The sequence below is a fragment of the Manis pentadactyla genome, chromosome 8 (genome assembly GCF_030020395.1).
Source record: "Manis pentadactyla isolate mManPen7 chromosome 8, mManPen7.hap1, whole genome shotgun sequence".
Taxonomy (NCBI): Eukaryota; Metazoa; Chordata; class Mammalia; order Pholidota; family Manidae; genus Manis; species Manis pentadactyla.
The window spans coordinates 42,876,370-42,948,458 of record NC_080026.1 but is presented as its reverse complement, the minus strand read 5'-3'; the positions used below and the strand labels follow the sequence as shown (position 1 = coordinate 42,948,458).

The 72,089-nt window shown below is 45.1% G+C and overlaps 1 protein-coding gene and 1 long non-coding RNA gene across 2 annotated transcripts; one reads left to right on the top strand and one right to left on the bottom strand.

Annotated features, from left to right (window-relative positions):
* The first annotated feature begins 24,237 nt into the window (after nucleotides 1–24,237).
* Nucleotides 24,238–27,346, top strand: LOC118912986 (uncharacterized). The gene is made up of 3 exons (XR_005025027.2): nucleotides 24,238–24,710; nucleotides 24,746–26,785; nucleotides 26,834–27,346. It is a non-coding gene; the product is annotated as an uncharacterized LOC118912986 (long non-coding RNA).
* A 682-nt stretch (nucleotides 27,347–28,028) lies between these two features.
* On the bottom strand, nucleotides 28,029–66,860 carry MARCO (macrophage receptor with collagenous structure). The gene is made up of 13 exons (XM_057505687.1): nucleotides 66,734–66,860; nucleotides 51,173–51,271; nucleotides 50,116–50,337; nucleotides 45,137–45,181; nucleotides 40,975–41,073; nucleotides 40,832–40,867; nucleotides 40,254–40,352; nucleotides 40,098–40,160; nucleotides 32,387–32,431; nucleotides 31,241–31,363; nucleotides 30,673–30,717; nucleotides 30,010–30,186; nucleotides 28,029–28,389 (listed from the first exon to the last, which is right to left on the bottom strand). Exons 1-13 carry the CDS (start codon nucleotides 66,765–66,767, stop codon nucleotides 28,259–28,261), a joined length of 1,218 nt encoding a protein of 405 aa, XP_057361670.1. The 5' UTR covers nucleotides 66,768–66,860; the 3' UTR covers nucleotides 28,029–28,258.
* Nucleotides 66,861–72,089: the final 5,229 nt, after the last annotated feature.

Genomic DNA, 72,089 nt, shown 5'->3' with positions numbered 1-72,089 from the left:
ATACAATATTCTTAACATTAATTACCATGCTGTACATTATCATTGTTACTTTAATTTACATTTCCTGGACCACTTCTGAATTTACATATGTTTAATGTTTCCTATCATTTAAATATGTTCTCCTATGAATTGTCTTCTCAGTTCCTTTGGCTATTTTCTCTCAGTTGTTTATCCAATTCTTGTTAATTTGTACAAATACTTTACATATTATAGATTTACCTTAACTTACATACTGCATTGTAAATATTTCCCCAAAACTACTAGGTGTGTATTGATTTCATTTTTAATATTTTTTGCAATACATAAGTTTGTAATTGCTCTGTTCTACTTTGAAAACCTCTGGTTTCTGGCCTCAGTTTGGATGGGCTCCTTTGTCCTTGAATTAAAGGTATAAGTGCTTAGATTTTTATTGAGTAATTTTTATTTTTTTCATATTTTAAATCTTTAAGCCATCAGAGATTTATTCTTGTTAATAGATTGACAAGCATTTACTTTCAACAAATTGAAATGCCATCCATCTTTACTGTTTTATTTCTTGCTTATTTTATAATCTATTTCTGGATTTTAAACATTCTGTTTCTCAGGTCTATTCATTTGCATTTGTGCATATAACACATTAATTTGTTTATAGGGACTTTGTAGCATATTAGGGTATTTGGTAACGCAAGTTCTCATCCAATGTTTCTTTTTAAAAATTATCTTGTCTAGTCTCAGACTTAAGAAAAAAAGCGTAAGACCATTTTACCCAGTCAAACAATCCTTTTAAAATTCAAATTGGAATTGAATTAAATTTATAGTTACCAAATCTTGGAAAATCAAGTTGGCATTACATTCAGTCTCTCCATATGAAAATATTTTATGTTTCGGTTTGTTCAGATCTTATTTTATATTCATATTTTTTGACAAAATATTATAATTTGCTTCATGTAGGTTTTGTGCCTTTCTTGTTAACCTCATTCCTGTGTGTATAGAACACTTTTTTTCATTTTCTTTTGTCACATACATTACTGGAATAGAAGCCATAGATTTTTCTGTATATTTACTTTATATCCTGCCACCTTGCCAAATTTTCCTATACATTTTGGTAAGATTGTCTTCATAAAATAAATCAAGAGAACTCTCCACCTTTTTATAGGGCTTAGAGTAATTTATCTGACATTGGAATCTGGTCTTTAAATATTAGATAAAACCCATCCGTGATGACCCTGGTCATTTACTAAATCATAGCTCTCTAAGCACTTTTCTAATTCTCCCATGGTAATGGTAATTGCTGTTCAAGTGTCCTACTTTCTCTGGTGTCAGTTTTGGTAATTTGGGTTTGCTAGGAAATCATCCATTTCTTTGAAAGCTTTAAATTATTCCAAAAAGTTGCATATATTAATTTTTTATAAGTCTTTAAATTTCCCTTTCATTTTTCCTTAATCAAGCCTGTGAGGATATATTTCATGGTATTGTTTTTTTCAAAATACCTGATTTTAGATTTATTTTCCCTTTCTCTTATTTGAAACATTTTCCTGTTTCTTTAATTTCAACCCTGTAATTCCAGTTTCCTATTTTTAGATTTTAAAAAATTATTTTAATGGATAATTCAATTATACGTATGGGTTAATAATTTATGTCCTGTGCTTCTTCTCCTAGTGCTTGATAGTTACAATATATCTTACATTATTTTTTCTTTATTTTTATTGGTTTGATCAAATTGTCACTCATTTTAGTTTTCTCCTTGCTAATTTGTATATTGTAACAAAACTGTTACATTCTATTAATATTCTCCTTCAATTTCCATGTACTCATTATCAAACACATATTTTTCTATTATTATTGTTTGAAGTAAAGTACCAACTATTTTACAAAACAAGGCATTCTATTTTACACTCTCCCCATTCTTATCTATGAGCTGAACTCTGTTGGAATACCTTCGTTCTCTCCCTCCCCTATTTTTTCCTTCCCCTTCCGTCTTTTCCTCTCCCAATCTCAGAAGAGACATTTGGAGTGTCTCTCACTTCCTTCCCCACCCACTGTCCCTGCTAACCAGGCATTTCTGAAACAGCTTAGCACTTTTAGTTTCGGACTATTGCTGGAATTTTTACACAAGCTCTAGTGGCATTTGATGGGGGAGAATCAAATAAATGGATTGGAGCTGATAGTGGGAAGGGAGGTTCCTGCAGACAGGCTGCCTTCTTCTCACAATGCCTTCCTCCTCACGTGCTCAGCTTGTCCATGAGAAACACATGAAATATTTTGTTAGTCGAGTAGCTAATATCAACACGCTAACTTAGCAGCCAGTGGACCTAGTGAGAACTGGACTGGAGTGAGAAAGAGACAAACAAACTCCATTTGGGGGTGAGGGAAGTTTCATGAGTCACTGGACAGGTACTTAGTAGTGAGTGCCCATGATCTGAACAATTAGCAAGCTTTTCGAGTCCGTGTTCTTTGTGTATACTCCCACTGGAGATCAACGTTTATGTATTTAGGTAAATCCTTATGTCTTATATATGAGTGTGAGCAGGTGGAAATATTTACTCAGCCTGAATCCCTGGTTGCAGATCTTTCTATGATCCAGCTTCTTTGAAATTCAAACATATTCATGAGGCTGAAGCATGGAAGGTCTTTTATTAAGGCAGAAGAGGATGTCGAAAAAAATAACTCACAATCCCATATATAGGCTTGAAAATAGATGTGCTAATTGAAGCATCCCTATTACGGAGGAGCGGGAAGCTGATGGCTCCCTGGCAGGGCTGCTCCGGCACGTACAGAGGGGCAGGGGTTACATGCCCCAGAGGCTATGAGTGCACAACCCCACCTGAGCAGAAGGGGGAAGAAACGCGAGGAGCACGGAGGAAGCGCCCAGGGACGCAGGGAAGCTCTCCGGGAGCGCGATGTTGGAAGGAGGCAGACAAAAGGCAGACTCACAGCCAAGGACAAATGCGAAGGCACGCGCTGGGGCGGTTCAGGAATGTACAGCGCTGAATGAGCCGAAGTCAGGAAGAAAAAAGTCAAGGACAAGAGGCAATCATTTCTTTTTTTCATTTTGTTTGGAGAGGGAAAAATACAAATTTGGCTGCTGTTTGGAGGCCGCTGGGGTTGTCTGCCGCCTGTGACCAGGTGGCCCCACCGCCCACGCCAGGCTTGCAGCAAGCGGCACTGTTCCCAGGGCGCAGAGGCCCCCTGCCTCTTCCGTGTTTTTCCTCCTGAGGGGTTTTCACTTAATTTCACTCCCCATCTGAACTGCCGTGTTTTTCCTCCCGAGGGGAGGATGAAGGGTTTGCCGCAGGAGGGAAGCCCAGGAAAAGTTGACCCGGAGAGGACACACCCAGGCAGGCGGGGAGGAGGGCAAGTGTGAGCCGCACTGCAGGCCAGCCGCGCCCGGAGCTTCATGGCGTCCTCTCATCAATCCTGCGCTCACACAAATTGTATTTCAAATAGGAAAAGAACTGAATAATTTGACCTAAAAAAATCCACTGTCTGGAATCTCTCAAGACTCAGAAAGGACAAGAGAGGGAGGAGAATTTGGCACAGAAAGAAACGCAATGCTGATGTTCAAAACTGAAACACACAGTCCCAATTCCAAATGGGAAACTAAAGTCTATTGACCTTGGTGTTCATTCCTGGAGGGACCTCTAACTCCAGTTGCTGACCAATCGTTTTGTAAGTGCTTTAGGAAGAAAGCAGCTGGGCCAGGGAGGGCTCATGAGAAGTATGCTAAATACCAATATTTTGTTTTAACAGTGTGAATCTGGTTGATCAGGGTGGCTGAGCTCAGCAAAGCATTCCTCAGTCTCTCAGGATAGTCAGATTCACAAGATGGAAGCATGTGGGGCTAGGTGGCAGCAGGAGGATGTGTGAGGGGTTCGAATAAGGGCCCCAAAAGGAAGCTGATGAATGAGCATCTACCCACTGCCTACCCACGGTCTACGATGAGGATCTGTTTTTAACCAGGTTCTGCTTTACTTACTAGGGAGAGACAGTGGTTAAAAGCAGTTTTTGACTTGAACAAACTTTCTACACTTAAATCCTGGCTCAGACACTTGGCAGATGTATGAACAAAAAAATTCACTTTATTTCTGTAACCTCAGTTTTCTCATCTTTGAAATGAGAGATAATTCTACCCTTCTTACAAAACTATACATATGCACACATACATGTATACATAGACATGTGTGTATATATGTATACATTATACATATATACATGAATGTATATTAATATATATTATATGTATGAAAAACACATATACTTAGCTTAGGTGTGCAGTGTTGTGTGTACTGAACCAGTAAGTGTTGGGTGGTGGTAGTTTGAGGACACTACCACCTTTTCCTCCCAGAGGCAGGGGCAGTTTATGTCCTGGAAGGGCAGTTTGGGTGGTCCCCAGGGGAGAACTTATGAGAACAACAAGTTTATGAAAGGGGTAATTTTTTATTTTATTTTATTTTTTATTTTGTTGTCATTAATCTACAATTACATGAAGAACATTATGTTTACTAGGCTCCCCCCTTCACCAAGTCCCCCCCACAAACCCCATTATAGTCACTGTCCATCAGCCTAGTAAGATGCTGTAGACTCACTACTTGTCTTCTCTGTGTTGTACAGCCCTCCCCATGCCCCCCCCATTATACATTCTAATCATAATGCCCCCTGAAAGGGGTAATTTTAAGGTTGAAGTAAGTCTAAAAGAAAATAATAAATCCTGAACAGATTTGCTAAATAAGAATGGACTATGGCTTTCTGGCCAGAGGGAAATTTAGGAGTTAGTGCAGTAATTACAGCCCACCCAGAGTTACCGGGTGCACCAGAGAGCCTTTAACCAATGCCTCGTAGCAGGAAGAGTAATTCACCAGGCTAGGCTGTATGTCTAAACAGATGCCCTGCTTGAGACCAGACTTTTTTCTTCCAAATTAAAAAGCAATTTACGTCCCTAAATCACAAGCTGCTGAGTTCTCCCCAACACCACTATGCAAATCTTATCCTATAGGCAGACAGATTGAGACAGCAGTAAAAACAAAACAAAACAGTGCCCCATATATTTAAACCTCCTCTGCTCTGTGCTTAGGATGGAGCAGGGTGCATGCCCCTGCCCCCACCCACACTGCTTCCAGAGTCCAGCGGTATCTGCCCTGTTTACTCAGGGCATTCACCGGGTGAGCACCTGCCAAGCGTGGGACAAAGTCCAGGCCCCCATCTGAACTGCCGGCTCAACAAGGGAACCAGAGAGCTTAATCAAGGCCCCGGCATCCAGCTGGATTCTAAGGAAGAGCAAGGCGACATTAAAGTAAAATGGAGGAAATGACGAACTGTTGAGCATCTGTTTTGCATCATGGGGTCTAAGTGGCAATTCTCAAAAAGGAAAACCCAGACAGTATTATTATCCCTATACACCAATGAGAAGCTGAGCATCACTGAGGTGAGAATTCTTCCAGGTTCAAGTGACAGAAAGCCAACTCCAAGTAGCTTCACCATTAGAGGGGGTTTAGGGGAAGGACAGTGGGGAGTGCTACCACAGCAGAGGGGTTACCCTTCTGGATGTCCCTGAGACACACCCTGCTCCCTTCCCACCCCTCTGCTTTCTTGCTCCGTGCACACATTCTCGGCTCCCACCTCACTGCTCTGGCTTTCTCTGCTCAGCTCTGATTCATCCAAGTTGGATTAAGTGATCGCTACTCTGAACTCATTCTGATGGTGCCATGATGGGCAAGCCAGGGATGCAATTGGATTGGGAAGGAGCAGTTTTCCTAAGGAGTGTCGCATGTGTGTGCATGCATGTGTGTGTAATGCTAGAAGACAAGAGAGGAAAGCTAAGTGACAAAAACCACCAATGTCACCACATGTGTCCCAAGATACCTGCAGCCTCCTTCCCCTCACATAGTGAAAAAAGGGGCTGAGGTGTCTGTACGGACAACTGGGATTTGAGCTGGGCTCATGTGTTGTTTCAGTGTGTGATTCAGTGACTGCCAGCATGGGAATCACCTGGGGGTGTGTCCTAAAATGCAGGCTCATACTGAGCTCAGTCCTAGATAGTGAGACTCCCTGGGATGGGTCCCAGGGATCTGCCTGTTTAACAAGTCTCAGAAGGAGCAGAGAAATGTCTCAACAGGTCAGGCACAAATAAGCTGAGACACATGTCATCAATACCTTTTTGTCTCCCTAGATGGTGTTTATATGAAGCAGAGCCCTGTGGCTTTCAAACCAGATAAACCAGGACATCTTGAGGGTACCATGGGCCTCTAAGATCATTCATTCATTCATTCATTCATTCTACACCTATTATCCACCTACTGCATGCCAAGCACAGTGTTAGGTGCCATAAGATTAAATGAGACATGAGTACTGATTTCAAGGAGTCTACAGAGTGAAGGAATTATATCTGCTGTATTTTAATCTTCCACAGAACCTGTTCTTCTCAGTCTTGTATTATTCACTGATCAACATCTCAATAACTGAGAATGAATGAATGAATGAATAATGAATGAATGAATGAATGAAGTTTGTAGGGTCACTAAGCTTTCATGTACTGCCCATAAAACATAAGCTCACTATAAAGAATTTAAAGAACCTAGAAAATTGCAGAGAAGGCTGGCACATTATAGAAATGTCTGTGGGGTGACTTATCCATTGGTTGAAGTTATTGTCTCTGTTGTGGGGATATTTAGAGCTCATCAGAGACTGGCCTGACACTGCTGGAGAAGGGCTGGTTGGCTGCTGAGTCTGTAGGGGCCACCGGGGTATGCTCACCACAGGTATCACTTTGGGCTCAGGTCTATATTATCAACAAAATCCACCAATGAGGTGTCCAATTTTCTATTAAGCAGAACATTTCGCCCTCCTCCCTCTTGTTTACTTGCAGCCTATAGATGATCATGAGGTAGAAGACAGGGCTTTTAAAACCAACAGATTTCATTACCCAGTTTGTCCAAGAGAAGCAGGAGGGAGCAAGCTGGGCAGGAGCAGGGAGGGCAGTTGTCTTCCACCAGAGCAGGGTGCAAGCAGGGTGGGACACAGTGTCTTCTTGTTTAGCTCTGTACCTGGTGCCAGCCCCAATAGTAAGCACTCCAGAAATGCTGGCTATCAGGCTAGCAGTGCTGACAGTGACCCCTGATAGGGTAGCCAAACTGCCTGGCCAGTCCCAGCCTCCCAGCCTAAGAACAGACCCCTCCACCCCCTTTGAGTGCCTGGCACACCCCACACTGTGGCTTCCTTTCCATCTGTCTTCTGTGGCTGGGCCTTCACTGAGCTGCAGGGATCTACCCAGTCCTGGTAAGAAGGTTAAAGAACCCACAGCTATGGGTCCTCCCTTGGGTGGCTCCTCTGGAGCACCCCAGCTTCTTGCCTGCTTCAGGCCTTTGGTTTTACCTCCCAGCCTCTCAGATTCTCTCTGATGGGAGCTGATTCTGACTAAATATGCAGTACCCGGTGCCTACCCCTCCACCCCCGGCAGTCCCCTTTCACATAAGGACACAGTCCCACAAGAAGTCTGGAAGGTGGTGCCCACATCAGGCTGCATCTGGGATCTTGTGTTCTCTCTCTCTGTGGCTTGATGAGCAGCCTACACATCCGCCACTTGCCAGATGTCACCCATACACCTGGGACCCTGTGCCAGGGGCTGCAGAGTTTCCAGCGAAGAAGACAGAGGTCCTTTCTTGAGGAACTTCGAGACTCTTTGGGAGGCAAAGTTGAGGCACAAGCAAGCCATCAGAGAGGCATGCAGAGCAGTTTGGACTGCAAGGGTGCCAGAGATCCAGGGGCTGAGGGCTGGAGCACCTGATCAGAGAGGGCCTTGGGGGTCTGGGGTCACAGCTGGTGCTGATGGAAGAGGAAATTCCACAGGGAGGTGAGAGGGTGGTGCTGGAGGCTGGAGGAGGGGCGTTGCAGGCTCAGGGAGGTGCAGTAACATGTCACACTCCACCTGCATCTTAGGGTCAGATTATGTGTGTGGCCCCTGGTGCCGCAGGCATGGTTCTCATCCCTAAGACTTTGTTCCCCTTTCCTCCTGGAATTCCCTCAGAACCCTGCAAGGGGGCCTTCTCTCTGAAGCCCACTGGCCAGGCCTGCAATCTCCCCTTCCTGTACTAACTGCTCTCCCCACACTTCCACCATGTGCTACCTGGACTCCCATGGCATTCCTTCCCTCGACTGGGCCTCCCCTCCAACCCTCCTTGGACCCTGCCCTTTGGGAGGCACCGGAGCAGTGGCACAGACTGAGCTTCAGAGCTGGGCCTGGCTCTGCCACTTACACTCAACCACACTTGGGCTGCTTGCTCAGCTTTCTAGCCTAGGGTTCCTCCATGTCTGTTGGTCATAATGAGACACTTACATGGCAGCACTTTGTGGGCCCTCTATCAACACCCATTTCTCTCCCCAAAGCCTGGCTCCCCTCACTGATCCCTGTCCTGACCCTGTAGCCCCCACCCACCTCCTTCCAGCCCATCTTCCCATCACTGACACTGTTCCATGGCCCCAGTGAGCCTGCCAGGGCCCTGCTAGGCTGGCCCAGACTGGCGGAGCTTCTTTAACAGATTGCTCGGGCATGTTGGGTACCTAGGGGACAGCACAACCCAGACAGAAGGAAGACCAGAGCTCGCAGAAGTGGGAATGAGGGCTCAGAGTTGGGGGCTCCAAAGAGGAGAACACAAGCTCAGCCAGCCTGTAATCTGCACTGCTCTGAGGTATCTATTGTGTGTTTGTTCCTGGAGGAAGAGGGTCTGCCCAGCTGCAGGTGCTCCAGCCCCGCTGAGATCCAATGGACACTGAGGATGGGAGTGTGATAGTGGCCGATAGGCACTGGATCAGATACTGCTTTGGCCACCTACTCAGCTATGTGACTTTTGGCAAGTCAGTCTACCTCTCTGAGCCTCAGACTCCCCAGGTAGAAAGTCAAGATGGTGCCGGAACTGTGCTCAGAGAGGGTGATGTGAAGATGAAATGATAGCACCACACTCATGGGGTGCAAGGAACATGGGAAATGGGAAATGAATTACATAAATTAGTAAATATGTGTGTCTTCACAGCTCGGCCAAGCTCAAAGAACAGAATGATCCTTTGGGTGCACGAGGCCCCAGGAAAGTATTTGATTAAAGCTGTATTTACAAAATCCATGTGGAGTGTAATGATTTATTGATGAAGATTTAAATGACGGGCAGAGAAGAGGAACTTAATTGTTTATTGTTTTGGTGCTGGTGAAAATTCTTCAGAATCCCCTGGTACTGTGTCTCCCCACTCAGGTCCAGGAACCATCTCTCTGTATTTTTTATTATCAAATCACACTCCTGACTAATTTTGTATTTCCTACCACAAGGAAAATGTGGCAACACCATTTAAGCTTGCAATGTCAGTGCTTCAGAACCTGTGGGTAGTGAAGCCATAGAAACCTTTTCGCCTCTGCTGTTCCTAATGCTGTTTATGTGATGCTGGTTCACATCATCACCCATTTTGCTGCACCTGTGAGCACTGACCTCACTGACTTCAAGTATGCTTTGTTACTGATATGACCACATGTGCAAGACTGGCCCAAAGACCACAGTAAGGGAACAATAATTCATTCTGGCCATGTTAAATTTGCCACTTGGAATTTTGTAGCATGAGCATAAAACAATACATCTTCCACACACATTTTGTCTTGAACTCACTAGGCTGTACTTACTGTATCTGAGAATGAGATTGATCTCCCTGTGGCCCAGACCCCTGCCTTCCACATGTGGCTGCCAGCATGGAGGACAGGCAAGGGGAAATGGGGGTGGAGGGTGCAGACAGTTGCATCCACAGAGTGTCCATCCCCTCCCTAACGTTTCTTAAGATGGGCCAAGGGAGCATGGTGTCACCACAACCATCAGCTCTAAGAGACTGCATCACTTGGAAAGGCCCACTGGCATTTCTCCAGAGCCCTTGGAGGAGACTGGCATGGCCACCCATGGAAGCTGTGAACTTGGAGCCTGGGGAGAAGGCTGGGGAGGAGGTGTGGGTACCATCCTGGGTGCCAGTGGTGAGAGGCCCACTGGGTAAAGGTGGCCTGCTGTCCTCTCACCACCCTCAGTGCCACAGACCTGGGGCAGCACACCCAGCAAGACCAGCACGTGGGCTCAGAGCAGTGGCTCAGGCCCATGGGTCTGTGAGGGACTGTGGATAGCTCAGAGCCCCAAACTCATCCTCCTCTGGCATGAAGGAGAGTTACCCCAAGTCATCAGGCCAGCACCATTCTGGGGGCCTAGGCTAGTGCCATCTAGTGAAAGAAACAGCATGCCAGCCAGCAGCAGCCATCCACTCCCCAGCCCACATGCCTGGAAGAAGGGGCTGGAGGTGGGCCCTGGAATGGTCCCCTTAACATGAGTCTTGGATTCTTTCAGTTGTCTTACAGACCCCGTGTCATGGGGAGAGGCTTGGAGAGCAGCTGGAAGAGACAGACATGCCATTCCAGGTCTGGACTAAGGGTGCTCCACACAGAGGCTCTGCCAGCCCTGGAGGGTCTCAGGCACCAGAAGGAAGGAACATCAAGAAATTTCAAAGAGGGTGCTTCTAGAACCTAGGACCCTGTGGAGGCCCTCATCTGGGCCTGGGGTGCCCAGCCTGGACAGTACTCCCAGTCCTGCCTGGTCCCAGGTACCCAAGGGAGACTCAGAGAATTTCAAAAAAGGCACCCCAAAGTGGGGCCCCTGAGGATGACCAGGGCGGGTTTCTGCTTGCCTAGGTCTAAAGGGAGATGCTTCCAAAGAAAATACTGAATGAGATTTTAATTCTACGTTTCATGAAAAACTGAATTGTGTGGTTTCTCTGCCCTGTCCAGTGTTCACTCTAATTGCTGAGGGCCCGGCTGGGCTGCAGTGGGGGCAGATGACCTTGGCTTTGGTGGCAATGGTCCAGGCACCCCAGGGAGGCCACTGTTTGCAGAGGGTGACTCAACAGGCTGTTGTTTCTCCCTGGGCCCTGCCTTCCTATGCCAGGCAGGGGTGCCTGACCTGGATGTACATTGCAGTTAACCTGGTGATGTTCCCAGATCCATGCCACCCCAGTTAAAGAATCTCTGGGGGTTTCTGTGCTCAGGGAATGGATGAAGAGAAGGAATGTGAACAGCAAGGGCTTTGGGGTCAGCAGGCTTGAGTCAAAATCCTAATTCCCCTGCCTATGAGCTGTGTGACTTTGAACAAGTCAACTAACCTCTCAGGTTCAGTTTCCTCCTCTGTGAACAGGATACTACTTATGCCTCATAGGACTGGCATGAGTCCAGAGATGGCGACCATGGACTCAGAGGTCCGGCAGGTATGCTCTGCTCCTTACTAGCTGTGTGAACTTGGGCAATTATCTAACCTCTCTTGAGCCTTCATTCCTCCACTTTTTAAATGGGCCTCCCAGGGCTGTGAACATAGAATAGAATAAAGTATTTAAATACCTAATATAGTGCATAGCACATTATGAGGAATTAAAAAAAAAAAGAGATTATTCTCTTGCCTGTAGACCTGCTTATGAGCGATTGATCCCAAGCCCCCATCCAGCTTTTGGCTGCCTCACTGCCGCTTTCCTGTCTGCCTCCCGCCACCCCCACCCTGACAACACACACCTCATCAATCCTTCTCTCCCCTAACTGCTCCAGTCATATTAATCTTCCTTGTTCTTTCTTATCTCTGAGCCCTTGCTCCTGTCAGGGGCGGCTGAATGAGCTCCCCTTTCCTCTCTGCCAAACTAGGATGAGCACCTCACTAGCACCTTTGTCAAATTAAAATTTTCTCCATGGCAAAAAACACCATGAACAAAGTAAAAGGACAAACCATGGAATAAATTTACATATTCATATGCATGCAATATGAAGAGCTCTTACAAATTAGTGAAAAAGAATAACTCAATTTAAAAAAACGAGAATGAACACATAGGCAGTTTACAAAAAGGGAAGTACAAATGGTCAATAAACATATGAAAAGAAGCTCAGACTCACTCATTATTTAAAAATGCGCATCAAAACAATGAGATTCCATCTTTCATAATTATATTGGCAAAATGGTGATGACAGCATATAGTTGGGCAAGGAGATGGGGAAAAAGACACGGCTGTGTCCTGTTAATGGGAACATTAGCTGGTACAACCTCTGGACAACAGTTTGACAACTTCCCGTTTTAAATGCTTATTCTCTTTGAGAGGGCAATGCCACTGCTAGGAGCTATTTTACAGTTGTTATCACACATGCCCCTCTTGTTATTGAACAAAGCTGTAGTGAACTCCTCCCATATGCCAGGCACTGTTCTTGGAACTGGGATACAAGGAGAGCTACCCCTGGATTCATTTCCTACCACTGCTGTAACAAGCTACCACCAACCGAGGGACTTAAAACCACACGACTTAGAATCTTACAGTTCTGGAGGTCAGAAGTCGCACAATCTTCAGGCTGCCTTCCTCCAGGAGGCTCTTGCGGGGAATGCCTTTCCTTGCCTTTCCCAGTGTCTGGAGGCCACCTGTGTTCCTTGGCTCCCTCATTCTTTCTCTGAGTCTGACCTTTCTGTCTTCCTCTTACAAGGATCCCGTGATTACATTTAGGGCCCACCTGGATGATTCAAGATGGTCTTCCTTCTCTAGTCTTTAATTTAATTGCATCTGCAAGGTCCTTTTTGTCCCCTAAAGTAACATATTCACAGGCCCTGGGGATAGGCATGGGCATATTTGGGAGTTATTGGTCTGCCTACCACAGTCTCATGGAGCTAGTATTCTAATGCTTATACATAAAGATGCTCATGGCAGTATTATTTGCAACAGGAAAGAACTTGAAACGCCTGACTATTCATTAATAGCAGACTAGTTAAAGTGGTTATGATACATCCATTCAGTGAATCCCAGGCTGCCGAGGATATGAATATGGTCATGGGGATCCACCTTCCAGATTTTGTTGAGTAAAAAAGTGACTAAAGAGCAGGATGAGTCATAAGCTGACAATTGTTCGGAAAGAAAAGCACATACGCTTTTATATGTATAGAATATACTTGGGACAATACATAAACTATTAACAAAGACCAGAAATGGGAACCAGCATTAGAGTCAGGGTGACACTCCTCATGACATACCCCATTCTATTGCTGTCCTTGATTACCATTTGTTAAAAGACTTTTCCATGAAAAAAATTTAGCTAAGGAAAAGATAGAAATGAGACGTTCAGTGTCTTAGCTGCAGCCACCCATTACTTTCCCAAAGATCTGTCCCCCTTCTCTTCCTACATGACTCCTCCCATATCCCAACCCCTGGCATCCTAAGGCAGGGAGGGGCAGGTCTGCCCAAACATGAAGCAGCAGCGGTGCCCGCAGTCTGGAGGGCCAAGGCAGCCAGCAGAGTGTGGAGGTGGATCTCAAGGGAAGTGAGCGCAGGCCAGAGAACAGCTAGGTATTCATTCATCATTCATTCATTCATTCATTCAGCTGATACATGTAGGAAGCCATTGTGTGCAGGACCAAGTCAGGGCCAGGGAGGGAGAGCTTGGCCAAATCCTTGGGGAGGGGGAAAGGTCGCTCTGTTGAAGGAGAGAAGGAGGAGCACCATCTCTTAAAGTCCTCTGACTCACTTCAGATGCACACGTATTTGTCAGGCACCCACCCTCTGCCTGGTCCTGGGCTGGAGCTTTGCCCAGGGAGTGATGAAGTCAGACTGGAATTGTAGAAAACCCCTTGGCTGTAGTGGACACAGAGATCAGAAGAGGCAAGAAGTGAGGCAGGCAGCAAGCTGGAAACCAGCTCAGGGGAAAATGGACAGAGATCTGCGAGGCCAGTGGTTACTGGGAAGGGGAAAAGGATCTGAGGATGACTTGGAGGCAGAACTGAACACTGGGGCACTGGAGTGAACTCCTTTATTTCCCTTCTGAGAGGCTGCAAGGCTGAGAGCACCTTCCAGAAAAAGAGGGAATCTGATGGGAAAACAATGGTCCTAGATTGGGACCGTGGAGTTAAGGGCACTTGGAAGGCACCCAGGGGATGGTGAAGCTACAGTGGTGGGCGAGGTCACATCAACAGAAACAGCACAGCCTCTAAAACGTCTTCATGCCCACTTTCCTGAGGAATGAGAGGATGCACACTTAGCCTGCTTCTCTCTCCTCTCTCCCTTTTCTTCCTTCTTCATCTGCTTTGGAGGTGAGTTTGAGAGGAAGTAGATGGAGTTAGGGGTAAGCATCCTCAGCCCCCACTTGGGCATCATCCCTGCTAGGGAGCATGAGGGTAGTGAAGAAAGAAGAGTTCTTAAGGGGCAGGCAGAGATAATGAAGTGGGGAAGGAGGGCTGAGGGAGAGTCAGGCAGACAGGTGGAATAAGGCCCCCAAGAAGGTTGAGAAAATGAAAGGAGAGAATGTTTCAAAAAGTACATAGAACATTTTGAATTGAAAAAACATTTTCTTTTCAAAGAAGGCAATGGTCAACAATGTCAAATACCTCCTCTATCTAATTGTCTACCTACCTATCTATCCATCCAACCATCCATCCATCCATCCATCCATCCATTCCATCCATCTACCCAACTATCCAACCAACGAATCAGTAAATACTTAAGTCCTGCCTGCCAAGCATAAGACATCTGCAGGCAATGCTGTTAAAGCACCTTACACTCTAGTGGGGTGAAAACTGAAACTAGCTATAAAATATTTAAATCACTGCTTAACCCTGAAGCCACAAAGGAAAAGATTGATAAATTTGACTACACAAAAAGTTAAAAGCTTTGGTAGAGAGGAAAAAAATCTTCAGGACAAAGTGTAAAGGTATTTGCAATGCAAATGACAGACAAAAGACTCATTTCCTTAATTTACATTGAAAGAATCATCGAGAAAAAGACCCCGAATGAGCAGATGTGAACAGGAAGTTCTTGAAAATGAAAACTAATATGAAAGTATTCTCAACCTGACTCATAATTGAAGGGATATAATTCAAAACAGCAATGAGATTTCAATGATCACATCTCAGATTGGAAAATACTAAAATGCACATTACCATCCAGTACTGTCCAGGTATAGGGAAATAGGTTCCTCATACTTCTGGTGGCAGTCAACTGGTACAACCTGTTTGTAAGCTAACTTAGGACTATGTCAGCATTTAAAATACCCAGCGTTTGACCCAGCAATTCCTCTAGGAGGAATGAGTTCCACTGGTGTCCCTGCTGAGGTGCACCAAGGCATACCAGGAGGGGATGTTCATTCACAGCAGCACTGTGCAAAGATTGCAAACTACCTAATATCCATTAGCTGGGGACTGGACAGATGAGTTATGGTACGTCTGTACTGTGGAAAGTCATGCAGCTCAGTAGAGAGAACAGTGTGTCTAGCCTTATGCCACTAAGTTGATAAAAAGCATATATACTGTATACAAATTATACAGAATTTTTTTTTTTGGAAGGATACATGTGAAACTAACAACTATTTCTTTCTTAAGACACTATATGAATGGTTGTCCCATCAGGCTAGATAAGAAATGCAGGAGCAGGTCTTTTGATGGAAATCGTGAGTAGAGGGCTTGGGATGACGAGTTGGGCCTTGGAATCAGACACCTTGGGTTTGGATCCCATTTCTGTTCCTCACCAGCTGTGTGGCCTGGAATAAGCCAATCGTCTTCTCTGAACCTTGTTTTTTTTTAATATATAGTACCTTCAAGTTAATGGTACAGATTAGAGATGCTTTATTGCAGGGGCCTGGCACATAGTAGGTGCTCAAAAAAAGGGGAAATTCAGAAAGTAATGATAGGGGATCACAGAGTGCTGACTCCCTCACCTCCATCCAGTCTCTCCGATGCCCTTCACCTGGGTGTTCATGCTGCCACCGCTCGCGCATCGTGTCCCAGGGGAAGTGCTGCTCTCTGTCTCCAGTACTGCATTGCGACCTCTTGGCAGTCCTGGGTTATGGCTCTCATTTGTGAATCCCTGATACCTGGCATGGTGCCTGGCATAGGGAAGCTGCTTGTTAAGCCTTTTCCTGATGAGTGTATCCACATGGTTTCCTGCCTAGGGAGGCCTGAGGGGTCTGCAGGCTTTTATGCCTCTGGCCTGAGCTGTATGTCTGAGATCCCATTGAGCTGACCCAGGAGGGTCTCCATATGGATGTGGGTGGGGAGGTGTCTTGCCTGAGGGTTTCAGCCCCGGTCAAGCTCACTGTGGATTCAGTGAGACCAAGGAACGACAATGGAACATTCCTGGGGTAAAAGGCTTGGAGCCTTTTACCTGACTTCTTTATTCTCCCAGCGACAGTTTGAGCACTAGAATCATGTCTGCATCCAACAGTCTGCAGGTCTGTGATCCTCCATTTCCTCCTCTACCCAGAGCACTGGGAAGGGCTCTTTATATAGTGACTCAGTCAATAATAGCTTATTGCCTATGGTGTGGAAGCAGTAGCCTAGCAGTAGGCCAATTACATCATTAAGTAGTTAAGGGTCAGATGAGGATCCTAGCCATTGGAACATCCGTTTTCCCCAGAGGAGGGTTCTTTGGGCAAACTGAGGTAAGCTGTGACCCCCTCAGCCGGCTTGCTTGGTGGGGATTCCACCATCAGCCCTACACTGGGAGAGGCAAGTCCATTCATCCAGGAGATAAAGAGCCATCAGGTGCTAAGCTGGAGAACATCTGTAAACCCTGTACCAGAGGAGGAGGCTCATTATTAATTAATTGCAGCCTCTTTTATCCATGACAGCAGGGGCTACATTCAGCCTCAAGGAATCACTTTAATTGCCGCTGAGAACTCTCCATACTTTGGGTGCCCTAGAAGGGCCTCGTCAGCAGGCACTGGCAGCCCCGATGGCTCCCTCCTGTCTACCCCAGTTGGACAGCTCCTCCAGAGGTCTCACAGGTCCAAGTCAGCCCCCACCCCCTTGCTTGCCCTGCTCTTGAATTCTGTGTTTTGGTGAAAAGCACAATGACCTTCCTAGACATCCAAGCCAGGAATCAACCTGTAGGCCACCCTCTGCTATGAGAACCCTGTGCCCCACTTGTCCCTACCCTTGTCCTCTCTTAGCTGGGCTGCTGTGTCCCTCTCCTCACTGGTCTTGTCTGCTGAATGTCGAGCCTACACCTGCTCACCAAGTGCCTTCTTTTTGGGGTGTCTGCCCTCAACCTTCCCTCCCCCAGCTGGCCTCAGTCATCCGGCTCAGGTGGGACCCTGTGAGAAGCCTCCCTGACCTCCATCACCCCAACAGGTTCACTCTCCTCCTCTGGGTCCCTGGACCCCATATTGGGCCATCTAGTGCCTGTTGATGGTTCTGTATCCCCAGCTGGACCAAGAGCTCCTTGAGGTCTGGCTGGTACAGATCATTTCCTCACCATGCCCAGCACCCGCTGCATGTCTGGGCAGGGTTTGCTGGAATGTGATTAAGTGCAAAGTACTCACAGAGGGAAGAGCCTGAGGAGAGAAACAGCTTCCAGCAATGGAAGGGTGGGCTATCAAATGCTGGGGGCATCTCCTGATGCCAGAGGGTGTGAGACATAACCAGCAGCTGTGGCCCACCAGGACCATGGGGAGCACCTACCTGTGATGGCATTTGCTGCCCTGCTCCCTGCCATCTCAGACCACCTGGTCACTCTCAGGCAGGCCAGGGGTGGGGGTACTTCTCAGGAGCTCTGGTCCTCTGGTGCCAAGACCCAGTTCACAGGTAGCACAACCCTGACATAGTTTGAATGAAGGCTTCCTCGTGACTTTTCAGTCTTCCTGGCCAGCCCTTGGATGAAGCCCCTAATTGTGGAATCTTCCATAAACAAACCACTGGAGATGGTGGGGGCTTTGGAATCACCTGGTCCTACCCCTCCTTATCCAGACAGGGAAATAGGTGCTGGAGGAGAAGGATCTGGTTGTAGGCTACAAGCCAGTATTTGACTGAATAGGGAGTAGAACTCAGGTCCCCTGACTACTTGGTGCTATAGAACTGTCAGTCTCCCTCAGGCTCTTCAGAAGCTCCCCAATCAAGCTTGCTGGTGTAGTCACTTCCTCTTGCCCCAGTTCTTTGCTCTGGAGTGTGGGCATGGGAGCTGGAGGGCTGGTACAAGGGAAGAACATGGGCTTCTGGGTCAGCCTTGGGTTTGGACCATTAGCTCTCCTGCATACTAGCTTTCTGTGTTGCCCTGGGCAGATAATCTGAGCTCTCTGAGCTTCAGTTGTCTTCTCAGTAAAATAAGCACCATTGGATCTCATGGAATCGGTCTGCGGAAATGATGTATATAAAGAGCCTCAGACAGTGCCAATTCACAATCGCTGCTTAACAAATGGGAGTTTCTCTGCCTCCGAGGGTGAACCCTGCACCTGCCCTGGGGCCGGGCAGCGCTGGGTCGGTAGCCTTCACGCGACCCGCAGCCTCCTGAGGTGGAGACGCTGGCAAAGCGGCGCAGCGACCACAGCCGGCGCCGGGTGGGCTGAGCACGGCCTGCAGCGCCCCCGCGTGCCCGCAACAAGAAGACGACCTCAGAGCCACAGTGGGGTCTGCAGGTAAATGCGCTCGAGGCCTAGTGTCACGAAGGGAAGGCAGGGTCCAGCAGCACGCGCCCAGGGGGAGACAGTCAGGTTATTTTTGTGGAGGTGGGATGCCTGAAACCTACCGTCCCGCAGACTATTCCTCAATTGCAGCCCTGTCACCCCCTGCAATGGTCAATCATCTGCCCTGTGCTTACCAACTTCTCTCTGTGCATACCAACCCCCATCGCGCACCTGCTCTGTTCTTTCTGACTCCTACCAAAATGTGCAGAGGGCCAGGTAGCAGCTTCCATCAGCTTATGAGAGGACTGCGATCAGAAAAATCCAGAAAATAATGCTGTTTTAACAGTCACATTTCTTGTTTAATCTCTTGTATGATTTTGAATGATTTTTGTATGATTTTAGTGGAAAGACACCTTAACACTGTTTGTATGTGTTCATTAAGATGTTACTATATAGATTTGGGGAGCGGCTGTGAGGGAAGGCATCCTAGTCTGGCTCTGGGCCAGGAGGGGTTTCAGAGCAGATACCCTGAAGGCCCCACATCCTGGGCCAGCCTGTGCTGAGACTGTGTTCACTTGGGGTGTCCCCAATGGACCTAACCTCAGGGGACAGGAACTGGGTCTTTAATCTTTGTCTCAGCCACTCCTGTCACGGCCCCTTGATCACAGAGGTGCAGGTCAATGTCTTCATGATTTCCAGGGAAATGCAGGATGGGAACTGGGAAAAGAAAGCAGAAGCTGGCCCAGGATTAAGTACAGTAACGGGGCTCATTAGAAGCATCCCTAAATTCTCCTGGTAGAACATTGAAGCTTTGATAGCAATCTATGTATTAGAGCCCCCAGATGTGCTGGCCCTCAGGAAATGGGACTTGATGGATGATGAGTGGAGGCATGAGGTGGTGAGCCACTGGGATGAAGACCAGTGAGGGAAATCTTGAAAGTCTTCTTCAACAGAGTGTGGAGGACCACTCACCTCTGTCAGACATAGGTGGGTTCTAATCCAGCATCTGCCTTGGACAAGCTGTGTGCCTCTGTATAGCAGTGCCAGCAATCGCTTCCTTGCAGGGTGTTCTGAAGATTAAATGAGAGAATGTGTGCCTGGCTCAGGGTAAGCCCTCCATAGATGGCTGCCTAACTAGTGCTAACAGTTCCAATAAAGTGGCAGAGCAGTCCTCCCTGCCCGAGACGGATCCTTCTCCCTTGTCACCCGCAGACCCTATTCCTTCCGCCACCACTCAGCTGCTGACATTGTCTTGTGCCCTTTGGGGAAGAGAAGCAATCAAATGAGAACTTCCCTGTTCCTCACCTTCCCACTACCATGTCCACTGGCTTCTGCATCTTTATCCCTGGTTTCGCCTTCCTTCCTGCTACCATGGAAGAGCTAGTTCTGCTCCCATCAATTGCTCAGAACCCCTTGCCCTTTAGTCTTTGGAAGGACTCAGCTCCTGAAATTATGTCCTTTCTCCTGAATTATTAATCTCTCTCTACTGGGTCATTCCCATCATCATACAAACAGGACTTATTATATCTTGTTATAAAATATAAAGTCCTCTCCTTCCTTCCCATCTCCCTTTGGCTGCAGCCCGTATCTCTTTGCAGCCCACACAGCACAGGTGCTCCCCGGGCCCCGGACCTCCTGTCCTCCATGGGTCCTGTGTGCCAGGACACCCAGGGACACACAGGAGCACTGAGACTGCAAGTCTGAGCTCAGGAGAGGGAAGATTCTAGGCTCTTTCTTTGATGCTGAGCATTGACTTATTTACTTTAAATAACAACTTCTTTTCTGCTTACAAATATATACTCATGGTAGACAACCTCCATGTCATGGAAAAAATATAAAAAATTAAATTAAAATCAACAATGGAATAAATCTAAAGTAAAGTAAAATCAGTTGTAATCCTATCACCAAAGACAGATATTTTGGTGTATTTTCTTCCAATTTTCTTATAACATTAAACCTGAGCATATGCATTAAAAATTCATTTATTAAATATGTATTTATTTATGTATAGTGAATATATGAATATTTTAACTAATATGTAACATGTTTATTTATCTCTTAATAAGATATGTTAACAAAAATAAATAATAAAAACATTAAATATTTATGTTTAACTAATATTATATCATTGTTATTACATATTACTATGTTAATATATTATTATATTTAATAATATTACTAATGTATAAATATAGTATGATAGAATAAATATTTTGATATGTTAATATAAATATATTAATTAGTATATAATGTAAGTATACTGTTTTATTATATAATACTATTAATATATTTATATTAATTATACATAAATAAATATATATTTAATAAAGTATAGCGAGAGTGTAGCAAGACAGACACAGTTCCTGCCTGCAGAGCAGAGAGGTGATGAATGGTTTTCCCAAACTGTGCTGAATGCTGGCTGACCTCAGGTGTGTTAAGTCTGGAAGGATATGGGGTGGAAGGGAACATGGATGACCATGGCTGTTCTGAGGGGCTGAATGAAACTCCTCATGCTTGGAGAGTAAACTGGGACCAGGTGGCAAGTGGTAGTTCAAAAGCTGAGAAGACAGCAGGGGCCGGATGCCAGCAGGCCCCTTATACCAAAGGCAAGGAATGGGGACTTCCCTGTAATGACTGGGTGGTCTTTGAAGGGTCTGAAACAAGGGGAGCGACCAGACCTAAGGCCACTCTGGCTGTTTTGGTGAATGGCTAGGGGAGGCACGGCTGTAGGGAGAGGCAAGCTTGAAGGCAACTGCCATCACCCAGGCCGCTCCTGGTGGCTCAGCTGCAGTGAGGGACTGGGGAAGGAGTAGGTGGACCCAACCCTAAGTGTTTGAGGAAGACCTTACATATCTTGTGCTAGATTGAATCTGGGGTAGAGGTCGGGGGAGGAGGAGGAAACTGTTTTTATTAAATTGTGATTCTTCTGTACATACATTTTACAACATTTTTCTCTTTAAGTATATCATGAGTACTTGCCCATTTTCCTAATTATCCTCTATAATATGGTTATAATGGTTGAATTGTCTGTAATTGTATTTTATATACTATCATTTAGTTAACCAAAACTCCTACTTTGGCTATTGGCTATTTTCAATTTTTCTTTCCAAAAGAAACATATCTCACCTGGTAAGATGGAAATCACATACAGTCAAAATATCTTTGAAACCTTTGAAATGTCTATGAAGTACAATCTTTGTTGTATTGTGTACATGGCTATGCATGTGTAAACATATCATGTAAAGCATCTAATAAGAAGTTATATACAGAATATAACTTTGGACCATCATTTAAATCGCCATCTTTCTTTTAATTTTTCAGAACACAGGTAGTTGAATTTATATAACTTATGTAAAGGTGCATCTGTGTAGTTCCAGTGTCACACACGATGCTCTAAAGAACTTCAGTATACTTCTGTGGGTTGAAGATGCCTTACTGGACACAGTTCTGCACCCCTGTTGTGTATGCCCTTTGCCCTCTTGTTGTCCTCTCACTAGAGGTGAAGGGAATGTCCCTGCATAAGACTCTGGGCTTGGCCATGTGACTTGCTTTGACCAGTGAAATGTGGGCAGAGGTGACAGTGTGCCCCCTCTGAACCTAGGCCTTAAGAGGTAGCACGCATTTCTGCTTACCCTTTTGTGCTGTCTTCCCAGGAGGCAAGTTCTGGAGGGAACATTGCAAGCCTGCCCCACAGCAAGGAGCCAGTTCAGCTGGACCTGCAGCCTGAAACAGCTGCCTGGTTGAGCCCAGTCAAGGTCAGCCAGTCTCCAGTGGACCTGCCCCTACAGCAATGAGCATAAATGAGTGTAACATACCAGATCTTGGTGTGGTCTGTTATGCAGCAATAACTAAGGAATACAGTGGGCATTTCTGATTAGTCTCTCTTTCTATTTCAAAAAGCTCAAGTCACAGCTTGCCAAATTCCACTTGCCCCCTGAACACCCAAATCCATCTATGTTTCTATTCACAGTGAGAGACAGTGTTTCTTTCTCTCCTCTGACCAATACCAACTTCTAAAATTGCCATTTAGACATGGATATAAATTGTGAATTTTTTGCATTTCTTTTCCTATAAGTGAAGATGAACTTTTAAAAAAATATATGTTTGTGGTCTATGGTCGCTCCTGTGATTTGAGGTTTATATTCCTGTGACTTGATCTTATTCACCTCTGATTATCTGGCTCCAAAGAGGAACTGAAAAGTGTTGAATGATTGAATTCTTTTCTTTCTGATCCCCTCCACAGCTCCACAGAACAATTGCATCAAGTAAGTGTCATGTACTGTTTTAAAAATGCAGATTCCTATGTTGCAACAATAAGCATTTTCTGAGTTTATGGTGCAAGCGAAAAAGTATGCAGAACTAGGAGGCCTGGAGATGAGTCCTGATGACCAAAGGAAAGTCATTTTATATCTTTTAGTCTCAATTTTTCCATCTATAAAATGGAGATAATAATGGACCATTCCACTCACTGTTGCTGTGAAGACTAAATGTGATCATGGATAACTAATACAAAAGTATGGCACACCTAGTATGGTGCATAGCACACAGTAGCACAGAGCATGCAAAAATCTTAGATTCTGCACTGGTTTTTCCTTCCTTACATGGATGGGCTATAGGGATTGAGAGACAGGGAAGATTTCCCTGTAGTGAGAGCAATCAGGAAAAGCTTCCTAAAGGAAGCACAATTTTAACTGGGCCTTAAAGGATGAAACAGTTTCTGGAGTGGTGGATGGAAGAAGTGAAGATATTCTGGGTGTGGAGACATGATTAGAAGGAGGCTTGGAGTCTGAAGCTGTTCTAATAAATGCTGCTGTTATGCAGTCCCCAGTATGTATCAAGGGCATAGCAGTTAATCTACATAAGGTAGTATTTTATTTTTATTATCACCATCATCATGCCCACTTTCCAGATGGACAAGCAGAAACTCAGGTTATGTGACTTCCCCAAAGCCGGACAATTGGTCATTGGTGCTATATCAGATTGAAGTGATTTCTGATATCAAATCCCACCCTCTTTTTAGCTAATGATCTCTAAGCAGCCATGGACACGCTTCCGGATCTCTGGGCTCAGGAGACACCCTGCCAATCAGTGGTGGGAGTCCTGCAGCCTCCCGCCGCAGGGCTGCACCTTCAGGCTCCTCCTCCACTTCCGGTCCAGGCCCTGCACTTCCCGGACCGCACCGGCCAGGACTGAGTGGGGCAGCTGGGACCAGAGCCTGGCCATTACTGTCCAGCACGCAACGCCTCCCAGATGCTCTGCATCTCCCTACAGAGTTGGTGCCTGGTCTGAGGCTCCCCTGCCCAGTCCTGCTCCCTGCACCGTTTATCCTTCACGGGTCTCATCCCCAGGAAATCTCTCTTGCTCTCAACTCTGTCGCAGTGTTTGCCGCCCAGAGGGCCCACAGCACCACATCCTAGTCCATTCTGCAACTCCGAGCACAGATGCGAGGGCCTGAGAAGGGCCATCTACCTGGTGCAGAGTGCTCAGTGGGGCAACTTGTTGGGGAGGCGCGTGGGGCAAGGCATGATGGATGAAGGGTCTTAAGGATCCTAATAACTAGCGCTGAGCAAGGCACCACGGTAAATGCTTTCTTTTTACTTATCATTTCAACGAATCCTCACAAGAACTCTGAGAGGAAGGAACTATTACTGTCTCAATTTTTCAGGCAAGGAAACCAGGGTCCAGAGAGTTTCAATGACTTGGTTGTCCAGATAAAGGCCTGTTATGTAGCAGCACTAGGATTCTCACCCAGGCCGTCTGGCTCTAGGATCTTTGTTCTCAGCTGCATCTTTACAGCTGGATGCTGGGAAACTCTCTGGCCTTGTCCTGCTGGGCAGGACAGTGATAGCACCCTGCCATCGCTGTCCCACCCAGCCCATCTGCTCAGCTCCGGCATCTGTCCTGCAGGTCACAGCATCTCCAGGAAGGGGAAGCATGAGGGAGCAGAATTGTTTCAAGAGGATGACTATGTCTTCCAGAGATCAGGAGATCGTGCCCACCATTCAGGATTCCAGAGGGGCCCTGGATCTACCATTCTCTGGTTTTGAGAATGCTGCCATGCTAATTTTACCAGTTCCTCTTTCACTCCTCTGATCAGCCACAGAGCCAGCATGCCACACTCTGGCCATGTGCTGTGACCCCTATGGTTCTGAAGGGGAAGTTCCCTCAGTTTAGCTCAGCTTGAGGGCTTATCAGAGGAATCCCCAGCAGAGGTGCAAGCAGAGCTAATTCTCTTTTCTTAATTATTCTGGTATCAGACAGACCTAGGTTCGAATCCCCCTCTGTCTCTTACTACCTGTCTCTTCAGTCAAGTTAATGCTATCAGGTAGTTATTACTGTCAGTCAAGTTAATGCTATCAGGTAGTTATTACTGTATAAAAAACCACCCCACTCATGTAGTTGTAGATTAATGATATAAAAAAAAATCACCCCAACCCCTAGTTACTTTAAGCCACAACCATCTATGAGGTTCATGAGTTTATGGATTGTGCAAGTAGTTTTTTGGATGTGGGTCAGTCCTGCCCAATCTCAGCTGGGCTCACTAATGTGACTGTGGCCAGCTGTAGGCCGGCTGACAGAGGGTGGCCTCCAGTGGGGCAGCTGGGCCCTGCTGCATAAGCTCACTCATCTTCCAGCACGCTGGCCTGGACTTGTTTCCATAATATGGCTGGAATTCCAAGAGAGAGAGTGAAAGATCAACAGACCTGGCTTCTGAAGATAAGAGCTGCAGAGTCGCATTGCAGAGACCATGAAGATAAGGGTGGTGAACTGGAGCCAACACACCATATCATTTAACCTGTCTGATCCTCAGTTTGCTCATTTATAAGTTGAGAATAATGTGACTTGTATTATGTGATACTCGGGTGTTCTGTGTCCTTCCAGGGGATGGCCAGTCAGGGGCTGCCATGAGAAGGGGCACAGGAGAGATGTGGGAAAGCAAAGTTCATTATACTCATAGGTCCTGTAGAGACAGAGTCAGTGCAGGCTGAGAGGGGTTTATAAGGAGAGAATACCAAGGAGAGAATACTGGCTGAGTGCAGCCCCATGGGCAAAGGCCTTAACTGGGGGTCAGGTTGGGGTACACAAGCAAAAGGTAAAAGAAGATTTCATTGGTGTGTCTTTGTGTCACTAGGTCATGGTCATGGAGGGCGTGTAGTAAGGCGAACTTGTGTCACGGGCCCACCTTATCACACTGGTGTACCTGGTCCCCTGGACTGGAGGCTCATAGCCTGTTTGTGGGGATGTTGAGGCAGCAGGAAGATCTGACCTTCTAAAATTTACAATACATATAGTGAAACTTGGTCCCATGATTTTGTTTTGAAAGCTAATCTTAAAAAATCTAACAGGCCTGGGACTAGATTTGCCTTTGGAGAAAACCATTCCCTCGTATCAGGGAGAGTGTTTGAGTGGGAGGTCTTCAGTCCCAATAATCAGAGGATGATGCATAATAAGGATGCACCTCCTGTCTGAGCAGAGACTACGAGACAATCCTGGAACAGAGAAGCGAGCTGCTTTGCTTAGTTTAGCATTCCCACATTCCTTTATTTGTTCATGAATTCATTCATTTATTCAGAGAGTCAATCATAAAACATGTATCAAGAGCCTGTTATGTAAGAGACTTTTTAGGAGAGAAACTTCATGAGCAAAGCCCTGGAGGTAATAGGAAAGGGAACATCAAGGTGGCTGGAGGATTGTGTGAGATGTATCTTCAGGGGCTCTTCCTTGTAAGCCATGTGATGAGTTTGGCCCATGGCCTAAAGGAATACAGAGCCATTGAAGGCTTTAAGCAGGGAATGGCTTGGTTAGCTTTGTCATTTCTAAAGCTCTCTCAGGCTACTGTGTGGCAAATGAACAGGTGGTTGGTGGCATGTAGTGGAGGGAAGGGACTAACTAGGTGATGTTCCAAGCATCTATGCCATTGGTGCTAATGGCCTGGCTCACCATGATGGCAGAGATAGAACTGGATGGACTGGAGAGACATTTGGGAGCTAGAATTAGTGAGACTTGCTGCATGGTGAGAGAGAGGAAAAGGAAAGGAAGGACTGGTGTTTGACATTCGGTTTCTGTTTTGGACACTGGATGGAAGAACCCACTGGCTGAGATGGAGAACCCAGGAGGGACAGAAGATGAATCAAGCTTTAGCTGCCTGACCTTTGAGGAACCCATGTGGAGGCAGCTGGTAAACAGATACAATCAGAGCTCTGGAGAAAGGTGTACTTTCAAAGTACAGATTGGAGAGTCAAGCTAAGACATGAGAACCAAAGCCCGGAAAGGGAAGTGCTGGGTGTGGCCAAGCCACAGTAGCATCTCTGAGCTTCCTTGCTGTTGGGGAGGGATGGTCCATCCTCTCTGCAAGGATTTTGACTATTTTGTTCCTATAAACAGTTGTTTGTTCCTGGGGTAGTGTGTGTGTGTGTGTGTGTGTGTGTGTGTGTGTGTGAGAGAGAGAGAGAGAGAGAGAGAGACAGAGAGAGACAGAGAGACAGAGACAGAGAGAAAGAGAGAAAGACAAAGAGAGAGATAGAGAAAGCACATGGTTTTGGCCAGCACATCCTTAAGGATGGTGGAAGTGGTGCCTAGGCAGGAACCGATCCCACACTGCATCATTCTTGAAGGACACAATTCCTGAGACAGAAAATGCAGACTGGGGGAGCTGGGCCTGTGACTGCCAGGGAGGACCTCCAGCTCTATTTCTGTCTCCTCATTTCCTTTTCCCCCATCCACCAATGAGGGGCTGTCACCACAAGCGCAGCTCAGACCTCCCTCACTTAAACCACTATGATCAAGTCAGCCAGGCTTGGCTTTCAATAAGCTACAAGGAAAAAATTAGAAAACTGTTTCTTCTTTCAACTCTATTTTCATGGCTATCATGTTCTAAAGAGGCTCAGGAAATCAGCTTTGAGCTTCCAATGTGAGAGATGTTTCAGACAGTATCTGTCCTTGGGCAAAAAACCTTCTTGGGAGATAAGAAACAGACAACAAGATTAGAGAGATAAAGAGGTGCTGATAAGGCACATTAGTTACATATTTGCAAAAATCATATCCGAGAACCCCTGATACGACTTAAAATGTTTTCTTTCCTCCCTGACCCACCACTTCTCCACCCCAGTATGCCAAAAAAGGTAAATGATTATATAGAGTTTTCTGCCAAATTAAAACAGCCAGCTTCCAAATGCCCCTCCCACACCCCTTCCCCGTGAAGGTCCACAGCTCTTCTGTCCCCCGGCATCTCTGACCCTGGTGCAATGACTGTGCAGCTGCAGCCTCAGAAAGTGCATGTTGGGTTCTGGGTGCTGGTTGAGGACTTGAGGGAGGAAGTGCTGAGGTCCTGGTGGAGGTTAAGCAGCAGCTGCTGCATCTCCCAGCCCTTCCACTGTTCCTCCTAGGTTCTAACCTTGGCTCTATCATTTACAAGTGATCCTGGGCAATTTTCCTAATGTCCTGAGACTGATCTCCTCACAGGTGGAGTGTGAATGATGATACCTGAAAGTCACATTACACATGCATCTCACCCTCCCAGGTTCAGCATTCACGGAAACCATCTACAAAGCCTGAAGAGAGAGAGGAAGCATGTGATGCATGCAGAGAGTGTATATCCTAGGAAAACCATGAAAAGGTACAGGGAAGCCAAGTTGCTCAGAGCAAGGGCTTTAACTTCTTGGTTTAATTCGGTTGGTCAATCAGTAATGGTGATTGCAGCCACAGCCAGTGACCTTGCCACATAGCACTTTGAGCTTTATTAGTGATGGCATGACAGAGGCTGCTCACCCCCTCCCAGGGAACACCTCAGAGAACGCTGGCCTTCCCCCAAGTGGACTGAGTGTCTTTGCCTGCAGACACCTTGGAAGCAGAGTGTTAAAGAGCTGTGCAAGGTCAGCTGCAGTCCACACCAGCATCCTCACTGTGGTTGCAGTTGTGAGAGCCCCAGTCACTCTTATTGCAGGTCCACAGGGTGTCCTCTGTCCCTTGACATGCGACATCATCCAGCCAGATATTCCCGGTGCCTGGATACAGAGGTAGCAAGGAGGGAGAGAAGAGTAGGGGTTCAGGTCAAAACAGAGCAGCCCGTCTGTCTGGCTTCCTACTGGGGGCCCCTACTAGGGGTAACCTGCCACTTTCTCTCCGTTCCACTCAGGCCCAAGGTGCTGACACTGGGCTGCTCTCCATGAATGATTCTGCCTGCATTCTGTTCTCTACTCTTTGATAACAAAAGTCTTATCCAAGTATTTATACTTAATCGATGCACTTCTTAAAATCTCCTCCTCTCTTTCCTATTAATTCACTACAGCCATATCCATCTTCTTCAAATACCTTTTTAACTAGGCCAGTCCTAGGCTCTAAAGCATCATGCATTCTTCTACCCCACTCCCTCCTGATATAACTGAGAGGAGATCAAGAGCTCAGAGGAAAACAATTGGATTACAGGCGATCCCTGATTTATGACAGTTTGATATGATTTTACTTTATGATGGTGAGAAAGCAATACACATTCAGTAGAAACTGTACTTCGAATTTTGAGTTCTGATCTTTTCCTAGGGTAATGATATACAGTCCAATCCTTTCTCATGCTGCTGGGCGGCAGCAGTGAGCCACAGCTCCCAGTCAGCCGCATGGTCATGAGGTCAACGACATACACGCTCACAACCATCTGCACCCCTACAACAGTTCTGTTTTTCACTTCCAGTGCAGGATTCAGTCAATTACATGAGCAGTTCAATACTTTATAATAAAATAGGCTTTGTGTTAGACGATTTTGCCAACTGTAGGCTACTGTAAGTTTTCTGAGCATGTTTAGGGTGGGCTGGGCTAAGCTGTGGTGCTCAGTAGGTTATGTGTATTACATGCATTTTCAACTTATGATGGGTTTATACAGATGTAACCACAGGAGGATCTGTATTTGATTATAGTAATTTACACTATAGTGTGACAAACTATGTAGGCCTAATCTATACAAGGAAAATGCCTATTTTAAAGGTGTTTTAGAATCCACTGAGCTCAGATTAAGAAGTAGATATGCACTTTGGGGTGGAGTAAGAACAGAGAGCATTAGAGGATGGGAGCAGTAGCAAGGTGCTTATCATCCCTGCCAGCTCAGCTATTACAGCCAAAAGGTTTTCTCAGCCTGGGGATGTAACTTCTTTGTTGAAAGTTGGAACCTTTTGTTGAAAGACACAGGCTGAGTCTTTAGCTGCCCAGGGCATCTTTCCAGAACTGATTTCAGAAGCTCCCACTCTGTTTTGTTTTCTCTTCCCTTCATACCTTCTCCTTAAAGATGATCACAGCCCAGTCGTTTGGTTTCCAGATAGCTGGAATGAACACCTAGCTGCCTGTCCTGCCAGGTCTGAGGACATTGACCCAAGCCAGGCCATCCAGAACCCCAACCAAGTCTTTGCTGTCACTGTCGGCGAAGAGAGGCCACCTTTCTCCTGGTCATCTTCCCCCAGACTGGAAGGATGTCAGCTTGAGGCCCTGAGCTGCAGACACTCTCCAGTTGCTTGAACCCATCATTTTCTTTTCATTCAAATCACGTTGAGTCACTTGCAACCAAAGGGTGCCAACACCCCAAGGGAGAGAAAGCCCATGTCAGGGCACCTCAAGGTGAGAGGCTCCCGGTGCGGACTTACCAGCTCCCACGCCGGTAAGGGCTCTTCCTGCAGAGTAACCCAGCATGCGGCAGAAGACCGTGGCATCCAGACTGTCCCACCCATCATCGCAAATGGTGCCCCAGGCACCGTTATAGTAAATTTCAGCCCGGCCTCGGTTCCTGGTGCCAATAATCCTGACAGATGCGAAGCCTGAGCCTGGGTGGAAGCACACATGGGTGAGGGGAGGAAAGCACCCCAGGGCTTGTGCGAATGCAGCCACTGCTTCTCCATGTTTGAAAGTTCTATAGTTAGGCAAAAGAAACCCGCCTACTTGGCTGTCCCCAAAGCCAGGAGGGTCCCACATTATGGCGCCAACACGGGGCCATGGGGAGGGGACCTGCGGGCTGATCTTGCAAATCCGGCTGACCACATCTTGCGTTGTGTTATAGAGAGAAAAAACAGAAAAGTTGAGAGAAAAAGGAAGAAAGGGAAGAAGGAGAGGGGGGAAAAGAGGAGAGAAGGAAGGAGGGAGGCAGGCAGGCAGTAGTGTGGCTGTGTTCCTGGCAGGCTCCTTCAAGGGAGGGGCCTAAGAGTTCTTCCCCCAGATGAGGAATTTCTGTGAGAACCAAAACCTCCCCTGACACCATGCACACCCTTTTCAAGTATAGCATTGACTCTAAAGAGACTAGAAATAGCAATTACCTTTTTGACCTTTTTCTCCCTTTATTCCTTGTGGCCCAGGAGATCCTGTCATGAGGAGTAAAACCACACAGTTTGAAGGAAGCCAAGCCAGGATCCCCTCACCCTCCTTTGCCAGCAGTGAGGAGGAGGGCAGGGGAGTGGGGAGGTGGCCACATTATCTCCTCCAGCCTTGCTGGTGACCTGGGGGCTAGGTGTGCCATGGGCACCAATGGTCGAGCAGCAAGAAATGGGCCTAAGCTATAGCAGAATTAAGCTATATTAGCCAGAGACTCTTAACAGGTAAGAGACATGGAATCAGAGGCATCTTCTTCATTGGAAAGACACAGTTGGTCATAGAAACTGGAGTGGCAGGGGACCTGCTGGGCAAGGGGAAGCACATGTTCTGTGTCTGCCCATCTGAGTGCCCAGCTGTGACTGTTCATTCTGTATGCTCCATGCCAAGGGCAATCCCAGCTCAGTACTTGTCCATTGAACCAGCATACCTCTACCCTTCTAGTTCGGGATACTCCCAAACCCCTTACAACAGGGCCTCCCCTCAGAACCCACAAATCAGAAGCAAAGCCTTTACCTTTCACTCCTAGTTCTCCCTTTTGGCCGCCTGGTCCAGGGGCACCCTTGGGGCCTGCCAGGCCTGGGCTCCCCTTTTCTCCTTTCATGCCTGCAGGGCCCAGAGAGGAGAGAGACCACCTCCCTCAGATGCTTTGCTCTGCTGTCCAAAGGGGGCCAAGCACCTTGGTGTCTAATGAATGAGTTGTCCTTAACTCAGACTTCCCCCATGAATGGCTATTTAGTCTGTGTCCTTGGTACAGCTGTAGATGGAGGGGTGTGAGACTCTGATCTCCCAACTCCCCTGTGGCTGGCTGAGAACCTGCAGGTGAAAATGGCTGACAGAATCCCAGCATTTGTTGGTCTTCATTGGACAACATAATTGTGTAGAAGCTCTAGCCACACTGGGAGAACATGATAGAACTTGCGAAGAGTTCCTAGAACTTTCTAGGCCTCCATTTCTCCTTTAGGAAGTTAAAATCGGGATAGAATATCCAGCTCGTGAAGAAGAAAGACTGCTGGAGGAATTTGTCTGAGAATTCGCTTTAGCACTCATTAAGGTAGGGCTGTTGAGGAGACTAGAAACACTGAAACTGCCAGGCAGTGTGACCAGCTACAGACAAGGGCTTAGTAAGCCAAGGATGATAATCACAATCTAATAAACAGAAAAACATAGAAATAAAAAATAAGAAAACAAAACAAAAAAAGAACTTAAAAAAATAGTCTAGTGAGAAACAGCAGGGAGAAGAGGGGGCGGGGCATGGGGAGCCAGTGTGAGATGGAGGTGGACCAGAGCAGACGTGGCGAAGCAGATGGAGGCCTCGGAGCCGGCCTGGGACTCGGAGGGGAAGGCTGCCCAGCTCCAGGGCCTGAGCCACCACCTGACCTCCAGCTGTCCTGGCATTTTTCACACTCCAGCACCCTCAGCCCCTGTCCCTCGCTCCACACCTCGTCAGTCACTGAGTCTTTGTCATCGCCCAGGTTTTCCAGGGGCAGAATTTGAGTCTTAAGTGACAGAGCCCTAGAGTATTAGCCTCAAATGGCTTGGACCCAGGCCACCTTGGGGGAAAGGTTACAGCACCACATTCAAAGTCACCCCAACCAGCCCTCGGAGCACAAGCCTTTCTGCTCAGCATTCTGAGAAATTAAAATGAAGTTGGCCCTTTACCTGGAACTCCTGATTCTCCTTTTGTTCCTTTCTGTCCTTGAAGTCCTAAGATCAAAATACAAGAGAGGGGAGAAGATAATAAAACCTTAGATATTATACGCTTTTAATCTTAGACAACCTCTACCTTTTGTCTGATTAATTCAGATGGAAATATACATTGGTTCTTCACAATTGTTTAAAGCCTCTTTACCAGAGCATAAAAAGAGACAGCCTGCAGATAAATGGGGACACATGTTGGGGTGAAATTGGATGAGTATCAGATGAGTCTGGGTTAGATAGGCAGACAGACCCTAGACTCACAGGCTGGCCTTTTTTGTTCAGGAATAATCTTCAGACTTGGTGCCTAAATCCAATTCCATTCCTTCCTGGTACCTTTTATTGCAAAAGAATTGAGAGATGTTTTGAAAATAAAGTTATCTTTATTTCCAAAAGACTGGAGGGGACTCAGTGGCTACCAAGAGCTTCAGGGGCCCTCACCCAGAGCAGGTGTTCCATATAGCATTTGTTGGTTTATTTCACTGTGGCCTTAGTGTACCTAAAGATTCATGTGGCTATAGGGTCTCCTGTCCAGAAAATGGAAAAATAATCTGCAATCATTGGTGATGATCCTAATTGTAGTTCTAATGTGAAACAACTTCCCTGCCTCCCTCCCTTCCTTCCTGCCTGCCTGACTCCCTTTCACCCACTCATCCCTTTGTTTGCTCACTTTCACAGAAGGCCCACTGTCCCCAGCACCATGCTGGGTCCTTGTGGGATAATAATTTATTAGTTTAGCAACATCATGGTCTCTCGATTTTAAGTGCCAGCACTGATTTTTTTTTTGCAGAGAGACAAGATTCTCCAAGACATTTATGCAAACCTGGGGAAATGAAAGGTCATTATTGACAGTGAAGTAATAGTTACTGGAGGTGACAATGAGGATGCAAACAGCTGTTTATCTGCAGCTGTGCTCATTACCATGCCCTTGACTGGGGTCCCTCCCTGCCACAGGCTCAGCCCTAACCAAAGGCTCACCCCTCAGTGATCACCAGAACCACAGGGAACTCAGTCACCCTCACTGCCAGGGGTAAGTTGGCCCCTGAGGAAGTTCCTATCTTCCCCTTCAATTCCTGACTTTCCTCAGCACCTGCTGTGTGCTGGTCAATGGAGAGCAGGTGAGGGGCCTGGTGGGCCTCTTCAGGACCCCTTCTTGGAATAACAAGCAAGGGGAGGCCTGGATCCCCAGCCTTTCAGATGACTTGCCTAAGGGTGGGCACTGTCTGGGAGCAGGGTCAGAGGTCCCAGGGTCTCTTGGTACCAAGAGATGCAGGAAGCACTGTGAGAGTCTAAGGGGGCAGCTAGCTCAGCCTCTCATTTTAGGGATGGGGACAGGACTGAGGCTCAGAGAGCTTCTTGTAAGGGCTGGAGGTGCCTTTAAGATCAGATGTTGGCTGGCAGTCCCAGCCCACCAGGCCATTAGTGCAAACTCTGGTTCCTCTATTTAGAATGCCTTACTCCTTTGGCTTCCCTGGAGAACGTGGATCAAGCCTGTGAAACCTGCTAACATGGCAGGTGTGGCTGATTGTGAAGCCTTCTGTGGCCTCACCCATGGCTGGCACACTTCCTTGCAAGGCAGTGAAGTGATTACAGTCAGACAGCCTTGCATCCACCTTTGTGACCCTGGGCGAGGTGTCCTCCTCCCTGGGCCTCACTCTTCTCCTCTGAGTCTCCTGAGTCAGCCGTGAGTCTGCATTTGATACTGAACCTCACACCTGGCATTTGTTCAATACACGGTGCCACAAAGACTCCATGAACCCCGTTTGCATGTGTCTGTCTTCCCCCATCCTGTCTCCACTCCCAGAGTGCCTCAGACACTGGGGCTGAAGCCCTTGCATGAGCTCCAGGTTTGCTGCCCAGCAAACCCTGTAAATGTTTTCTGTTGACCTGAGGCTGCTGAAGGTGACAGACATTTCCTCTTTGCTTACCTGTTTCTGAATTGCATGTGTCAAGATTAGGGAGGAGAAGCCACATTTGGAAACATGTCTTTGGTTCTTATTGGATAGAAAAATGGTCCATATCTAGACTCTTGGTCCTCTCTGTCTGCCTCCTGAAAGGTGTCACATTGCAGAAATTCCTATTCTAATAGCCTATCCCTGCAAGCAAGGCTCAGGGACCCCAGACATTGTGACTTCTTACATCCCCCTCCCCAGGAAGTGTGTCTTTCCAGCTATCTCCAAAGCACTGAATGACCTACACCCTGTACAGAGAGGAACCACAGGGAAGCCCCTAATCACTAGGTCAACGGTCCCCTGGGCCTTACACTCCCCGTTTCATTTCTCACACCTTCCTTGACAGCCCCTCATACCCTGAGCACTCAACATCTGCTGCTGCCTACACTGTGCCAGGCTCCTGGCCGGGGGCTTTACACTCACCTCCTTGTTCCTTCTCCCAGTTGCCTTACAAGGTAGTGCCATCTCCCTCTTTACATAGGAGGGAGTCTGCACTTGGAGATGCTGGAGGTTTAGCCAAGTCACACAGGGAACAAGTAGTGAATTTGGGGTTGTGGCCTGTGTTGAGCCTCCCACTGGGTTCTGTAGTTGCCATGCCCCGGCATGCCAGCTCATGCCCTCCTGGAGTTCACTGGGACCAACCGCTTGGTTCCAAAGACACTTGCAGCCTGTCCTGGGCCAGTCCTTGCCCCTAAATGAGTAGTCAAACTAGTGTGTACAGCAGCGGCCCCAGCACACAGCTTGTGCAAAAGCTGTTTGCAGGCTCACCCCAGAAGTTGTTGCTCCACTGGTTCTGGGATAGATCTGAGACTCTACAGCTGAGTGTTGGTTTTGACTTCAAAACTCCCCTCTTCAAGGAGAGGAAATTGGCATTGAGCTTTGTGTGATTTCTCTCCAAGCCTGCCTGGTCTCTAAGAGGGTGGTTGCCAAGTGACTGTGCATTGACTAATTGAGTGAGGGACTGGTAATTCACTATAAACCCAGGCAGCATCCTGACTGAATCAGGGAGAGGGAGAAATGGCTGAAAAATAAGATCTAGAAGAACACGTTGTAAAGCTAAATGGGTAAGTGGATGAATGTCGGGCCTTTCCGTTTGATCACAAGCACATGGGGTTTCCCTGGGTATCACAGACTTATCCAGCTGGGAGGTCCCAAAATATTTATTTGCAAGGTGTTTATCTAGAGAAAGGATTTTCTCCCAAGAAAATCATTTAGTTAGAAAACTTGCCTTCCTACTGCTTATTGTTCAGCTGGTGTTCTGCCAAAAATCTTAGAATGTTCTTGCTCCAGGGTGAAATTCCCTATTTCAAACCCAGAGTGTTGTCAAGCTAGCAGGGACCTGGCTATTACTCTAGACTACTCCTCACATTGCACAGAGCAAGGAAACCAAGGCCCACGGAGGCTAAGTACTGACCCACTGTCATCTAGCTAGTCGGTGGCAAGCCTAAATTGAGACTGGGTCTCCCAACTGATTTAATATAGAAATTTTCAGTATATTAAACAACTTCCTTAAATACCATCCTAGTTTATAGGCTAAGTGCAGCTTGGCAAATTTAGGATTGATTTAATGACTGACAAACTGAACCATGTGGCAAGAAGTAAAATAATGGATAGCAGACCAAAAAACTCTATAAGTGACAATTTAGTAATATGATTTGGTAAAATTTAATAAATTTTTGGACTAGCTCAGTACTTAGATACGGGGAATGGAATTAACAGAAATTATCTTCATGATATAGGGCTTTATTGTTGTTACAGAATATTCTTTGTTGCTTATCTTTAAAATAAAATGTCTTAAAATATAGATAAGAAAACAAATTTCAAGTTATTTGCACTTTGGCTTTGCCTCAAGAACAAAATAAAAGGACACACAAAACTCAGATTCTTGTTATATTTTAGACATGAAGGCAGTTGAGATGCAGGATTTCTGATTGGGTTGGTGTTCTGGAATTTAAGTGCTTTGGCTGCTTCTAACATTATTTCGTGAGGTGGGAATGAAGGAAACAGAAATGCCATGGTTCCAAGTTGAAATGAGTCCTTCCTCATTTCCAAACAAACATGACTTTTCAAAATGGCCATGGGATTTAAAGCTGAATTAGTTTTGTTGTGATTTTATTTTTGTTTTTGCAAAATCAAATGATTTTGCAGTCATTTGAAAAATCTAAGGTAGAAAAAACTGAATTTGGGGGATTTGATAAAACCCTGTTTTGTGAATGGTGAAGGAAATTACCACTGAAGAAAGTTCTGAGTGATAATGCCCTTCTTAATAAACTGTGCAGTTTATCTTACCAACAGAAGGAGGAGTTTCTCCTTCATCATTAATCTGAGATGGAATCTCTCCTTCAAGAGGTGTGAACAAGGGGAAACATTCCACTGGAATTGGTGGTTAGTGACTGTTCCCGACAGCAGGAAGGTTTATTCCATCTACTGTGGAGTGGCGGTGGGGGCGTATGGGGGAGGAGAAAGGCAACTCTGATTTCTCTTGAGTCCTACACTCTGTTATTCTATACAACAAAATCTGGAAAACCACAACTTTGGAATTAGCTCTCAGATTCCATGTATATTAACTGTGAGATCCTGATGGAAAGGTCTGCTCTCTGGGAGACTCTGCTGCCGCGGACGTAAGACAAGGTTGGTGAAACTCAGGTGTGTGGGTAGGTGAACTACGATCCTGGGAGTAAACTCCCAGTCACAGTGACTGACCCAGAGGCATCATTAATAATAAACAGACCTCTTACTTCTTTTCATAACTAATAAATAACAGTGAGATATAGCTGTTACTCAGGTCAAGCCAGTGCACTGAAATTTCACTGTTTTCATCCAATACAGGTAGATAGTGTTTTGAGAGATTAATGATTTTATTTACAAAGTGGAAAATTCATCAGTTTGAAAAACTGTCTTGATGTAATCAAAATTAGGCAGATACTATAGTACCACTAGTTTGGGGAATACCGATGTCCTGGCATTGAAAAGTATGCTTTATCTTCTATGATGAGAAGGTCTGGCTACTGCTCACCGTTCACCCCTCCTTCTCCCACTTCAGAAATCTAAGTTCTCCAAAAGTTCATTAACCTAGGACTTCAGGATGATATATAGACCTGGCTATAATTAGCCACATTATATTTCTATGGGAATTCCCTTCTGAGATGTCCATGTGGACCATCAGCTATTTGATCAAGATAAACATTCGGATTTGTGTGGGAAACATGCAATTTTACATCATTTGTAATGATTACAAGCTCCAAACTGAAAATGTAATTCATCATGTTTGCTTGGTCAGCTGGAATTAAGGAATAACCCTTAGAATTTGCTGGTTGGTGTTCATCGCTAGGCCTGACGGAGGGAGACCCCTGCAGAGGTGCTCAGCAACATCCAAGGGCTGGAGGATGGAGTTGAAATGATTACTAGACTGTGGGCCAAAGGTCTTGGCGCTAAAATGGGGTCTTGGGTAAATAACGAAGAGCCATAATAGGGCCTGAGAGCTTTCGTGTTTCCTTCTAAGAGTGGAAGAAGCTACTGCAGTTTCTGCTGTGATCCTTCTGGGCCTGGGATTGAGGGAGAAGGTATCACTTATCAGAGTGCCCTGATAGGGGTAGGGGACTCTCTCTGGCTGTCTGGGGAGGAAGACAGCATGATAGAGTACGATGGATTAAGGACCTAAGCTTTGGGTCAGCCAAGCCTGGATTGCAACCCTGGCTATGTCTCTTACTGGTTACTTGGCTTTGGGCAAGTGACTGTGAAATTACACTAACAAGAATGCTGATGCCATTGGTTATCACAAAAATGTTCATTGTCAGGAGCTGCTCTTATGATACAAACTCTGGCAGGAGGCATAGTGCAGGATCAGATTCCTAACCCCCCGAGAGTGGGAGACAAAGCTGGGGGCTTGGGGAGTGGGCACAGTGCCCCTTGTAGGTAAAATAATGGTTTACTCCCATATCCTTGCTTAGTCAAGAACCATTAGTCTGGCAATGGTGGGGGGCAGATCAGTTAGGGGAGACTCCCTGTTTGTAACTGAGGGATGAAAGTCAGCATCTCTAAGAAGCCAAGCAGAAAACTCAGGGTCAAGACAGTCTCAGGTCCCCCTAAGATCTGGGACCAAGGAAGATGGAAATATAAAATTAGAAGGAGCCAGCTAACAAGTCAGGGACATCTGAACACCACTCCAAGATGGGGCTTTTCCAGAAGGGAAGAACTTCCTGTTGGCCTTCAGGTAGCATCTACATGGCATCAGGCAGCAGATCTCCTGCCCACCCTGACACATAATCCATGAAAAAGGAACTAGCCCTAAGCTAAGTGGAAGGGGAGGGTAGCAGATGTTAGGGATGATGGTGCCATGGCTCCCAGCCACCTTAAGGAAAGCCCCAAAGGTGCAAGGGCCAGAGTCCAAGGCACACCAGGAGGTGACCCCACTCATCCCTCTGGCCAGAACTCCTCACCTGCCTCCATGTCTGAACCCTAGATCCTGGGGACACCAGCCTATAGAGAAACCCCTCACTCCTCCTTGACTTCACTAGCTCTAGGCTCCTCTTCCCCTCCTCCACATGGCCAAGCTTCACTCATCCTCCAAGATTCAGCTCAAGTTCTACATAATCCCTGCACTGGTCTGCCTTCTGCCCCCCTCCTGCCAGACTGGGGCCACTAGTGAACCTAAAGCATTTAACAGACTTAAGACACATTTGTTTAAGGAATTAATCAATCAATCAATCAGTCAATCTGTTAACCCCTTGACCAATGAGAACTGAGAAGACCTGTCCTGGTATGGATCAGTATATGGCCTGGGGATGAGGGCATCCAGTTTGTTGACACAGCATGACCTTCTGCTCTGGCAGAGGAGGGCACTGTGGCAGGCTGTCCACAGACACCCTAGGCAGATGCCCAGCCCTTCCTCATAACCCTGCACTGCTATAGCCCCTCTGGGCCAGAACCTAGCTTCTGAATGGCATGTGACAGTTCTTTATGCCAAAGCCCACATCAGAGTGTGCTTGACACAGTCTGTCTGCCTGTCTCTTTCACCAACCTGTCTGTCTGAGGGCAGGAACAGGTCTTATGCATCGTGGGGGCCCAACACCCAACACATGGCCCAGATTTTCTAAACTACTGTAGGTGCCCAGATTAATTTAGTGATTGGTTAAAATTGGAGTTATGGCTTATAAAGTATATCACATTGGTTTGATGGTTTAAAACCTTGAATAAGCTGGTACAATGGTTTATAAAGTAAACTAAGTTGACATGACAGTTTGTAACCTAGACTAAGTTGGATGATGGTTTATACACTAGTCTCTGTGAATTGAGTTACTGTGGGTCATTCCTCCCAGTGTGAGTCCCACTGAGAGAATGTGTTAGGGGTTTCTCAAAACCTCCTGCCAGAAGACGGAGCCCCTTGGGACTCCACAGCAGGTCATCAGGAGAGGAGGAAACTATGCACATAGCTGGAAAGCAGGCCAAGAGGCAATGTGGGCGAGGGGTACTACTCTCCTCTGTATGTTGGAGGTTTGATCATAGCACCGGAGGCCTTCCAGGAATCCTAGTAGAGAAGGACAGCCCAGCATCTTAAGTTAAAAAGGTCCTGGCAGAGGAAAGTATCCTCCTTAATTAGGATGTCTCAGGGTCCAGAGCATAGGAGACCCTCTGCCTCCTTCTGATGGGCCCACTGGGAGGCAGTGCACCCCATCTATCCCTGACATCCAGCAACCCACCCACATACCCACACCCTCTGTTACCTGTGTCCCCCTTGCTTCCTTTCACACCATTGGCTCCTGGACTCCCGGGGCTCCCTGGTGGTCCTGTGCAACAGATGCCCCATGGGCCATGAGGGTCGGTCTGTGTGGATCTTCAGACATAACTCCCCACGCCCACCATGGGACTGAGGACCTCACCTGTTAGTCCAATAGAACCAGGGCTGCCAGGCTCACCCTTGGCACCTGGGAGTCCTGCCGTACCTGGAGGGCCTGGAAAACCCTTCACTCCAAGTTGTCCTGAAAGTTAAGTCATGACTGCAAGGCTAGAGGAGGTTGGCAGAGGGCCTGGCTGCCCACCCTCTCAACACATCTTTGTTCTCAGCAATGAGACGTGTACCTCTTAACACCTTATGTGTTCCCTGGGCAGCTATAAACATCTGTCTTTAGAAGCCATGAACTTGTCCTTTTAGTGGCAGGAAAATTACAGTTTCTGTAATTTACTAATATTTTCCACTCATGCTGCAGAGTTTGGGGCTTATGGACTTACTAGGAGCTCTGGATGTTCAGCTCCACCATCCCCCTGGGCAACAAAGGAGGGTGACACTCTAAAGAAGAATATCAACTAATCCTGCTGCTCTGTTCCTCTTAGGAGAGGCCAGGTTTTAGGAAACCCGGATAGTCTAGGTTAATACCACAATGAAATAAAAGACAGGGGAGCCATGTCCTGCCCAGGGACAGTGGTAGCAGGATGTTACCTTGATTTCCACAGTTCTTACCTTGATCACCTTTGATTCCAGGATTTCCAGCCACACCTAAAATGAGGAAGGACTTTTAGGGCTTTTTTTTCCCCTTTAGCTCAGCGTACCAGGAAAAAAGGGAACACATAGAGGCCAGTGGACCTGACCATGCAGCCTCTTACCTGGGGAGCCTGGATCCCCTGAGTCGCCTTTACTTCCCTGAGCTCCAGGGTGTCCCATGGCCCCTGTGTCTCCTTTGGTGCCCTTCTCCCCCTTGCTTCCTGAAAATCCAAGGGGTCATGATCATGTATGGGAGGAGGGCAAACCTGGCCACCAGATCCCACTCTGACACTTCCCATCCCACCCGAATTCTAAACTTAGACTTCTTGAGCTCCTACTTGGTGCTCATAATATTTGGAAGGTATGATGGTTGCCCTCAAGGAGCATGCCACCTTGTCCCTGAGACAAGACATAAACTCATGAAATGTGGCCAAGGGGACCTGGCCTGGCTGAGGGGCAGCAGAAGGCCTGGAAGCCAGGCTCTGGGGCTCTGGTCAGTGCCCTGGTCCCCGTGGGAGGGACCACAGCTCAGACTCAAGCCATGCTGCCTGGCTCATTGTAGTGTCATTTGCATTTGGGGAATTTATTTTTTAAGCCTCCTACACCAAAATCTGAATATTCCAGAAAACAGATCCCAGATGCTGAGAATATAACTTTGAGGAACTGATGGAGAGAAAAACATTGTAGCACACTGTACTTCTGCCAGCAGTTCAGCCATGGGCTAGCCTGATGCCCAAGGTTTCAAGTTTTCCACTTGTCATCAGCATTCGAGGTGCATCCCAGCCTATCCTCTCCTCGGTCCTCCGTCGCTCCCTCCTCCTTTCTGCCGCTGCTTGGTGCATATCAATTGAGGGAGGCTCTTCACAAGGCAGGACTCGGCAACCCTTTCTCAAACTGTAAGGAGAGGGCTGCCCAGCCCTTGCCAGCCGCACCACGCAGGGTCTGCCCATCAGTAACCCACTGGCTTGGCGGGTATTCAGGAAGCTGGGGAAGTCCAAGTCCCATTGGAGCAGCTCTGGAGCTCAGGCCCTGGGACTGGTTTTCTGGGTTGGAATCTGGTTAAAAGGCTCCACTTAATTAGCTTCCTAGAGTTCAGAAGGATGCAGGCCTTCTCTTGTGAATTGGGAAAGTTGACAAAATGGTCTGAAGCCCAGAGAAAGAAACATGTGTCATTCAAACCTTTCTGAGTCTAAGCTTGGAGTGATGTCAGGGCCAAGGCTTGGGAATTAGATTCAATGAGAATGTTTGGATCCCTGAAGGAGGACTATTCCTTGGCGGGAAACAAAACAACCATAAGACCTGGGTCGCAGGTGAGACCTCATGTCACCTCAGATATAAGCAGCAAAGTAGGTCCTTCTTGGCCATGCAGAGGGTTCACTTTGGCAGAAGGGCCCAATGGCACTTGTTAGAAGGGACCAAGAGTTATTTCCCTGAGGGAGTTTGTTGGTGCCCTCTTGCTCTGGGCCAGCCAGGTCAGACCGTGATGTTATGGCAGTTGCTCGGCTGCCTGAAGGTTTTTGAGCAGGGTCTGGGACAGAGTGGTCTGTATGGCTGTAACTTCCATGTTTCCATCAGAAGGGACAACTTGGGGAAGCGGGGCTATGTTAGTAAAAGGGCCAGAATCTGGATCCAACTGACGAATCACTGCTGGGTCTGACTTTAGAACATTCCCATCACAGCTGGAGGTGAAGTGAGGAAAATAAATGTGTCTCCTGAACTTCACTTCCATGGCATTACCCATCTGCTGAGGCCAAGAACAGAGAATCTCAGTACCACTGGGCAGGTCTCCCTTGGTTGGCTAGCCCTGTCTCTGCCGGCAGTAGATTGGGCAAGCAGTGAGTAAGAGACATCTTGTGATCATGGGAAAGGAAATTTGAGGAGAGAAAGGGGAGGTTGGAGTCCTGACTTCTGAAGAATCAAAACCATTGCATTTCTGCTTGCCACTTGCAGCATTTCCAGGTCTGAGTCTGCGTGTGGATTTGCTGCCTCGGTGTATGGCAGTGGGTAAGCGTGGGATGGGACACAGTATGGCTCAGACTCCACATGGCTGCCTTGACAAAGTCTGGGCCTCCCTTCCTCATTGCAAAGGGACCGCAGAGGACCACCTTTGGGATCATCCTCAAAGTCAACTGTCCAGCTGGCTGCTGGTGCAAGGGCCCTGCCTTCAGTCCCACCAAGGAGGGTTCCACACACATCCTTCCTCCCTGGCAGGGGTTACCCCCTGACACCTGAGTCTGCCCACTCTTACCTTACCTCAGGGAAACTGGTTCCTGAAACCTTTCCCCATGGGTCCTCATTCTTCTTCTGGGCACCACCAGAGCGAGTTTATTTTCTCTTCCACAAGGGCCTTTCTGTTTTTTGAGGCTGGCTGACACAGCCCTTTAAGGGCTCTCTTCCTGAGAGCAAGCATCTGTAGTTTCTTATAAATAATTCCTATTTGCTGATACAGTATCACACATCTTATGTCTTATATTCCTGTTGTAATTAATCCTCATTGAAGGCTGCTATTATTATTGTCCCCCTTTTATAGGTGAGTAACCTGAGAGTCAGAGAGGTTGAGTCATTTTCCCAAGGTCACACAGCTAGTGAACCATATTAGAACTGAGGTCTGTCTGATCTTGGAACTGAAGTCCTTCCCTTCTACCTTATAAGATTGTTAACACTACTACTAATAATGGTTTCCATTTATTTAGTACCTACCATGTGGCAGACAGATTAAAATATAATCTCTAACTCTTATTACTATTCTGCTAGGTATGTATAATTCAATTATTATTATTTTAATTTAATTACCATTCTTCTCTGAATTGAAGAAATTAAATCTCAGTAGTTTTAGTAATATGCCTGGTGACACAGGTGAGCAGGAGCAGAGTGGGGATGGCAGCCAAGACTGCTAGTGCCACTGCCACAGGAGGGACCCTCAAGAGGCCAGGAGACAAGATCATGGCCAGAGCCCTCAGGCAGTGCCTCTCACTGGGCCCCCCAAACTGCCAGGGTCAGAATCATCTGGGGCCTTTGAAACAGAATCTCGGGTCTGACCTGCATTTTGAACAAGTACCCCACATGGTTCTCATCTATGGCCCACAGCTTGAAAGCATTGCTCTAGAGATGGTACCTGCCATCAAGGGGGAATTCTAGATACCTGAAGTCCCGCTTCTAGAGTCCCCATTTTGCCTCACTGCCAGCAGTCTCCCTCCTTCCCCAGGCCCATCTCAGGCCCCCACTTTTGTCCCTCACACTTCTCTCCTCTGAGCTCCTAGCCCTGCCTGTATCCCCACCTGTCATAAGTTGGCCTGGCATGAAACTGTTCCCCCCACATTGCTCTTAGCTTTAGCTTTCCTGTCCTTTGCTCGCCTCACATCAGGGAGCTGTGTGTTCTCCTGGGATGCCTGCAGGTGGAGCACAGCCATGCCCTCTGTGGGCACTGAAGAGGCACAACTGTGCAGAGTGGGGGCCCGGCCCCTGCCGGTCATAGAGCAGTAGACTCATTTGGATCCCTCCCATAAAATTCCTTCCAAAGATGGGCTCTTCAAGAAAGGTGTTCCCTCCTCACAAGTCCTCTTCTGTAACAGGTGGAGCATTCTTTCTGCCTCTGGGGCCTGGCGGGTAGAGGCTGGGTCACTCTAGCTCCTTGTACACCCCATCTGCTCTCTCTAGTAATGTCTAACCGTCTTTGCATCTTCACATCTGAACAGTGTCCTCCCGTTCGGGGATTTGGAGTTTGGAGGGTTTGAGCGGAGAGTGCAGTTGAGTGACCCAGTCCACGGGTTCTGACATTCGGTGGCAGCCGGGGTCCCTACTTTCTGCACCCAGCCAGGCCGGGGACTTTCATAAGGCAGCTGGGCTGAGGCTACAGCCTAAAAGGCACCATCATGGACTTTTATTCATTATTTCTAATCTTCTAGTGACCCTCTACAGTGTTTTTGTCTCCATTTTACAACAAAGAAACTAAGAAAGGTGAGGGAATGTTCTCAAGGTCACAGAGCTAGTCCATAATGGGGTCGAATGTGCCAAGCCCCTGCTGGACCAGTGAGCTCTCCCATGAGCTGCTCCCAGACTTGAGATCCCAGCACCAGGAGTAGATGGGAGCACCCAGCTCTGCCTCCCTTCCAGGGATGCAGGGTGCTTCCTAGCACCCTGGCCCAGTCAGGGTCTTGCATGGCTGGCTGCCTCACACACACCCCACCGGGTGCTTAGGCTCTGGAGTGGGTCTGTGCACAGCCCTTCACAGCCTCTGAGGAGGCCTGCTGTGTACACCAGTGCACACACCCAGCCCCTACTCACCTGCTTGTCCCTTGATTCCTGGTGGACCTTGAGGTCCTGGTGGACCTGGACAAGGAGGAGAAAAGGAAAATTGGGCCAGAAGATAGAGGCAGGCAGCGGTGGCTCCATCGTGTCCCTTGGTCCCCTGCTGAGTGGGGGAGGCCGGGCCTCCCAAGGGTCCTTTGACCTGGGAGACATGAGGAAGAGGAGCAGGGACACCAGCGAGCTGACCAACAGGGTGGGTGACAGTGCCACTCGCTCCACGGTATTCATTCAACAAGCTGTTGCTAAGAGCCAGGGCAAACTAAGAAAGGAAAGAAAAGACAGAGCACCTTCTTTCAAGACGCCCCCAGCCTGGCAGGCCTGGACACTTGTGCAGATGATGTCTTCTGGGGAAGGCTGAGTCGGACGGACCTGGGTTCCAGCAGGAGCACTGTCAGCTGGGTGACCGTGTGACCATCGCCACATTGCTCAGAGCCTCACTCCCTCGCTGCTGACATGGGCTGACATGCTGGTCACACAGGACCATCCTGCGGCAGTGTGGGGACCCACGAAAGCTCCAGGTAAATGGTGCCACTGTGGCCCTGACTCTCAGGCAGCTCTGCACCTTCCCAAGTGTGGCTTATCAGACTCAGGTCACAACAACCTGTGAAAGGGCAGGGCTCCTCGGTCTGTCCTGTCCATTAGGCTGCTGTAACAAGATGCCATGGAGCGGGCACCTTATACACAACAGAAGTCCTCATAGATCTGGGGGCCAGATGCCCAAGGCCAGGGAGCCAGCATGGTCGGGCTCCCGCAAAGGCCCTCTTCCGGGGGGCAGACCTCTGACTTCTCGCTCTCTCCACCCAGGGTAGAAGGAGTGAGGTGGCTCTGTGATCCTTACAAGAGCACGAAGCCCATTCATGGGGGCTCCACTCTCATTATCCAATCATCTTTCAAAGGCCCACTTCCTACCTCTATCACCTTGGGCATTAGATTTTCAACATATGAATTTGGGGGACACCCACATTCAGACCACAGCGCATCCCCCATCACTGTAGAGGAGTGCCTGGCCTGAGGTCATGGTTCGGAGAGAGGCTGGTAGATTCCAGGTCTCCCGAAGGCAAAACCTGCACCTGTGCAGTGGCACCATGATGACAAAGCCCATGACAGTCCAACTCAGGGATCCAAAGTGCTTTGTCCATTTTATATGTACAGACTGGGGTCCAGAGGGTGGAGGCAGAACTGAGGACTAGATGCCCTCACTTCAGTATGAGGTCCCAGGAAGGACACTGCTAAGAATCAGTTCGGGCTTTGCAGCCAGCTCCCACTGCCCCACTGTGTGGACTGAAGGAGGGCCTTCCTGTGGCATAGCCTCTTATTCTCCAAAACATGGGACAGCAGTGGCCTCAGGGGAGCAGCATGAGGTCATGCGACATGGTGAAAACGCAGTAGATGGGGCTACTACTGCACTTCTTGGCCAAAGGGAAGAGGTGAGAACCCCAGAGACCCCGCGGGCCCCAAGAATGCCACCAGCGGAGCTCTGGCTCTTCTTTTGGATCAAAGTCAGATGCTCTGCACTTAGCATTCAGGAGAAGCACTTCACTTCTCGTCAGGATGGGTCCAGCCCCTTCAGAGAGCCTTCCCAGGGTGAGCCCTTAGGTTCCCTCTCACCAAGGGCTGTCCTGGTTATGCCTGGCCCCCGGAGCAGGTGTGGGGCTCAGGCTCTGGAGTCTAACTCAGCCCCTCCAATCCTGTCTGGGTCAAATCAGCATGGCTTCTGGACCTCAGATTCTTCATGTGTGAAATGGAAATAGTAGCACCCAACTGTCCTCTCCTATCCACCTATTGGTCTCCAGGGGCTGTTATGGCCAAATGTATCTTGGGGAGCCCTGACCAAGCAAAGTAGGCCATGGGTTTGGGGAGAGACCAGAGCCTCCCCTGGGTGGACCAGGGTGGAGAGGGAACCTGGGAAGGCGGGTGGGGGGCACTCAGGAGGAGCCCAGAACTTTCACAGCCCTAGCCGCTGGAATCACCATTTTCTGTCTCTGGTTTCTGAGCTCCAGAAGAGAAAGTGGGAGAAGAAAGAGAAAGACGGAAACAGAAGTAGTCAGAGACAGAGAGATCCTGAAAGACGCATGGAGAGGTAGAGTTGGAGATTATATATACACATATATATACAGATCTTCCTCAACTTACAACAGAGTTATGTCCTGATAAACCATCGTAAGTTGAAAATACAAATCTAAGTGCATTTAAACACCTAAAGTACCAAACACTATAGCTTAGCCTAGCCTACCTAAAGGTCCACAGAACACTTACATCAGCCTATAGTTAGGCAAAGTTATCTAAAACGAAATCTATTTTATAATAAGGAGTTGAATAGCTTATATACTTGATTGAATCCTGTACTGAAAGTGAAAAACAGAATGGTTGTGTGGGGACAGATGGCTGTAAGTGTATTGGGCGTTGAGTGCTGTGACCACATGGCTGACCCGGAGCTACAGCTGGGGATTGCTGTCCAGCATCACAAGAGAGGATTGGACCACATGTTGCTGGCTCAGGAAAAGATCCTTATTCAAAATTCAAACTATGGTTTCTACTGAATGTGTATTGCTTTTGCAGCATTGTAAAGTCGAAAAATCTTGAGTCAAACCATTGTAAATCAGAGATCTGTCTGTATATTCATGCAGAGAAAGAGAGACAGAGACAGAGAGAGATCAGGGTAAGCCTGTTCCCCACCTGGGATGAGGTGGGCTTTTTGTCTGCTCTGGGAGCATGCTGCTTGCAGCAGGTGATGGAGCAGGTTTTAAAGGTCAGATAAACCCCCTGGGTTGATAAGTGGTTTAAACACTGATTCTCAGCTAAAGTGATAGAAGTTGTTGGAACAGCATCTCCTGAAAGGGGAGGGGCCAATACTCTTCAGACTGGGGGCTACACAGCATTAGCTCATTTAGTCTTTCCAAGAAAAATAACAAGGCAAGTAATAACAACAATAATAAAGCCACCACTCTTGAATACTTACTCAGAGCTGGGCACTGGACTGAGCATTTTTACACTGACTGATCCTCACACCAGACCACCTAGTAGGTCCTATCTTTACTGCCATTGCATAGGGGAAGACACAGAAATGTTAAGTGACTTGCTCAAGGACACCCAGCTCATTGAGAGGCAGAAACAGGGTTTGTCCCTTGGTCTGCCGTTGTCCACATCCACACTCCTCCCTCTGTGCCAGGCTGCCTCAAGACCCTCCCTGGCCAATGGTGTGATCTGGGCATGAATGAAAAATTATGAGACCCAAAAGTCCTGTCCTGAGGACACCATGTACATTCATTTTCAAGGTAACCTTTCAACCACTCAGCTTACAGAATGGAGTAGGAGTGGGACTGAAGTGTGTGCACATGTGCAACAAAATGTGTGTGTGCTTAGGAGGGAGAAAAAGCCACTAAGCCACAGGCTTTTTCCTCAGAGAGCACTTGATATTGTCAGACAGTTTTGCATGTCTCTTCACTTGAATCTTACAGCAGCCCTGTGAGGTAAGTACAATTATCTCCATTATTTTCCATGCAGGTGAGCAACTAAGGTTCCAAAAAAGTTAAGTAACTGGCCCAAAGTCACAAAGCTAGTAAGCAGCAGACCTGGGATTAGAACTGAAGTTAGTCTGAGCCCATAAGCTGCCCCTTGAGTTACATTGTATGTCGTGAAGGTCCTGTGAGAGATGAGCTGCACACCCCTGGAAATGACTGTGGCCAGATGGGGTGGTAAGCTAAGCATCAGGTAACAGGCACCTGGAAGGAGTGCTTATGGGAGAGAGAAGCAGACCTACATTTGCAGCTGGGATGCCTGGGGAGATACACGGAGGCTGGTCTTGGAAGATGACTTAGATTTGGGTGGGTGGTATGGAACGGGGAAGCCGTTTCATGTTTCAGGCAAGGCCCAGAAGCTGGTGTCCAAGCATGGTCAGGGGAAAGAAAAAAGACCCAAAGGAGGACCAACAAATCTGTGGGAAGGTTCTGGGGACCCTTCCCTAGATATTGAAGGGCCCCTGATATTGAATAAAACCAGCTCCTTCAGATGTTGTAAGATAGTGAGCCTGGGCTAGGCTGGCTGCCACAGCTGTGACCTCCCCTCTCATCCTCACTCAGCCTTCATCTGAGTGCTTGCTGGAGAAACTGGAGGATTTGCCCACCTGGACTCTGAGTCCAACACGTGCTCCTGTGGGCACAAGACCCTGGCCATGGAATCATTCTCCTAAGCCCCAGCTGTCCCCAGACACAGGAGCCAAAGCAAGGAACCCAGAGCTCCATGTTATAGAGTGAGTCCTGCAACTGTCAGGGTACACCTGGGAGCTGGTTTTGCTCAAAGTAGCCTTTCCTGTTCTGGGGCAGCCTGAGAGAGTGGTGGGTACAGTTTTACTTGGCCCAGCCTCAAGACCCAAGGAAACTACAGGAAGGGGTACCCCTGCTATTCCCACCTTTGGCTTTATTTCCTCTTGCCTGCAGCCTTACTCTTCAAGCCACCATGCATCCCTAACACTACAGTTGTCCTCTTCAGGGTCCTCACATGACCTGGATTGGTTTGGAACCCACCACACTCCCCAGCCATGGGCCAATATTAGTTGACTTCTTGGGAGTGGTCCTGGGAATATCCCAGGCTCTGCATCTTACCTACCCTCTAAACATTATGGATCCATCTGAGCACTTTGTGACACAGATCTGGTCTTGGGTGGGTTGCTCCACTTCCTGGCTCTTCGAGGTCACACTTTGCCTAGACAGGGTCCTTGGTTCCCAGGTTCCTGACCCCCTCTGTCTCACAAAGACCTGTCTGCAACCACCCATTTGTCCTGTAGCTTATGTCCTCCCCTCCTGTCTTAGCCCCCATGGTCTTACTTCAGGCCAGGGCCCTGGAAGCCCTCCTTGCCAGGGAAGAGAATTCAGACCCAAAGACCCCATTGCCCATGAGCAAGCAGCTTCTTCCCCACCTCCCCTGAGGAGTCCCAGTCCAGAGGGGAGGGGCCAAACCTGCGCTCCGAGTGAAGCTGTCCACCTGCTGCAGCAGGTGCTCCTGCCTGGCATGGACCTGGTTGAGCTGGGCCTGCAGGACTTGCAGCCTTGGTGCATCCTCAGCCAGGTGAGGAGCGCTCATTGACTGGAACAAGGAGAAGGGCGAACGGTCCTCTGCAGCCAGTGACTCATTGATGAAGGGAACCTCCAGGCGCCTGAGCTGCTCCTGCAAATTCAAAACTGGATTCCCCCCACCCACCCCCCAAGCATTCTTTTAGGAAATTCTTTAAAACCCAAGGCATTTGAAACCATCCCTGAGACTTATGCCATATGTGCATAACTTTGTAGATTCTAAGTTTGTAAACACTCCTTTCATGTGCTGTGAGCACCTAGTGTGAACACAGAGATTTTTTCATATCTTGTACATGTGCACCACACACTCGGGCATGACCTTACATGTCCATAGAACATTCTGCATGGCCTAGAGATGTACCCATGGTATCACAATCAACCTTCAACCTTCTGGTTATGAATACTTGACAACTAGTATGCTGGTCTGACCTAATCATGTATGACCTTAATATGCACATGACATGTGTTTATGACAGTTGGGTACATGGCTTTCTTGTATATCTGCACTGTCTGCTGATGGAATTGCTTTGTAATCTTAATATTATGTTAGGAACCTTTAGACGTAAAATTATGTTAAAATGAACATTGATTAATAAAGCTCTTTCCCACTCAGAGGTTGGGAATCCTCAGTGTAAGATATACATGGCATACCCATGTGAAATCATTACATCTTTCACTGCTTTAGACACACACAGGGTCACAAGTGTTCTCTCTCTCTCTCTCTCTCTCTCTCTCTCTCACACACACACACACACACACACACATACATTCTGCTTTCCATTGCCCTCTTCTGCCCCCATCACTGAGTCTACTAGGGACTGAGAAATCTCCCAGCAGGTGGGCAGCAGTGGCCCCAGGGCTCTCCACTCCGCCTGAGCCCTGTATCAGATGGGGTCAGGTTGAGTCACCCAGTGGGCACCAGACAAGACTAAGGTTACTTTACCTTTAATTGCCAGCAGAACGTTTCCCATGGTGAGCAGAATCAGGTATAGTACCACCACGATCATAAAGCAGTTCACCCTTCTCTTCTTGGGCTTTGGATCTAAAACACAACCCAGGTGGAAGGCAGCTGCTACAGAGGGTAGAGTGCAGGAGGCCCCAACCTATGTCTAAATCCTGAATCTCCTGGTTCAGTTGAAGGGAAAGACACAAAGGCCCCCTACCGCCAACTCTTCCCTTGGATCCTCCTCTTGCCACAGGGTAAGAAATGCCACTGTTGGTCACTCAGTTTTGTGTCTGGGCAAACAAACACCCATGCCACATATCATTGGCTGAAAGAACGTGGTCCTTAAACGAGGTATTACATCAGCCTTGTTCTCTTGAAACCCCAGCCCAGAGCCTGGCCATGGAAGTCTCTCAATAGATGTTTGTCAGATGATTTAATGAATTAACATATTTAAGTTTCAAAATTCTGGGAGGAGGAGGGTTGGTCCCATTTTATAAACAGTGAGTAAAGTTTGAAGAAGTTGAAAAATCTATTAGGTTATAAGATATAGATCTGAGATTTATGTCCAGGCCTTTGTGCTCTTTTTCTTTATATTTTTTTAAATTATAAAAGTAAAGCATGCTTAATATAATTTATCAAACAATATAGAGAGCATTACAAGGGTTGATAATGGTGTAATTGACCTTGATCCCCTGGGGTCCTGCCCACTACAGTAAGCTTTGTCAGCATGCTGGGGTGAGGCCTTCCTCCTTTTCTCCTTGTTCTTCAAAATTTACAAACATATATAGTCCTGGAGAGACTTGTTTTTCTTTTAATTTTATACAAATGATATCATGCTACATATAATACAGCACACTGCTTTCTACAATGAATGATTTGTCATAGATATTCTTCTAGTTTTATTTGTAGAGAGATTTAACTATTCTTTTTAATAGCTGCCTAATATTCTTTTACAGAAGTCACAATTCTTGCAACTATTCCCCCACTGATAAGCTGATTCCAGTTTGGGGCATTACAAAAGAGACAGCAATGTTTCCAACTCCAGTTTTTCCCCCATGCCAACTATCTCCCTGTTTAGGGGCACCATAGGCAGGGACCCAGTGTGCAGAAAGTGCTGCATTTCCCACCTCTCCCATTAACTGAGTGACCTACTCTCGGCCACGCACTGACGATTATCATCTCCAGTCCTTGCATCAATCCTGCAAGATGGGTGTGATCATCCCTTTCTACAGAGGAGGGACCTGGGGTTCAGGGATGTTAAGGAAACACAGTGGCTTCAAGTCCATCTAACTCCAAGGCCTGAGCCTCCTCATTAGCCTACATTACTTTTTGCTCTGGGAAAATGCAGTTAAAATGAACCCTAAGGGCAGATGAGAAGGAAAACAGATCATAAGTGAGCAGCCCAAGGCAGGAGAGTAGGTTGTGAGCACCGTTTTTGCTTTATGACAGGTGAGGGTGGGTTTTTTTTTAGTTGAATACTGTAATAAATGTGTATGAACCTTGGGTCTTTTTTCCATCACCTGTGAGACCTGTGTTACCCTGCTGATATTCCTTCCAGTCACTTGCAGAACAGGAACTCCTGCTCTAGCATTGCCTAATGCATAGAAGTCCAGAAATAGCTTTGGCTGTGCTAAGAGGAGTGGTTTTGGGTTGCATGGTTCCTTGGTGGCATTTGGTTATGCTCCATCTAGCACAGTGTCACCCCCATTGTACCCGCTGAACTGAGGCCCACACAGCAGCCTGAGTGAGCTAACACACAACCTGGCCAAGTCATTCTTCTGCCTTCAGCCCTTCAGTGGCTGCTGTCTGCACTTAGGACAAACAATTCTCCAGCTGGCTGGTGAAGCCTTACTGCTAACCAGCCACCCTGTTGCTGTGCAGGCCAGACCACTTGTGGTTACACCCTTTTGTTTCAGGCAATATATTTACTCTGAATACAAAGTCCCCCCTCCTCCCTTCCACATGACTAATTCCTACTCTTTCTTTGGGAGCAATGGAGCTTCTGCTCCAAGATACATTCTCTGGCTCCCCAGGGCTGGGTGTGACCCTGTAGTGCTTCCTCTCATCATTCTGCCATGGCAACAATCACACTGAATTGTGTCTATTTATGCCTCAGTCTCCCCCAAATGGTCTAGAAGCTTCTTGGGCTGTATTCCAACATCAAGATAGTGTCTAGTACACAGTATGTGCTGAAAAGATGATGACTTATTGGATGCAGGAGTGGCTGCAGAGGTTTGGGTGCTGAACATGTGCAGGGTTGAACACTATCAGTTTAGATGTGTTGGGAGAGTATTGGGAATGCAACTTAGGACCTCAGGTATCTATACAAACATCATGGTAAGGATGGGTAACATACAAAGGAAGCCTCATATTTAACAGAAGATGGTGGATGGTGAATACAGTCTCATAAAGAGCACTAAACTTGATGAAACATGACATGTGATAGGAATAGAAAGAAAAACTATACTTCAGAGAGGCTGGGTGGCAGTGAGGGACATCATGGAGATACAGATATTTTCAAACAAGATGGCAAGAGCATGCTAGAAGGCAACTGAGTAAGGATAATGAGGAAAAACAGACACGGTGGTGTGATGCATATTCATGGATATCTACTCAGGCCCAGATGTTTTTGTAAGTCAAAGCTATCACCTGGCATAGAGGCACGTATTTTAGAAACTTGGAATTTTGAATCTGTGGGCATTATCTAACTCACTTTGTTTGTACAAAGCTGAGGATCTAATAAATTCTTTACCTTCTACACTGTTCGTTTCATCTCTTGCAGTTGGTAGAAGAAACTGCAAAGGAGCATCTATTCCATTCTGGATTCCAATGAGGAGGAATTGTTTAAGGTGAGAAAATGAAAAAAGCTCTAGGTGAATAAGAATGAGATTCGCTGGCATAAATTACAGTGAAGATTTACTCCCTGGAGTGAACTACTGTCTGGGTGAAGATTTTAGGAAAGCAGTTTTAAGAAATTTGATAGCTTGACTCACAGTGAAAATAGGGCTTCAGAGGGAAATAAGATTTCAATTCCATAAAATATCTCAATGAAGAAAAAAGGCTGTAGACAAACCCTAGGGTTCCTAGGCCTGCCATATCCTAACCCTCACACAGTGGCAGAAAGTGGCTTGGTGTGGTGTATATTTCTCCAGCTGTAACTAGTAAAGGTTGAGAAGATACCTCCAGCAATGGTCCACTGGTGTGCAGGCCCAGGGAAGTGGTTTATACTCTGTGGGCTTGATGTCTTCCACCCCACACCTAACAACACTGGCACCCTGAAGAAATACCTTCTCCCCAACTCTCCTGCCAGTGCAGCACCAGCAGGGAGCATTAGATGAACAAAGCAGATCAGAATAGCATAGACAGGGCTCAGAAAACTAAATTGTTATGGGAATCACAGTCCACAAAAGTTGGCTAGAATCAATGTGATAAATTTAAACAGTGTGACTTTCTATTAAAGAAGATTTAAATAGAATCCAGATTCTCTTAACATACTACATAAAATGTTCATGATACAATAGAAAATCACTCATCATACCAAGAACAGAGAAAATAAGAACGTGAATGAGAATAGACAATCAATAGATGTCAACACTGAGATGACACAGACACTGGAATTATTCAGTAAGGATTTTAAAGCAGCCATAACAAAAATGCTTTAATGAGCAATTACAAATACTCTTGAAACAAATAAAAACTTTGTTTAAATTTCAAATAATGGATATTTGAGATCTATTTATGTTTGAAATCTCAAACAAAAAATATATGATATAAAAAGAACCAAACAGAAATTATAGAACTTAAAAACACCAAACTAAAAAAAATTTCACTAGATAGACTCAAAGTGTGGTAAATATGACAAAGGAAAGAATCAATGATCTAAATAATGGAAGAATAGAGATTATCCTATCTGAAAACAGAGAAAATCAACTAAAAAATGTACAGAGCCTCAGAAACCTGTGCATCAACAAAAAATGTATAATGTTCACATCATTGAAGTCTCAGAATGTGAGGCTGAAAAAATATTCAAAAAATAATTGTGGATGAAAACATCTCAAATGTGATTAAAGTCATAACCTACACATTCAAGAAGTTGAGGCACTTCTAAACATGATAAATGCAAATAAATCAATATCAAGACACATCACAAGTAAAAATCTGAAAAATATTCTAGATACAAATACAAATAAAAATCTAAAGAAAAAGAAGAAATCTGGAAAGCAGCCAAGAGAAAAATGGCATATTACCTATAAAGGCATACCAATTTGAATGACAGCAACTTTCTCACGTGAAACCATGGAGATCAGATGGAAGTTATATAACATTTTCAAGTGCTGAATAAATGAATAATAGATGATGAATTCTATGTCCAATGAAAATATCCCTTAAGAATGAATGGGAATAAAGAAATTCTCAGATGAAGTTATTGCTAGTAGATCTATCTTTAAAGAATGGCTAAAAGAAGTTCTTCAAACAGAAAGGAAATTGTAGTAGAAGAAGTCTTGGCACATTAAAAAAGGAAGAACAGGGAAAAAAAAGGAATGGGTAAATATACAGATATGTTTAGACCGTCCTCCTTATAATTTTTTAAAATCCTATTTGATGGTTAAATGAAAATTATAATACAGTCTTGTGTGGTACTCAGTGCATGTAGAAGAAATAGCTAAGATAGTTATATTTAAAAAATGGAAAGTGTCAAAGGACATAAATGGAATTAAGATTTCTATACTTGACTCAAAGTGGTAAAATGCTGACACCAGGAGAATGTGATAAATTACATATGTATACTGTAATGCCTAGAGGAACCACTAAGAAAACTATTCAAAGTGATGAACTAAAAAGAAAATCAATCAATAAATCAAAATGGAATAAAAAATATGTGTAAGTAACCCCACAGGAGGGTAGGAAAAAAGAAACTGGTAATGGAAAACAGAAGGAACATATAGAAAATACAAAACAAAATAGTATATAAAAGAGTTAAGATGTCAATAATTACCTTAATGTAAATGGTGTAAATATAACACTTACAAGGCAGATATTGGCAAAGTGAATTGAAAAGCATGACTCAACTACGAACAATAGAGTGTTCACATGAAGCAAAATTGGTACAACTGAAAGTAGAAATAGATAAACCCACAATTATAATTGGGGCTTTAATATCCCACCTTCAACAATTGATAGAAACTCAGCAAAAGTATAGAAGAACTGAACAATATCATAAACCAACAGGATCAGATCAATGTTTATAGAATATTCCATGCAATATAGCAGAATACACATTCTTTCCATGCATGCACCGAATATTCACAAGCCTCAACAAAAAAGTCATAAAGAGTATGTTTTCTGGCAATAGAATCAAAACAGATAAATAATAGGAAAATCTCTAAACACTTGGAAATTTAAAAATTTTTAAGCTTCTAAATAATGCATGGGCCATAGAGAAAGTCTCAAAGAAAAAATTTAAAAAATAAGAACTGAATGAAAGTGAGAATACCACATATCAAATTATGGGATTTGGCTAAAGCAGCACTGAGAGGGATACAATAAAGATCAGAGAAGGAAATCAATGAGATTTAAAGTAGAGATAAGAGAGAAAATCAGTAAAACAAAATACTGGTTCTATGAAGGATATCAATAAAATTGATAAAGCTCTAGCAACACTGATAAAGATTTTTAAAAAGACATGAATCACCATTATCAAGAATGAAACAGAGAATATTACCACAGATCCTGCAGCCATTAAAAAGAAAATAAGAAAATACTATTACTAATGTTATGCTCATGACATACAAGAAATGGGCAAATTTCTCAAAAACTAAAAACTATCAAAACTCAACCAATATTAAATAGATAATATGAATATATAACTATCAAATAAATTAAATTTGTAATTAAAATCTCCTGAGAAAGGAATATACAGACCCAGATTATTTTATTGGAATATCCTAACAAACATTTTAAAAAGAACTAGCACCAATTTTGCACAATCTCTTATAGGTAAAAGAAGAACAGAAAACACTCCTTACCTCATTTATGAGGTTAGGATCATCTTGATATGAAAACCAGACAAAGAGTACAAAAAAAAAAAAACTAAACTAAAGGTCAGTATCTCTCAGAAATTTGACACAAAAATTCTCAACAAAATATTAGGAAAACATATCAAGCAATATATAAAAAGAATTTATATACCATGTATGAGTGGGATTTCCAGGTATGTACAATATGCAAAAATCAATCAGTATGATCTACTATACTAACAAGCTTAAGGAAAATCATGCAATCATATAATTGATACAGAAAAAGCAACTGACAAAATCCAATTAATAATAAAAACTCACATAATAAATAAAAAATCCATAATAATAATTCTCAGCAAACTGGAAATAGAGGCTAATTCCCTCAACTTAAAAAAAAAGAGCATCTATAAAATATCTAAAGCTAATATTATACTTAAAGGTGAGACAGAATACAAGATTGGGAACAAGGCAAGGATGTCTTTCCTTGCTCTGTTACTCAATCATATTCCATATACAGAAATCAAAATTAAAACACAGTAGCATTTATAATTGTTCCAAAGAAAATGAAATATTTAAGTATAAATTTAACATGTATATAGGATCTGTATGCTGAAAATTACAAAATCGTGATTTAAAAATAAACCAAAGACCTAAAAAACATGTAGAGACATACCTCGTTCATTCATGGATTGTAACACTGACCATAGTAAAAGTGTAAATTCTCCTAAAATTGATCCATAGCAATAACACAATTCCTACAAAATCTCAGAAAGATTTTCTGTAGCTATAGATAAGCTTATACTAAGATTTATTTGGAGAGGTACAAGCTGTAGAATACTAAAAGACTCTTGGAAAAAAAGAATAAAGTGTGAGGAATAATTCTACTTGATGTTAAGGCTTACAATAAATCTACAGTAATCAAGACAGTGTGGTACTGATGTAGGGATAGACATATAGATGAATGGAACAGAATAAAGAAGGCAGAAATGGACCTACACAGTATATCCAACTGATTTTTGACAAAGGTACAAAAGTAATTTAATGGAGAAAGGATAGCCTTTTCAGCAAATGGTATCAGAGCAATTGGACGTCCATAGGCAAAATAAATAAACAAATCATGACCTAAACTTCAGATCTTATGTGACAAATCAACTCAAAATGAATCATGGACTTAATGGTAAAATGTGAAGCTATAAAACTTTTAGAATTAAACATACAAAAGAGTCACTGGGAAAAAAGATGGTGGAGTAAGAAGGCAAGGTGAAAACCTCCTCCCCAAAACCCATAAAACACGAAAATACAGCAAATACTATTAAACCTGAAAATGACCTGAAGATTGCAGTACTGGCTACCTACATCTGGGAAAGAGGAAAAGACCTCACAGGAAAGAGTAAAAGGGCAAAGCCAAGACCCAGTGAAACCCAAGCCATGCCCCCAACTCAATCCACATGCATGAGGAAGAGGAAAGGAACAGGGAGGGAGTAGGAGCCCAGGATTACTGAATACCTCACCCTGGAGGTCTGCTCCAGGAGCATGTACCCACATCACATGGTGCTCTAGTGATTACTGGGGCTGGGCAACAAAGACAGGCAGAACAGGAAGTCAGAGATTGCAGCAGCTTGTGGAGAACAGACTGCCCTACTGGCCCACAAGACATAAGCAAAGTGGGCAGTTTGAAAGACTTCCCAGCAGCAGGAGGAATGCCAGAGGGGCGAGGGTTACACAGAGCTCTCTGCTCAGGAGAATGGGCAAGTGGACAATACCTCCCCAGCCCACCACCCCTACCCAAACAGATTGGGAACTCTTGGGAACCCCAGATGCTCCATTACCCTCACAGGCAATGCAGGCCTGAGGCTCCTTTCTGAGGTGTGCAGCCTGCAGATAGCCCACTTGACTAAGCAATGGTGTCAGACTTTGCTGCCACATAGGCAGAGGGAGACCCTCCCAGCTTTCTTGGTCCCATCTTGGCCCAGCCAAGAAATTGCCTGTGGGAGTCAGCCTGGCAAGCTCCTTCCTCCTGGCAGGTACTGGTCCTGCCCACCTGCAGCCCCCACCATTGCTGCAGGCCAGGCAGAGGGTAGCTCCACCCACAGCAACTTCAGTGGTGCTGCACTAAGGCTTCTCCCTGCATGCATGACCAGCTGATGGCCCACTTAGCCCAGCACTGGTGTCAGACTTTGCTGCCAGGTAGGCAAAGGGAGACCCTCCCAGCTTTCTCAGTCCTGTTTTGGCCCAGCCAGGGAAACGCCTGCAGGAACCATTCCCAGGAGCTTCTTCCTACCTGGGGGAGCCAGATCCTATGCAACAGGCCTGGGCAGACAAACACAATAACCTGCACACTCCATTAACCCTGCATCCCTCCCCACTGCTGCAGCCCAGGCAGAGGGTGGCTCTGACCACAGCAACTCCAGCAGAGATGTCTGTGCTGATTCAAATGTGTGGCTGAAGCAAACAGCCAACCTGAAACTACAAGACAAAACATCATAAAAAGGGCTGAATGAAAGTGAAATTACCAAACATCTTGATAAAGACTTCAAAGTAATAGTCATAAACATGCTCACTGACCTACAGAAAAGTATTCAAGATCTCATAAAGGACCTCAACAGAAAAGCCACTCAGAGCTGAAGAATACAGTATCTGAAATGAGACATACAATGGAGGGATTTAACATTAGACTTTCACAGCTTGAACAAGTTGTAAATGATTAGGGAACAAGAAAACAATGGATCCAAAAATCAGAGAGATAAAAGGATCTCTAGGAAAGAATGATAGAGTTGTGTGACCAATTCAAATGGAAGAATGTTTGCATAATAGGGGTACCAGAGGAAGACGAGGGAGATGAAGGGATAGAAAGTCTCTTTGAGGAAATAATTGTTGAAAACTTCCCCAATCTGGGGAAGGAAATAGATACTCAGGTCATTGAAGCACAGAGAGCCCCTAATAAAATGCACCACAGGAAGACAACACCAAGGCATATAATAAGTAAAATGGCAAAGATCAAGGATAAGGAGAGTATTGAAAGCAGCCAGAGAGAGAAAAAGGATTATTTATAAAGGAAACCCTATCAGGCTATCAGCAGACTTCTCAGCAAAAACTTTACAGGCCTGAAGGGAGTGGAATGAAATATTTAAAGCACTGAAGCAGAAAGACCTTCAACCAAGAATTCTGTAACCAGTAAGATTATCACTTATATTTGAAGCAGGGCTTAAACAATTTTCAAATTAACAGAAGTTGAAGGAATTAGCCACCACTAAGCCAGCCCTACAGGATATGTTAAAAGGACTGCTGTAAATGGAAGTGCTCCTCAGGCTAAATACCTTTCACCAGCGAAAATAAATCCACAGTAAAGGTAGTAGACAAATTAATTTCCAAGAATATATGAAATTAAATCAACTACTCACAAAATCAGTCAAGGGATATACAAAATATGACACATAAAGTGTGGAGGAGGAAGAAGAAAGGGATGGGAAAGTACCTTTAGATTTGTTTGAAATAGAGTAATCAGCAGTTTGAGATAGACTGTTATATAGTAAGGAAGCCTTGAACCTAAGGGATGGAAAAAGATAGTTCATGCAAATAATAGGGAGAAAAAAGCAGGGTTAGCAGTATTTATATCAGACAAAATAGATTTCAAAACAAAGAAAGTAACGAGAGACAAAGAAGGACATTACATAATGATAAAGGGGTCAGTCCAACAAGAGGACATAACTATTATAAATATCTACACATCCAAATAAGAGCACCTGAATATATAAAACATATACTAACAGAATTAAAGGGAGAAATAGATGGCAGCACATTCATTTTAGGAGACTTTAACACACCACTCACATCAACAGCACATTAACCAGACAGAAAATAAGTAAGGAAACAGAGGCACTGAACAATACATTAGATCAGATGGACTTAACAGATATCTACAGAACATTCCACCCAAAAGCAGCAGGATACACATTTTTCTCAAGTGTACATGGAATGTTCTCCAGAATAGATCACATATTAGGTCACAAAAAAGAGCCCCAGTAAATTTAAAAAGATTGAAATTGCTTCAGGCAGCTTCTCAGACTACAGTGGTGTGAAACTAGAAATAAATTACACAAAGAAAACAGAAAAGCCTACAAATACATGGAAGATAAATATGCTTCTAAATAATCAGTGGGCCAATGACCAAATTAAAACAGAAATCAAACAATATATGGAGGCAAATGAAAACAATAATTCAACAGCCCCAAATCTGTGCAATGCTGCAAAGGTAGTTCTAAGAGGAAAAGAAAGTACATAGCAATACAGGCCTACATCAAGAAATAAAAAGAATCCCAAGTAAATAGTAAAAAATCACAATTAAATAAACTGGGAAGAGAAGAACAAATGAATCCCAAATTTAGTAGAAGGAGGGACATAATAAAGATCAGAGCAGAAATAAATAAAATAAAGAAGAATAAAACAATAAAAAGAATCAATGAAACCAGGAGCTGGTTCTTTGAGAAAACAAACAAAATAGATAACCCTCTAGGCAGACTTATCAAGAAAAAAAGAGTGTGCATACATAAACAAAACCAGTAATGAAAAAGGAATAATCACAACAGATAAAACACAAATACAAATAATTATGAGAGAATAATGTGAAGTTATATACCAATAAATTGGAACACCTAGAAGAAATGGACAACTCTCTAGAAAAATACAACCTTCCAATACTGACTCAAGAAGAAACAGCAAATCTGAACAGACCAATTATGAGCAATGAAATTAAACTGGTAATCAAAAAACTACATAAAACAAAACTCTTGTACAGATGGCTTCATGGTTGAATTTTATCAAACATTTAAAGAAGAGCTAATACCAATTCTTCTTAAAGTATTACAGAAACTAGAAAAGGAGGGAATACTTCCAAACTCATTCTACAAGGCCAGCATCACTCTAATACCAAAACAAGACAAAGACACCACAATAAAGAAAATCACATCATCCCTGATGAACATATAGTTATAAAATTCATAGGGAACCACAGAAGATCCAAAATAGCCAAAGCAATCCTAAGAAGGAAGAACAAAACTGGGGGGATTATGCTCCCTGACTTCAAGCTCTACTACAAAGCAACAGTAATTATAACAATATGGTACTGGCACAAAGACAGACCCATAGATCAATGGAACAGAATAGATAGCCCAGATATAAACCCATGCTTATATTGTCAATTAATACTTGATAAAAGAGCCATGAATATACAATTGGGAAAAGACAGCCTCCTCAACAACTGGTGCTGGGAAAACTGGACCACTACATGTAAGAGAATGAAACTGGATTATTGTCTAACCTCATACACAAAAGTAAACTTGAAATGGATCAAAGACCTAATAAATCATGAAACCATAAAACTCTCAGAAGAAAAGATAGGCAAAAATTTCCTGAATATAAAAATGAGCAACTTTTTCCTGAACACATATTCTCGGGCAAGGGAAACAAAATAAAAAAAGAACAAGTGGGACTATATCAAACTAAAAAGCTTCTGTACAGCAAAGGACACCATCAGCAGAACAAAAAGACATTCTACAGTATGGGAAAATATATTCAGCAATGACTCATCTGGTAAAGTGTTAACAACCAAAACATAAAGAACTCATAACCTCCACACCCAAGAAATAACTAACCTGATTAAGAAATGGGCAGAGGACCTGAACAGACACTTCTCCAAAGAAGAAATAAAAATGGCCAACAGGCACATGAAAAGATGCTCCACACTGCTGAAAAATGGAAATTAAAACCACAATGAGATATCACCTCACATCAGTTAGAATGGCCACTATCTAAAAGACAAGAAACAACATCAAATGCTGGTGAGGATGCAGAGAAAGGGGAACCCTCCTACACTGTTTGTGGGAAGATAAATTGGTGCAACCACTGTGGAAGGCAGGATGGAATTTTTGTATTTGATACAAAAAACTAAAAATAGAAATACCATTTGACCCAGGAATTCCACTCTTAGGAATTTACCCAAAGAAAACACGATCCCTGATTCTAAATATATATGCACCCCTATGTTTATTGCAGCACTATTTATAGTAGCCAAGATATGGAAGCAACCTAAGTGCCCATCCATAGATGAATGGATAAAGAAGTAATACATATACACAGTGGATATTCAGTCATAAGAAGAAAACGAATTCTACCATTTGCAACAACATGGATGGAGCTAGAGGGTATTGTGCTCAGTGGAATAAGCAAAGCAAAGAAAGATAAATACCAAATGATTTCACTTATTTGTAGAATATTAAAACAAAGCAAAACAGAAGGAACAAAATAGTAGTAGACTCAGAGTCACCGAGAAGGGACCAGTGGTTACCAAAGGGGAGGAGTTGAGGAGGGTGGTGGGGGGATGGGGAAGGGCATCAACAAGCACAATCATTCACAATCACAACATAGGTTGGTTACAGGGATGGTAGTAGAGCCCAGAGAATACAGTTAATGATTCTGTAATATCTTACTATGTTGATAGACACTGACTGCACTGGAAGGGGTGAGGATTTGATAATATTGGGTAAATGCTGTGTATTTGAAACCAATGAAAGATTGTGTATAAATGATACTTTATTTTAAAAAAAGAATTAAACATGCAAGAAAATCTTCAGGACCTAGGACTCGGAGAAGAGTTTTTAAATTTGACACCAAAAGCACAATCCATAAAAGGAAAAACTGATAAGCTGGACCTCAATAGAATTAAATACTTTCTTTATAAAAGAGGATGAAAAGACAAGTTATGAGAGAGAATATTTGCAAATCTCATATCCAGCAAAAGACTTGTATTTTGAATATATAAAGAACTCTCAAAACTGAACAGTAAAAAAACCAAATAATACAATTAAACCATTGACAAAAGACATGAAAAGACTTCACTGAAGAGGATATACAAATTGCAAGTTAGCACATGGAAAGATACTCAATTTCATTAGTCATTAGGAAAACGCAAAGTAAAATCACAATGAGATATTACAATCATACACCTATCAGAATGGCTAAAGTAAAAATAATAATAATCCTGGTTGTTGGCAAGGATGCAGAGAAACTGTATCAACTTTACATTGTTGGTGGGAATGTAAAATGGGACATCCACACTGGAAAAATAGATCAGTTGCTTCTTGGAAGACCAAGCACTCTCCTAGAACTCAGCAACTGCACTTTTGGACATTTACCCTAGGGAAATGAAAGCATATGCTCACACAAAAACTTCTACATAAATGGTCATAGCAGCTTTATTTGTAGTAGTTAAAATCTGGAAACAAGCCAAATGTTTTTCAATGGATGAATGGCTAAATAAACTGTGGCACATTCATATCATGGACTTATACTTATTAGTAATAATAATAACCAACTATTGATGCATAAAACAGCTTGGAAGGATCCCAAGGGAATTCACTGTATGAAAATTGTCAGTCTTAAAAAAGTTACATACTGTGTAATTCTATTAATATATTTTTATTTAAATAACAAAATTACAGAAATGGGGAGCAGTACAAGCCACCCTGGAAAACTATCTTAAATACATAGATGATAGATAGATAAACCTGGAGCCATTTGGTGCTGAAGCAAGTAGTTTTCTTCATTTCGGTAAGCCCTGAAGGGGTCACTATGTTACAGAGTCTCATAGTGAGTATTGTCCATAATGAAACTCATCTAGAAAGTTCTATATGTTTCATGACCTTTGTCTGTGATACATTTAAGAAAATGTGCCTTCCATTTAACTGGAGCAATTTTGTTTATTGGTTAGATTTTTTGTTAGTGGCATGCATAACCCAAGTCAGAAATTTAAGATTCACCCTTGATGCTTGTATTTCCCTTGTTTACCTTGTCCCTACAGTCCTACTGATGTGATTTTGAATATTTCTCCAGAGCATTCTCACTTCTCTTTTCTTACAGCTACTGCCTTGCATCATCTCTCACTGCCATGCTCCTCTCCGTCCTCATCAGTACTCTTTCTAGCTTGTCCCCATCTATGATAGTGAGCGATTTCAAATGTAAACCCAACCTAACCCCTTCAGAGCTCCCCATTGCCCTCAGGATAAAGTCCAAATTGATTGATCATGTTCTCAATCCCTCCTGAGATTCCCCACCCAATTTGGCCCAACCATGTGGAACTATCTGTATTTCTCTGAACAGGCCTTGTGAATATATCATAAACATGTGGTGCCTTGTCCCTGCCCCTGCCCCAGCCACCATCTCCTTTCTCCAACTGACCCCTTTATTCTTTAAAATTTAGAAGAGGTCTCAACTCTAATCTCCAGGGCTCCACACCATGATGTCCTATGCATAGCTTAGTCACAGCTGGTGACAAATTATATAGACATAGTTTAGGGTGGGCTGACCCTGACATCCTCTTGCCAATTCTGACATGACCATGGGCTCCCTGAGGATATCAGTTATTTATTCTTGTCTGTCCCCTCAGTGCCGAGAGCAGTACCCAGTAAGTAGGAGGTGCTGAATATGTTTGATCAGCTGACTTTGCTTGAACATTTCAGTATCTTAAAAAATTATATTAAAATGTTATATTCCCCAAAGTCCTGAATAGTCAACACTTATTAAAGTCATTTGCACTCATGCCTTCTCTGATACCACACTGTAAATTCTTAAAGGCAGAACATCAGACCTTCATATTTATACCCTCATAAATTCTAGCCAGTCACCTGTACAGATGCTGGGTGAGAATGACAGTCAGGCCAGGGGACAGAGCTGCAATTTTTACTGAACCTACATCTTCCAGAAAACACCAGGACTGAGAATGACTGATGGACTTGGAAGATGCTTCTAAAGGACATTGTAGAATGGGAAATCAGAGATCCCTGTGGAAAACACTAACCCATTACTTTAAATGTTAAAAATTCTAAACTACTTAAAAAATGCATCACCTGTGAACTGTGAGGGAGAAAATAAAGGCAACAGAACTGACTGAATTTTTAAAACATGGATTTAATCTAAGACAAACTAATTATGAAACTACTAGCATATCCTAGCTAATTTAAATACAATTTAAATTTAAAAAAAATTTAAATACAATTTAAACAAATTTTGAAGTGGAGAAAAACAAGAAATGGAGAAAAAAAACACTCCCCAATTAGCACGTCAGTTTTAACAGAAGTCACGTTAAAGAATATACAGCAATTGTCTTGAATAAATATGTGGCACTTGGCTTCAGTTTTGTGGAACCTTTTCATCCCTCTTGTTTTGCATTGCCATCTCATAATACAACCTATGTGTCAGAATAAGATACCAATGAAAAGGAGGGACATATAATGAAATTAATCTAAGGGAAAAATTTAAATACAATTTAAACAAATTTTGAAGCAGAGGAAAAGACCCCAAACCCAACAATATGCTGAAGGTACAGCACCATTACTAGAATTACATACAATCTAGACCAAAGCATTCCAGAAATGTATTAGTGGGAGTCATGGTGAAAACAGTCTTTCTGTTGACTTGGCCATTCTCATGTCACCAAGAGAAAAACTACAAAACCAGGCAATGTCATTATTGAGAGGTAATACATTACCATTAATTTCAAAGCTCTCCACTGTAGGCAACATGATTTGGTTGAAAGCTGCTCTTTATCTGGTGCTGACCAAGAACTCTTCCTCCTTGAGAATTACCTTATTTTCCATTGCTAAGCTTTATAGTTGGCCAAAGTACTGAAGCCAGCAGAAATGCTCGCCTTAAGCGGAACCACTCAGGGAAAGATTGTTTCCATTTAACTGGTGTAATCAGTTGTAGAGCACACAGAACTTTCTTGGGCTCTGATTTCTGAAATTGCAAAATACTTCCTGACATCATTGGGATTAGACATTTCTCAAAAATGGGCTATTCACATGTGGCACTCCTGCTCAGTGCAGCTGCTTGTTAAGTGGGGATGGAGGTGGCTCTGAGGCACAAGTCACAGGTCCTTGAAACTACCCTTGTTTCCAGGCCCCTGAGAGCATGGAGTTGAATGATCCTGGGGAGGATGGTTTCCTACCCCCACCTCTGTATCTCCAAGCCCTGCTAGTGTCCCAGACCCAGCTCTCTGTCCCAGGACCTCCCCAGCCCACACTTAAATCTCCCTCCTCTGACCTCCTTCAACTCTTAGGGTTCATCATTGCTCCTCCAAGTGCAGACCGTGGGTCAGCAGCATCAGTGTCACCTGGGAAACAGAGATGCAGTTTCAGGTCCCATCCCATATAGACTGAATCCAAATCCATACTTTAACAAGATCCCCAGGTGATGCATGTACCCAACAAAGCTGGAGGAGTGCCACTGTATACCACACTCAAAGCATGTAATTATACTTCCCCTTGTACTTTTCCCATGCTGTCTGTGTGTGCACGCACATATGTGCTTGCTCTGGCCCCAGGGAGAACCGTGCTTCTTGAAGAAGAAAGGGAGAAGCCTTTCCCCATCTCCGTCTCTGGCATTCTTTATCAGGGAGGTTGTATAGCATGCCAGTTAAGGCACAGACACTAGGAGCTCAATCCACCTCCCCCATGTGGCAGTGGCGTGACTGTGGGCAAGTCATGTAAACTTTGAGTGCCTTACTTTCCTTATTTGGAAAATAAGGAAGATGGTAATGTTTGTTGTGCAGATTAAATACATTAAATCATGTGAGGTGGTGTCTTGTCAATGGGTTTTAGCCCCAGATAAGTTCACTATGGATTCAGTGAGATTGAAAAACATGACAGTGAATGTTCTTGGGGTGAAAGGGTTTATATCTAACTTAATTCCCACAGTGGCAGGTCAATCACTAGAATCCCATACACTCAGAGCGAGTCTGCATGCAGCAGGCCGGTCTCTGCCTCTGGGACTCCCATCCTGGCAGCCCTCTCAGTCTCTGTCATCAGCGCAGCCACCGCTCCAGCCTCTGTTCTCCTGCAGCTGTGCAGACCTGCAGCTGTACAGCTGCCCAGAGCGATGGCGGAGCTCTTTATATAGCGTCAATAACAATGTATTGCTCACACATGTGTAGGGAGCAAGGCAACCAGGGCCCGGTGAGAATCCTGGCTATAGGAATCTCCTCTTTTTCCACAGGTGGCTAGGATGGTGCCTGGTGGACAATGAGCACTAACGTCATGTCACTATTATCATCAGAGACACTGTGCCTGCTGGTTCCAGGGCGATGCAGGAAATGGTGTTTGCCCTCAAGAAGTGCACAGTACAGGGTGCAGAAATGGATGTGGATACCACTGAATGCTAGGAACTCACTGCTAAGTGTGGCCTGAGAGGGCAGAAGTGCCCTGGCTGCAGGCAGGCAAGGGTGGGAGCAACACAAAAAGCTTTGTGATCAGATCTGGTTGAATGGATGACTGAGGGTTACCTGGTGAGCGAGATAAGGAGAGGGCCTTGCAGGTAAGAAAGCTGGCAAATTCAGCCTCACAGAGGCAGGAACAGTTTAGGGGCAGAGGAACCAGAAGACTTTGCGGCTATATGAAAAGCAAGAGGTGAAGAGGAGCTGTGGCAGGAGATGTAGCTGGGCCTAGCTAAGTCACTTTCTCTGGCTTGTGGTGTGGCAGAAAGCAAAAGGGAAAAGAAACTCAGAAAAGTGAGTTACTGCAGCACCCTGCAGGGCAGAGGTCCCCAGTGGAGCCCACAATTTCACCATTCAGGAAGTTGCTGGTTTGGGTTGAGAGCTAGGAACGGAATCCAGGACAGAAAAGGTTAAGAGGAGAGAATCAGAAGTGAGGAAATGAAGGCAGCTGGCAGCAACTGTTAGAAGTGTTTGGGTGGACCACTCAGGATGAGAGAGGCTACAGGGGCTTCTCCCATGGGAGGAAATCCCCCAGCCATGGACTTGCCCACTCACACTGCACTGCCTCCTTTCTCTGCCTGCTCAGCTAAGCTCTGACCAAGGGCAGTCTGGAAGGGGCCATTTGGAAAATGCTGTGTGCTTATTACCAAGTGCTGCCATCCTTGGAGGGAGTATTTAGTGGATATCAAGTGTAGTCATTTTGGCTCTGTCTGTGGGGCCAGACAGATCTGGGACCCAAACCCAACCCTTTCATTAACTTGCTGTGTGATGTTGGGTGATTCACTTAACTTCTTGGACCCTCAACACTAAGTAATAGCGCATAGAACTATTAACTGTTATCCAGGATTTATCAGGTGTCAAGCACTAGATACTCACATACATTATTCAACACTCACAAGAACTTGTAACTTGCTTCAGATCTTGTGGCTAGAAAGTGATGACATCAGAATTTGAATACAGGACCCTGCTGCCTCTACCCCCTGGTTTAAATCCAGTTTGATTTAGAGGCTGTCATCCAAAGGTCACCAGAGGAGCTTTTTGAAAACACACATGCCCTTCCCTCACCCTCAGACTGAGATTCTCGTTTTAACAAAAGCCCTGTGGGTTGTTCTGATGTACAGCCAAGCTGAGGACATCCGCGGAATAATGAGCGGTCACATGAAGCATGGAGATCTGTGGGAGCCCTTGGGACTCTGTCCTTGGAGGGTCCATTAGGTTGACCCATACAAAATTACTGACATTTATCTCTTTTCACATGCAATAAATGAATACTGCACAGGATTCAAGCTAATCCATCCAGCCTGCACAACTGGAATTCAAGTGAAGCAATTGAGGTGCTAGCTTGGGGAGCAAAATACTCCATAATCAGGGTAAGTCATATTTTAACACAATATTTAAAAAATCAAAGTCAGTACAAAAAGCTCATGATGAACAAAATATCAATATTTTAAATAAAGACAGTATCTCACAGTGTACTTGCAATGACTCTCATCACTTGCTCACCCTTTTCCCAGCCCTGCTCATTACTGTGTTTTGATGTCTCCATTGCAAAATGGGATACCAATAGTTGCCCTGTTTGCCCATAGGGTGAGAGTAAAGATGAAACAAAATAATAAAATTGTAAGCATGTATGTAAGTGGAAAGGTTCTCAATAGAATAGCATCTTATATCAAGCCATCATGTAAGTGAAACTCCTACATTGTCAATGTTACCCTTAGAAATCCCTTAAATCTCCCATAAAGTACAAAACGCACGATTTGCAAAAATTGTACCATCTCCTTTTAAATCCCAGACACTTTTATCTCTGAGAACAGGATCTGCAGATACTTTTCTGGAGTAGCAGATGAAGCGGTCGCCTTGCATTTGGGGACAAAAGTTGCTCTGGCTTTATTTTTCTAACAGAGTACATATAATTGTATGGGAGAATTTAAATGTGTGTTCAGAGTGGCTCTGATGCAGTTTTATCAAGTTCTGATGTTCTCCAAAGTGCCTGTTGAGTGGGTCATAGTGCAGGGTTAATAGGGTTGGAGTCCCAAGCAAGTGCAACCCCACTCCTGAGGCCTCTGTGGAGCTCGACTTCCTATGCACTAGTGCTTCCCAAACTAGTTTACTGAATGGGCTGCCTGGCGGATCACCAAGAGCTCCTGAGTGACCCTATTCCAGATTAAAAGTAGGGCAACCATATTAATGCACAATGTAAAAATAACCAACACAAACCCAAGTGTTCAAACAAACAAATAAACTGCACAGCAAGCAGGCAAACCAAGTCTCTGTGGCAGTCTTAGAGTTGCCATCACACCTTACTGGCTGGCTGCTTGGCCATTTGTTCTGTCATCTGCCTGAACTTGCCAGCAGAGACTACAGAAAGAGGAACCTGGGTTAAAGACAACGTATAAGAGACAAATGTTAAAAATTCCATTTACTGACTTCATTTTTCTTGCCAGATGTGCAGGACAGTGGTAGTCAGTGTCCCCAGGCTGAGCTCAGCACCTTAATGAAACTTAATAACTGCTGATTAATTTAAAAAACACAAATGACCACCAATAGGTCAATAGATAAATAAATTATGGTATAGCTATTCAATGGGATAGAAATCATCAATAGAAAGCAATAAGCCACAATATGGATGAATCTCAAAGGCTATCTCAAAAAACATATACACATTGCTTTGTGTACATAGCTTGTAAATTATGCCTCAGTGAAGTTAATTGAGTATAGCATATAAATTATACCTCCATAAAGTTAGTTAAATTAGAAATTAAAGGAAAGAGATAGCATAATCATTATTGTTGGAACTTGGCCCAACTCAGAACTTTGTCCTTTGAGAGCCACTGGAGGGTGATGGTGCCAGCTTCTCCTCAACAGGTCAGATGTGTGTGTGGGTTCCCCAGGTGTAACACATGAGGCCTCAACAAGCTCCCTCACACCCTCTTTTCCCTGTGTTTGGATCCTTACTCACACTTTAGAGTTGCCTCATCAGGACTTCAGCCTATGCTCTCAGAACAAAGGGCAGAACAGTGAAGCAAAGTGGTGTATGGTGAGACTTTCCCACTGATGCAGCACTCCCACCCAGGATGCACCCAGGGCTAAGGCCAGCAAGACAGCTGTGACTTCCTGGTCTGGTTTCAGGAACACAAGTTCTCCTGATCCCCAGACACCACACTGTGCCTTCCTGATGCCTGCAGTGTTTTCATGGGGGCCAAGCCTCTTATTTCTGCAATTAAAATGTATCCTCTTCTAGGAGAGGAAACAGTGATTTTTGTGACCATAGGACGTGATAGAACGTGACCTTACTGATGGACTCATTTCAATCCCGTAACATCAACTGCAAATGAACTTTAATTGCATTTGCAATTGTAGTAGAATTCTTTATCCAGCTCACTGTCCTGCTATTCCAGACAACTCTCTCATAATTGTTTTCATTCATGTCTCACTTCCTTCATCTGTCTTCATTCTCAGCTGATGCTCTCCTCTTCACTGAGAAAAATTCAAGCACTGGGAAGTGAAATTCCTTAGTCTCCCCTCACCACTGGCATCTGCACTGAGGATTTTGCCCTTCCTATGAAGCAAATGAAATTTCTACACTCCTATCAAAAGTCCATCCCTCATGCTATTAAATGTCATCACCTCTCAC

Bases quoted from the DNA above. Each gene is read 5' to 3' on its own strand.
- MARCO (XM_057505687.1), bottom strand. From the start codon at position 66,767: ATGTTGCCTACAGTGGAGAGCTTTGAAATTAATG. The intron at 40,868-40,974 runs GTAAGAGGCTGC...TCCTCATTTTAG, and splicing joins AGGGGATCCAGGCTCCCCAG to GTGTGGCTGGAAATCCTGGA. The intron at 30,187-30,672 runs GTAATTGCTATT...GCTTCCACCCAG, and splicing joins GGGAGAAAAAGGTCAAAAAG to GCTCAGGCTTCGCATCTGTC.